The sequence below is a fragment of the Mustelus asterias genome, unplaced genomic scaffold (genome assembly GCF_964213995.1).
Source record: "Mustelus asterias unplaced genomic scaffold, sMusAst1.hap1.1 HAP1_SCAFFOLD_1594, whole genome shotgun sequence".
NCBI classification, from domain to species: domain Eukaryota; kingdom Metazoa; phylum Chordata; class Chondrichthyes; order Carcharhiniformes; family Triakidae; genus Mustelus; species Mustelus asterias.
In genome coordinates, this window is record NW_027591539.1 from 1 (window position 1) to 72,089 (window position 72,089).

At 42.2% G+C, this 72,089-nt stretch overlaps 1 long non-coding RNA gene across 1 annotated transcript; it reads right to left on the bottom strand.

Moving 5' to 3' along the window:
* Positions 1-1,477: 1,477 nt before the first annotated feature.
* On the bottom strand, positions 1,478-9,759 carry LOC144488466 (uncharacterized). Its single transcript, XR_013496579.1, has 3 exons — positions 9,685-9,759; positions 3,960-4,056; positions 1,478-2,904 (listed from the first exon to the last, which is right to left on the bottom strand). It is a non-coding gene; the product is annotated as an uncharacterized LOC144488466 (long non-coding RNA).
* Positions 9,760-72,089: the final 62,330 nt, after the last annotated feature.

A 72,089-nucleotide genomic window follows, 5' to 3' on the forward strand; every position in this document is an offset into this window, starting at 1 on the left:
AGAAGCTAATTTTGCAAGTCCAGGGGGAGGGGACACAACTTTAAAATCAAGAGCTAGGCCAGTGAGGGGTGATGAAAGGAAGCATTTTCATAACAAAAAGAGTAGCTGAAATCCTGAACTTGCTCCGAAAATCTGCTGACGCCGAGTTAATTGAAAATTTCAGATTTTGTTAGGTACTAAGAGTGAATGGTTTTTAGATGATCAGCCACGATCAAATTAAATGGCTGAACAGATGTGAGGGGCTGAATGGCCTCCACCTCTTGGAACACCAACCACCAGTGAACATGCCTAGTAAAACAAGATGAAGAATAATAGTGAGAACTCTAAATGTATGTAGCCAGACCCACTACTAAAATTGCATCAGATGCAAAAGATGATTTTATTGTAAATTATTCCTCCTTTATGGTGCATTGCAGTTCCCAGAAGGCAAGTCACTAAAACAAAGCTGGTATCCCTCCCAGCAGGGCTTCAGTTGTACAGAGAAACTGCAGAAAGTGTGATAATTCTCGCACAGCGAAGATTATTGGGATACCTGATCACAATTCTGAATATTTCTAAGGCGTTTTAATAGGGCAAGTTTACAGGAATGTTTCTTCCGGCTAGTGGGTCAGTAAACAGAGGTCATAGATTTAAAACAATTGGCAAAAGAACTAGAGTGGAAATGAGGAGAACTTTTTCTGCACAGTGGGTTGTTGAGAGCTGGAATGCACTATCCCAAAGACTGGTGGAATGAGATTCCATAGCAACTTTCAAAAGGCAATTTGAAGAGAACTAATTTGAAGGGCTAAGGATTAAATTGCTCATCCCTTTCAAAGACCAAGGATGAACATAGCAACCTTCTGTGGCATAAGATCATGCAATGGTTTTAGAATTCTAGGCTTCAGCCATGAGGGAGTGCTGCACTGTTGGAGGTACAATCTTCGAGATGAGATGTGAAACCAAACTTCACAGGTGGTATAAAAGAGCTCATGGTGCTATTTCAAAGAGAGGAATTATGGTGATTCCTTAATTAATATCACAAAAGTAAATCATTGGGTCACTGCCATTTCTGGGAGTTGGCTATGTACAAACTTGTTGCTCTAACTCCCAAATTACAGCAGCGACTACACCTCAAAAGCACTTAATTGGTTGTAAAGCGCTTTGAGATGTCCAATGGTCATGAAAAGCATGATAAAAATGATAGATTTTTTTCTAATTAGGAGTGAGAAATTTCAACTAAGCATGATCATGTCATGGAGGTGCATAAACCTTGACACAGTTGACACCGAATAGTAACTAGAAACAAGGATTCGAGCGGATTTCATCCCTACCTTTCTTGTCCCGTGAAACAAAGAATTAATTATCAACTAACTCAGCTGAGATCATCTAACTTACTATTGACGGCAAATGAAACTTGGTAGCTGCCTCATCAGTATGTCTTGGTACCCCGGCAGGCGTTGAGTGGTTAGTTTCAAATTATTTGAAAACACTATCATGTAGAATGAAGACATAACACTGCACAGATTTTAATACAACTTCTGTTTTCCACAAAAACATTGGTTAAAAAAACAGTTACATGAACAAATACATTTTTTATGCTACATGCAGATGCATACTTCCACAAGGAGCCAGAGACAGTCCTAATAATAGCCTTCCGACTGCTACTCCATTGTACTAGATGACAACTTCCTCACCAAGGCCTTGGGAAACAATATCAATCGGGATGATGTAGTCCAAACCAAATCTGCATATTTAAAACAGGGTCCCACTTTTTTCTGGGGGGTGCCCTGTTAAAAACAGTATGCTAAAATTATATTCTTTGCTATCAGAGACAGTATCGCCTCATGACTCAAGCTTTGCATTTCCAGAACCATTCTGTAAATCTTTTTTGAACCTTTACCAATGCCTTCACATCCTTCCTAAAGTGTGGCACCCAGAATTGGATACAATATTCTAGTTGAGGCTAAAGCAGTGTTTGATACAAGTTCATCTTAACTTCCTTCTTTTTAAACCATGCCTCTATTCATAAGCCCAGGATCCCCTATTTTAGCTTGAATAATATACCACCTTCAATGATTTGTACACATATACCCCCAGACCCCTATGTTCCCTTACTCCTTTAGAATTGTATCCTTTATTTTATATTGTCTTTCCTCATTCTTCCTACCCAATGCACCACTTCATACTTCTCTGTATTGAAAAAAATAGGAAAAATAGTTATTAGGCAAGAATCGGTATGAATAATTGCTAATGTTTAGTATGTAGCAATTTTAGTTTGTACACTTCCCCTCCAATTGCCAGAGTTCACAGAAAATTAGGTCCTCTCTGAATGTTAACACAGTCAGGAGGAATAATCTCCCTAGTCCATGTACCTGAGGGTAACAACAAATACTGCATTCAAAAAAAGGTGGAAAATATCAGCAACAGGAAGAAGTCAAAAACAAGCGTAAAACAGACTCTCCCACCTTTCCACCACCCAGCCCACCACACACACACACACCACCCTCTAGCTGTATTCTCAAAGTAAAAATACTTTATATGGAAAGGTGTATAATTAGCAGAAAGTTAAAAACAACAATTAATGTTTATCAAAGAGGAGGTTCCCTCATAATGGCTCAAGATGTCTATCCAATGACTAGCTGAACCTCTCAGAATCTGACAAAGATCGCATCATCAGTCTGTACTGATTCAGAGCCCGAGGCTAGAATGCTACATAGGATTCTGCAATTAACCTCAGCCCTCCAGAGTTCGGGAAAGGAAAATAAATAACTGGTTTGCGTTCTTTATACTGAATGCTACTGAGCAGCCCAGGTGAGGACATTACTGGGTTTGGCTGTGATCCACATGGTCAAAAGAACTGCTGACATTCTTCACCAGGTTCAAACACACATCATTCCCTCTACAGTAAGCTGACTGACTTGGTACCTGTAAATGACAAGAAATTAGCTGCTGAAAAAAGTTACAAGTCCCAACAAGGTGTTGGGAAGTTTCAAGTTTGTACTATACCATTCAGTATCTCAAGCTCACGTAATTCTGTATAGTTTTATTTCCCAGCCCCAAGAGCAGCACTGGTCAATTGATTACATTGTACATGTACAGCTGGGTTTATTCGTATGCTCTGTCATCTTGTATTTTTGTTTTACAGAACATAAAATGTTCTCTCAAACTTCATGCTTCTTACACCCAGCACACGGACATCAGAGACAGGCAGGAGCATTGATAGTATAGACTTAAATTTCAATGAAAATACAATGCGCATTAAGATCAGAGCATAGGAAACAGATTTGAATTGTGAACAAACTGTTCTTATATTTGTACTCTGATGTAGAAGGGGAAAGCCCAAGTTGTGATTAAATGTGCATCACAAATTATATATTTATTGAAAAATGAATTACATTGTAACTCAGCATATAACAATTATAGGATATGAAAGAAAAGGTTTTATACTCAATTATTAAAGTTTTTTGCCCAAGTTATTAATTCCGAAGATGCTTTAACTTCTCCACACTGTCAATTCAGAACAATTCGGATGTGATCTCTGCCTGTTTGTATCAAGAGGTGAAGTCATTTACATAGAGCTGTGCACAGATACAAGGGTAACTTTGAAATGGTGAGGAAGGTAAAGGCAGTGGCGGCAAAGAGAGTAATATAACCTACATCAGAAAGATTATATGGGATAGAGAAAAATTACATCCTTCTTATCTCTCTCCAGCCCCTTCTTCCCTCTCTCCCACCTGCTGAATTTCACTTAGACTAGTTTCTCTTCTTAAAGCTCTGATTCTTGGAAGTAAGTAGTGTACATAAAGTAATTAGTTTTTAATCTTCATCTGAGCTGTACCAGTAACCTTCGGGAAAAAAGGCTATCTTTAATGTAAATCTGTAGGTAGACAGTTAGGGTAGAAAACTAACCGCAACAGTCACTTCACATTTGGAAAGTTACGTTTTCGGGACAAACACAAACACATTTGTTTAGTACATACCTAGGATTCGAGAATTCATGAATGAAGAGGAAAGGTTGTCATGCGATCCAAGATCCCTGTTGGTCACTTGCTCATAGTGCACACTATCATTGTAGTTCTACAAGACATAAAAATAAATACAAGCATGATTCAACATTTCAGCAACTGCCAAGCAAGCATACATTATTCATAAACATTATTATTTTAAAAAATAGAAGATTTAATATGTAAGTGGTGGCAGCACCCAAACACTAGAAATAAATATGCATGATATAATAACCATTAGAGGCATGCTGCAAGATAGAAATGGCTGGGACCTGAATACTTACTGGTACATGACATGTTGGGAGAACAGTAAGCTGGGAAAAGATGGAGGGCTCGTTCTGCTAACTGATGATTATCGGAGGGGGATGACTTTAGTTCGAAAGACCAAGATGCAGAATCAGTTTGGATAGGGATAAGAAAGAGTAAAGGTAGGAAGTCATTTGTGGGAGTAAGTGATAGACCCCGTAACAGTAACCACACTGTAGGACAGGATATACAGGAAGAAATAATGAGGACTTGTGACAAAGATACGGTGATAATCATGGGTAACTTTAATCTACATATATATTGGGCAAATCAGGTTGGCAAGAGTAGTCTGAAAGCCAAGCTCACAGTGTGTATTTGGGATTGTTTCTTAGAGCAACACATTCTACTGTCAACCAGAGAGCAGACTATTCCAGATCTGGAAATGTTCAATGAGGCAATATTAATTCATGATCTCACAGAAAAGGAACTTCTAGGTGGCAATGACAATAACATGATTAAATTTCGTATTCAGGTTGCAAGAGGGAAGAGTGGATCTAAGTCAAGTGTTTTAAATTTAGATAAGAGCAATTAATATGATATGAAAACAAAGTTGGTTATAGTGAACTGGGAAATGATGTTAAAGGTCAGGTCAGAGATGTAGTGGAAGACATACAAGGAGATATTTCATAACATTCAACAAAGATACATTAAAGTGAGAAAGAAGGGGGGATTGGGGGAGAGGACACCAGCCATGGCTAACTAAGGAAGTTAAAGGTAGTGTCAGTTAGAATGAAATGAGATAGAGAATCTGGTGAACTGGTACGGCGACAATAATCTCTCCCTCAATGTCAACAAAACGAAGGAGATTGTCATCAACTTCAGGAAGCATAAAGGAGAACATGCCCCTCTCTACATCAACAGGGACGAAGTAGAAAGGGTCGAGAGCTTCAAGTTTTTAGATGTCCAGATCACCAACAACCTGTCCTGGTCCCCCCATGTCGACACTAAGAACAAAAAACAAAGAACAGTACAGCACAGGAAACAGGCCCTTCGTCCCTCCAAGCCTGTGCCGCTCCTTGGTCCAACTAGACCAATCGTTTGTATCCCTCCATTCCCAGGCTGTTCATGTGACTATCCAGGTAAGTCTTAAACGATGTCAGCGTGCCTGCCTCCACCACCCTACTTGGCAGCGCATTCCAGGCCCCCACCACCCTCTGTGTAAAAAACGTCCCTCTGATATCTGAGTTATACTTCGCCCCTCTCACCTTGAGCCCGTGACCCCTCGTGATCGTCACCTCCGACCTGGGAAAAAGCTTCCCACTGTTCACCCTATCTATCCCCTTCATAATCTTGTACACCTCTATTAGATCTCCCCTCATTCTCTGTCTTTCCAGGGAGAACAACCCCAGTTTACCCAATCACTCCTCATAGCTAAGACCCTCCATACCAGGAAACATCCTGGTAAACCTTCTCTGCACTCTCTCTAACGCCTCCACGTCCTTCTGGTAGTGCGGCGACCAGAACTGGACGCAGTACTCCAAATGTGGCCTAACCAGCGTTCTATACAGCTGCATCATCAGACTCCAGCTTTTATACTCTATACCCCGTCCTATAAAGGCAAGCATACCATATGCCTTCTTCACCACCTTCTCCACATGTGTTGCCACCTTCAAGGATTTGTGGACTTGCACACCTAGGTCCCTCTGTGTTTCTATACTCCTGATGACTCTGCCATTTATTGTATAACTCCTCCCTACATTATTTCTTCCAAAATGCATCACTTCGCATTTATCCGGATTAAACTCCATCTGCCACCTCTCCGCCTCCATCTGCCACCTCTCCACCTCTCCTAACTGTAGCTAAGAAAGCCCACCGATACCTCTACTTTCTCAGAAGACTAAGGAAATTTGGCATGTCAGCTACGACTCTCACCAACTTTTACAGATGCACCATAGAAAGCATTCTTTCTGGTTGTATCACAGCTTGGTATGACTCCTGCTCGGCCCAACACCGCATAAAACTACAAAAGGTTGTGAACGTAGTCCATATGCAAACCAGCCTCCCATCCATTGACTCTGTCTACACTTCCTGCTGCCTCAGCAAAGCAGCCAGCATAAATAAGGACCCCACGCACCCCGGACATTCTCTCTTCCACCTTCTTCCGTTGGGGAAAAGATACAAATGTCTGAGGTCACGTACCAACCAACTCAAGAACAGCTTCTTCCCTGCTGCTGTCAGACTTTTGAATGGACCTGCGTCGCACTAAGTTGACCTTTCTCTACACTCTAGCTATGACTGTAACACTACATTCTGCACTCTCTCTCACTTCCTTCTCTATGAACAGTATGCTTTGTCTGCATAGCGCACAAGAAACAATAATATTTTTCACTGTATGCTAATACATGTGACAATAATAAATCAAATCAAAACATATAATTCCACAAAGATCAGTGGCAGGGAAGATTGAACAGAATATAAAAAACAGCGAAGAATGACTACAGGAATAATAAGGAAGGAGAAAGTGGATTATGAGAGAAAGCTAGCTAGAAACATAAAGAATAGCAAAAGTTTCTAGATATTTAAAAAGAAAAGGAATAAGTAAAGTGAGTATTGGCTCTTTAGAGTGTGTCTGGGGAATTAATAACGGAAGATAAATTGAATAGATATTTTGTATCTGTCTTTACTGTAAAGGATACAAATAACATCCAGAAATAATTGTGAATCAATCGTGAAAATTTAGGATTACAATCAGCAGGGAAAGGCCATTGAGAAACAGTTCCCAGGTCCTGATGGACGTTATCCTAGGGTTTTAAAAGGAATGGTTGCCGAGATAATAAATATATTGATTTTAATTTTCCAGAATCCCCTAGATTCTGGAAAGGTCCCACCAGAAGGCATAACGGGTATACAAAATGACATTCACAGGTTAACTGAATGGGAAACATGTTAACAGATGGGAGTATAATGTTGGGAAAGATAAAACTGTCCATTTTGGCAGGTAGAAAAGCAGACTATAATATAAGTGGAGAGAGATTGCAGAATTGAGGGCATAAGGATCTGGGTGTCCTGGTAAATGAAGCACAAAAATCTAGCATGCAGGTACAGCAAGTGATAAGGAAGGCACACTGAATGTTGTTATTTATTACAAGGGCAATAGAATATTAAAGTAAAAGTTTTGCTACAGTTCTACAGAGCATTGGTGAACCCACATCTGCAGTATTATGTACAGTTCTGATGTCTTTACTTAAGGAAGGAAGTAATTGCATTTGAAACAAATTATAAATTGTCTGTGTGGAGTTGGCACTTTCTCCCTGTGTCTATACATGGGTCTCTTCCAGGTGCTCCAGTTTCCTCCCACAGTCCAAAAACGTGCGGGTTTGGTTGATTGGCTATGCTAAATTGACCCCAATGCCAGGGGGATTAGCAGGGTTAATGTGCAGGGTTACAGGAATAAGGCCTGGTGGGGATTGTGGTCAGTACAGGCTCAATGGGCCGAATGGCCTCCTCCTATACTGTAGGGATTCTATGATTCTATGAAACAGCTCAGAGAAAATTTACTCAATTGATATGTGGGATGAGGACGTTATCCCATCGCTTGATCCAGCCTATTGTAGCCACATCTCCATTCAGTTATGTTTGAACTCCCCCAAAGGATCTAGTCTTGGTCCCCTCCTCAGCTACATCATCTGAATACATCATCAGATTTACACTGATGACACCTTCATTTTCAATAAAATTATGAGGGACATAGATAGAGTAGATAGGAAGGAACTTCTCCCATTGGTGGGGGGGGTCAATAACCAGGCGGCATAGGTTTAAGGCAAGGAGCAGGAAATTTAGATGGGATTTAAGGAAAAGCTTTTCCACCCAGTCGGTGATGGGGAACTGGTAACTGGGACTCACGGAAAGGCTGGTAGAAGCAGGAACCTTCACAGCATTTAAGGAGCATTTAGATGAGCACTTGAAATGCCATAGCATACAGGGCTAGTTGTGGAAAATGGAATTAGAATAGATAGGTGTTCGATGGTCGGAATAGACATGATTGGCCGAAGGGCCTCTTTGTGTTGTAAAACTCTATGGCTCCATGACTCAATTAGCCCCTCCACTGCTTCAGTGCTGTCAGCCAACTTGCCAAGTATCCACTTCCAGTTACAAATTGGAAGACTTTTTTTAAATCATCTTGCGCACCAGCCAAAAGTTTGACCTTCACCACCAAGTCCATCCTTCTCCCTGGCGACTGATTAAATTTAAAACCAAACTTTTGCAGCCTCAGTGGCCTGTTTGGACCCCAGTTGATCTACTGATCCCATATATCTCCCCATCACAAATATTGCCTACTTATACCTCTCTGACCTGTTTCGGCCTATCTGCTGAGACATTCATGCAATTTGGCACCTTCAGACCTACTACCCGCCAATATATTCTTTTGCCGTGCTATTGACGGCCAGATCTTCAGTCCTCTAGGCCCAAAGATTTGGAAGTTCCTCTCTAAACGTTTCCACCTTCATGACCCACCTTAATACGTACTTAAAATAGAATAGAAGCTACAGTGCAGGAGCGGTTATTTGGCCCTTCGACCCTGCACCGACAACAATCCCACCTACATCCCATCCCCGTAACCCCACATATTTACCCTTCTAGTCCCTGGCCAATCAACCTAACCCACATATCTTTGGACTGTGGGAGGAAACCGGAGCACCTGGAGGAAACCCACGCAGACACAGAGAGAATGTGCAAACTCCACACAGACAATGACCCGAGGCCGGAATCGAACCCAGGTCCCTGGCACTGTGAGGCAGCAGTGCTAACCACTGTACCGCCCATTCTTTTAATCACATCATATTATTGTGGCATTTTTCGGTCCATTTGTAAATTTTTATTTGATTATGTTCCTGCAAATTGCCTCAGGGAATTTTCCAAAGTTAAAGTTGCTTTATAAATGCAAGTTGTTCTTGTAATATATTGGTCACAATAGGATTTTAAGCACATTATAGTGACCATGTGCTCAAGGAAGCCATGACACTCGAGCCATAAAAAGCATCGTGCAATTTTGAATGCTGTGCTTCCAACTTGAATTTCGGGAAAGCATTCTGAGCTGCAACACTGGCAAAGTGATAATCGAAATTTGAGGTCTTCAATTAAGCTCACATAGAAAAGCACTACCTATATGAAAGCAAATTGGCTTGCATGCAATTTTCCCTGTAGTTTATTTTTTTTTAATTGGTAGCAATTTGAAATACATGTTTAGGGACAACAGTGCTATGCTAAAACAAACACTAAATTCTGAACAATATTCACAACAGACTTGCATTACTCCATTTACAAACCTGTATTTGTAAATGCCTGAGTTTTAAGTTTGACCTCCCAAAAAGATTTGTCTAAATAAAATCAATTTCTCATTAGCACTTAGTCACACACAAATTGAAGTTTAGTCCCGTACTATCCGGTACCTTACCCTGGATGGACTAGGTTGATCCCCGGCTCCCCAGGATCCAGAGTTTGTTCTGTCTTCCAGATCTAAACACAAGAAGAAAAAAAAGAGAAATGATCCCATTAGCTTCCTGTGTTGTGGTGAATGTAGAGATACCCCAAGAGAACAATACAGCACAGAAACAGGCCCTTTGGCCCACCAAACCTGTGCCCACACATCACGCCTTTCTAAACTAAAGACCTTTGGCCTCTACACGGTCTGTATCCCTCTATTCCCTGCCTTTTCATGTGTCCATCACGGTGACTCTTAAACATTGCTATTGTATCTGCTGCTACCATCTCCTTTGGCAATGCATTCCAGGCACTTACCGCCCTCTGTGTAAAAAGCTCCCTCTTTCCATAATGAATATTCCGCAATGAATGCTCCAGTTTATAGTTCAGGCATTTATGAACAGAAAAGATGGGTTTCTGAGAAGTCTACTGATGATTCTTCAGATCAGCTAGATTTCTCTTGATGCATATCTCGTACATTAAAATAATAGAAACTAATCAAAATGAAATTACTGCATTTTAAAGTGATTCTTTGGCAAAACATTTTGTTCCGTACTCAGATTTTTTTCAAACTGAAAGTGCAACGTTGCTGAAAGTGAGTAGCTGAACCATAAAAAACACATGAATCCCAGTTTGATCCATAGTCTGTCACTTGGAGTCAGGTGAGGGACACTGAGTTTTGTTCAGTGGCCCGGGCCTGCAGAGAGGAAAGACTGCCAGAAATCCAGATATCAAATGGTCTCTCTGCTGAAAGTACACGTGTGAATCCTGAACAAGCTACCAAAGCCAATCACAGCCATGAAACCATAACCCAATACAAATCAGAACAGATGAGAAATATCGACAAAGAAAGTTAGCAACAAAAATATAGGGACAACACGGTGGCACAGTGGTTAGCACTGGTGCCTCACAGCTCCAGGGACGCGGGTTCAATTCCGGCCTTGGGTGACTGTGTGGAGTTTGCACGTTCTCCCTGTGTCTGCGTGGGTTTCCTCCACTTTCCTCCCACAGTCCAAAGATGTGCAAGTTAGGTGAATTGGCCATGCTAAATTTCCCTTACTGTCCCAAGATGTGTAGGTTAGATGGATTAGCCATGGTAAATGTGTGGTGTTACAAGGATAGGACATGGGAAAGGGCCTGGGTAAAATACTCTGTCAGAGAGTCAATGCAGACCGGATGGGCCAAATGGCCTCTTCTGCACTGGTATTCCGTGATGACATAGATTCAGAGTACAGTCATATAAATTAGACAAGAGCAATCGACATATATTGGACTCAAAAAAAAGCACACGTCACATGGGTATGGCATTGTAGAATGGAAATTGCAAGAAGGAAGGGGGGAGAAGAAGAAAAATCCCTTTCAAATTATCACAGGCGGGGGAAAAAAAACTGCAGCAATTTTTTGGGTCAGCAATAATAGAACAGAAACTCAGCAGAAAGCAAGAAAAAAACTTCCATTCATAAAGCATCATCCACAAGACATTACAGAGCACTTTAAAACCAAAGGCTTAATTTTCAAGCAACAATTCCTCTGTTCTTTCCATGGAGCTTGCCTGACCTGCTGAGTATTTCCTACACTTTCAGTTTTGGTTTCAGATTTCCAGCACCTATGTTGTCTTGCTTTTTCTTCCCATTCCATGGTGTTAGTTGAGAGTGTAATATCGACCAGGATATCAGGTAACCCTCTGGGTAGAATTTCACAGGTGGTTGGACTACTCACCTTGCTACCCTAAGAGTCAATGGAGAACTCACCCTGCCGTGCAGGCTGTCCCGCAGTTACTTCACAGTCCAAGGAGTATTTTATTGCCATCGGCAGGCTTTGTGGCCCTCACTCGAAGATCCTGCCAGCCAAACAGTAGTCCCAGCACTTGTTACCAGGAGCAGTGACCTCTGCTGGGATGACAAACAGTCCCTTGTTTTAAAGTCAGGGTGGAGGCAATTGCAGGGATTTTGCAATAGAATCACAGAAATCATAGAAACCCTACAGTACAGAAAGAGGCCATCCGGCCCATCGAGTCTGCACCGACCACAATCCCGCCCAGGCCCTACCCCCATATCCCTACATATTTTACCCGCTAATCCCTCTAATCTACGCATCCCAGGACACTAAGGGGCAATTTTAGCATCCCAATAGGGATGGGAGGGACCTAACGAGATATGGGAAGGAGGCAGTGGGAGTGTTAATGGCAAGGCCAAACAGGGAGGGAGCACTGGGGACTAGATGCAGTAATGGAGGTGCCTCCCCCACTTTTTTTGCCCAAGACCTGAGCAGAGAGATCTGCTTGGTTTCTCTTCCAACCAGTCCAAAATCTGCAACCAAGTGGGAAGCAGCCCTTGATTAGCCAATAACTTGATACTTAAAGGCCTTAACTGGGGCTGCCCGAGGCCATGCCCGCTCCCGCATTGCACACAGGTCAGGGGCTGGCAGAATGGTAGAGGATACAGAGGGTAGGAAATTTTACTGCCACCCCATCTGCAGGAGACTGTAAAGTCCCCCCTTCCCCATTCTAATTATTGTGCTGTGGGAATATCTATGTTTATCTAATCAGCTATAATCTTGTCCAAAAGATGGCACCTCTGACAATACAGCCGCCCTTCAGTAGGATCTTGAAACGCCAGTCTACGCTGTGCAATGATGTCCATCACAGCTCCTAAATTTACAATCTTATGATTCAAAGCAGTTGGCAATATTGCTCTCTGGGAAGCATATGTATGGATATTGGGGTAAGGACAGGATCAGATTAAGCTGTGATGTGATCTGTAATTGATACTCATGCAGACATCTGGACAAGATATGGAGGGCTGCCAGCATCAACAGAACCATACTCCAGCATGAGTTGGATTTATACTTGAAAAGGGAAATTTTGCATAGCTATGGGAAAAAAGGAGGGGAATGAGACTAACTGGATAGCTCTTTCAATGAGATAACATCGGCATAATAGGCGGAATTGCCTCTTTCTGTGCCATGTGATTCTGAGCTAAGAAGATTTGGAGCTGGAGAGAAAAATGGAAATTGCAAAATGGTAATGGGGTGGTGTGGTGAGAGAAGTATATTCTTTGTAAAGAAACTCCTGCCAAAATGTTGCAATATCTACATCATTTCACAGAAACACTGCAGTCATTTCTTCTCAAAATTTATTAATTTATTATGCATACCATTGCAGAGGAAAAGTCATTGTACATACAGCCCCAAAAATATTCAGTGTCAGATAACTCAGTACTGGCATTCTCACTTGTGTCAAGAGGTGGTAGGTTCAAGCGCCACACCAGCACTTGAGAACATAATCTAGGTTGGCACTTCACATGTACTGCAACGTGTGGCACCATTTTCTGGATAGGATTTAACAAATAAGGCCTTGTCTATCTTTCTGTTCAAAGTAGACAATGAAGATCCCAACTGAAGTGGTGTGCCATGGGGTTACACAGGCTTGACCAAATGCTGGTTTAAGATTTAAAAGTAATTGCAGTAAAAAACAATAGAGTGGAAACAGTAAGGAATATGACCTTTGTATCAGCCCAGGAAACTAACTGAACTCTGGGTCAGGCCACGATAAGTTAAAGTACGTAAACTTCATGGCCAGTCTAAGATATGCAGATGGCTGGATAATAGGAAATCATCAGAACAGATAAGGCAAAGTTTGTGATTCACTAAACTTTGGACATCTTTTGTGATACGGGTCAGGTCATTCCGCAACTATTTTGTAACCTCATCTGCAATAGATATACCAAATTAGACATACATGGTATAAACAACAGAGTTATAAAGTATGACAAACACGCATAAATATATAATAGATGTGTACATCTTTGAATAGCCTCGCAAAGCTGTCTGAGGGTGCATTTCCCTGTATGCACACTGCTGAATAAACTGCTGCTTGATTCACCTGCAGCTGACTCCGTGTAGAGTTCTTTTCTAGCCATCTCACAACCAATGCCAACTGATACGAATGAATTGGTCATTTATTCCAATGCTGATTGTTATAATTTGTCGTACTTAGGTTTGCTGCAATAACATGCTGTAATAAACCTGTGAAAGCATGTCAAAATTAATTTAGCGATTGTAAGGCACTTTGGGACATTCTAAGAACATGCACTGTGCTATATCAATGCATGTTGTTCACTCTTACACATGAGCCCTATGTATGTGTAAGCTCAGTTCTTATGCCAGGAGCTTGAGGTAATCATCTAAGTTAACACTGCACCGGTAGAGAGAGTTTAGTACATTATTGAAAGATGATTTGATTTGGTCATTAAAGGAAAGTTCGATCTGCCTGTTCTGGTGGTTCATGGTGAAGTTATTTGAAAAAAGGCAAAATGTTCCTCTGTTGTCACAGCCAAGTTTGTTTTCTCAATTTATGTCGTAAGTTCATTTGTCTTGCTGCTGCTTTATGGCATATGCTGTTCACAGACAGTTTCTTTTTTTGACCAAATACCAATCCTTCAAAGTAATTCATCATATGTCTGAGTCATAACAGCACAGAAAGAGTCATTCAGTCCACCGATTTGTGCCCTTGGTATGCTTTATATATATTTAATTAAAAGTTCTGAATTATGAATTATCTACCAATTAATTTGAACTAATTGAAGTTTGAATTCACTTCCCATATCATTAAGAAAAGGACGAGTGAAGAAGACACAGTAAAATCTATGGACCCTGGCAATATAAAATATGATGTGGAGATGCCGGCGTTGGATTGGACTTTAACCTGGTGTTGTTAAACTTCTTACTGTGTTTACAATATAAAATATCACAGGTGTAATGCTGAGGTCCTGTGCTTCATTACTGTGTCTTCAGCTAAACTGTCTCAGTGCAGCTATAACACTGGTAACTACCTGACAATGTGGAAAACTGTCCAGTTATGTCATGTCCTCAAAAAACAAGACAAATCCAATCCAGACAAATACCATTTCCATCATCTTACTTGGAATCATCAAAGTAATGGAAGGAGTGGCCAATGGTGCTATATGGTGACACTTTTTCACCAACTGCCTACTCATTAATGCGCAAACTGCATTCGGTTCAAACCACTCGGCTCCAGGCCCTATTTGGGCCTTAGTCCAAAGATGCTCACAAAAGCTCAATTCCAGAGGTGATGTGAGAGTTATTGACCTTGACAGCAAGGCAGCATTTGACTGGGTATGAAGCCAGGGTGTCATAGTATAACTGAAGTTAAAGGAGATTAATGGGGAAACACCAGTTATAGTTTTGCCTCGCACAAAGGAAGATAGTGGTGGTCACCAGAGAACATTGTTGCAGGAGTTCGTCAGGGCAGCAACCAAGACCCAATCATCTTCAGATGCTTTATCAATGACTATCATAAGGTCAGAAGTGAAGTATTCACTATGCTATCTGTGTTCAACTCCAGGTACAATTCCTCAGATCATCTAAATATTAATGGAATTAATCAATTTTTTTACTTAGTGTCTCAACTAACCTCCTTATTCCTGGATTAAATACATCACCACATGGCAATATTTTCACACCTAGTTTACAGTGCATACAATAGAAATCTGATTACAAGAGAATGTGTTGTGACGCGTTAAGCAGAAATTTAATTGCAACAGGTCCATTAAATCTAACCCCACTGCCTAATCAATTTATCAATTTAAGCCTTTCAAATAATCCTGGTATCTCACTTGCTGCACATTACATACCATCAGTTTTTTTATATCACAGACTAAAAAAACGTCCAAAATACAAACAGAAAATGTAGAACAAGTCAGATCGCATCTGAAACGCAGGTTCGTGTTTTGGTCGAACCGATCATGACACAATGCAAATAGGGCTCAACTACACTCAAAATGTGTCCATGGGATAATTGCTCATGTAACTTCTTCCTTCTTTTCCTTCAGTCTCTACCTCAAAAGTGAGTTATCCTTTCAGGTGGGACCCTTCCTGAGAGCTCACTACTCTGAGGGTCACATCCAAAACTTTAGCCTATGCTGCTAATTCAGAAGCTGGTCTGCAATATACTTCCAGCATTCATGATTTCTTTTTCTGAAAAGAATTCAGGAGCTCTTCGTATGGGCAGCATGGTGGCACAAGGGGTGGCATGTTGGCACAGTGGTTAGCACTGCTGCCTCACAGCACCAGGGACCCGGGTTCAATTCCCGGCTTGGGTCACTGTCTGTGTGGGAGTCTGCATGTTCTCCCAGTGTCTGCATGGATTTCCTCTGGGTGCTCCGGTTTCCTCCCACAGTCCAAAAGACATGCTGGTTAGGTGCATTGGCCATGCTAAATTCTCCCTCAGTCTACCCGGACAGGCGCCGGAGTGTGGAGATTAGGGGATTTTCAGAGTAACTTCATTGAAGTGTGAATGTAAGCCTACTTATGACGCTAATAAATAAACTTTAAAAAACTACTGAACGATATTTATTCAGACTAAAATTCGCAATTTTTGAGTAACTGTTGACCAATAGAAACATAGAAACATAGAAACCCTACAGTGCAGAAGGAGGCCATTCGGCCCATCGAGTCTGCACCGACCACAATCCCACCCAGGCCCCACCCCCACACATTTTACCCGCTAATCCCTCTAAACTACACATCCCAGGACTCTAAGGGGCAATTTTTTTTTTTTAACCTGGCCAATCAACCTAACCCGCACATCTTTGGACTGTGGGAGGAAACCGGAGCACCCGGAGGAAACCCACGCAGACACGAGGAGAATGTGCAAACTCCACACAGACAGTGACCCGAGCCGGGAATCGAACCCAGGACCCTGGAGCTTTGAAGCAGCAGTGCTAACCACTGTGCTACCGTGCCGCCAAATGCTGTACGAAATCAGAAAAATAGGTGCAAGTCAACTGTACTTGAACTTGGACAGTTCTGCCTGTATTTTTTTATTCTTGGTTGGAAATTTAGGCTGTGTATAATTATGACAGCCACATTTTTGCTCTTTAGAATTGTAAAAGTTATTCTTCCCCGATGTCAGATCAAGTTGACCACACATACTTTAAATTAATGTCAGGCGTCATATGCTACTAGAAGCTACATCTGAGATACCTTCAAATAAATCAGATCAAAAAAAATATAGAATAATCCACTTCATTTGAACTGGGAAAGAGGGTTAAATTTGCTTTGTTCCATGTTACTCCAATGGGGAATACTGTAATGTGTAATACAACTCTGATGAATTTAATATTTAAGCATCAATCAGTCTCTTTGCTGATTTCTCATTATTCCTAGCATTTTGCTTTGGTTGCCCGTCTCTTTAGTTGCTCTTAAAAGATATAAATATAAAAACAGCGGATTCATTAACCTAGAAACATTCAGGAACTGTTCAGTCCATTAGACGCAAAGGGCCAGGAAAGTTTAACCCCATTTGATCTCTCCAAAAATGACTCTCACCATTGCATACAATTTTCTGTGACTGCTCCAACAGCTTACCTTGACAGTTTATTCCAGAATTATTATCCTTTTAAACTTCCCTTCCTATTCCAGAATTGATCATTATTAAAATTCATATCCTGGTCATCACCCACTCCACAAAAACACACTTTTGACAGACCTCTGACCTTGCAAACTACTGCCCCACCCAAGAGGTTTTATTAACTTTCAAATCTGTGTCCATCTTTCCCTTAACTCTATCTTTGAACTTCTCCAATCAGGTTACCACCTCCTTCCACAGAACTGAAACAGCCCCAAAGTTTCAAGTAGCAGCATATAAGACTGTAAGCATGGTGCATTTTCCCTCCTTACTCTTTTTGAATGGTCTAAAGTCTTTTACCACATATGACTACATCCTCAACACCTCTCCACTACTCTTAGCTGAGTGACATTCTATCGGTTTAACTTCTATCTATCCAGTCATTCACAGGGCAGTAACTACTCATCATGCTTCTGCACCATTACTTCTGGAGTCTCTCAGGAATCTACCCTTGGCCTGCTCTTTCCCAACCAAATGCTGCCCCAGGCATGATCCTCTGAAAACACAACGTCAAGTTCTGCATGTATACTGCCAACACTCAGCTCTACCTCTCCAACACCTGCCTGAATTCTTCCTCTATCCTATGTTGAATGAATCACAATTTTCTCTACTTAAATATTGGGAAGACCAAAGTCATTGGGGCAAATTTTCCCATTCTGCCCATCACGGGAATCATAGCCGACGAGGGGCAGATCATGGAAAGGCCCGTTGACCTCAGTCAGGATTTTCCAGTTTCTGGGCAATTGTGGCCGAAAAACTCACCCATTGTTTTTGATTCCCACCAGAAACTCCATAAGCTTATCAACGATTGCATGTCACTCTCAGCAATGTTTCAGACTGTTCCTAAACTCAGGATCTTATTTAACTCCCATGTGAGCTTCCAACATAATATCTGGAATACATACTATTTCTTGGCATGGTCTATTGATAAGCGCAGGCTTCATGCCCTGAATGGACTGTTCTTAAATCAAAAATATTTATTTTTGTTGACTTGTTGACAATTTGCAACTACTCTGAATGGGACAAGATTGTAAGTTTGATGTACCCAACGTCTTTTTTATTGCAGGTGCACTTGGTCTGTGCAAGCAACTGTTACGACTGGTTCCCTGGTGAAGTTCCCCAAAATTTCTTGTCCCAGGTGAGAAGGAATGACTGGTTCCCTTTCTGTATTCATGATTCCAGTAGCACTAACTCAAGCAGGTGAAAAGTTGGTTTCAAGATTCCAGTGGTCTGCAGTTTGGGTGAGAAGCCATTCTTTTCAGTTATAGCTTTTTATGTGTCAGCAAAGAAAGAGAGTGTTACCTGTGTTTTACCTGCCTCAGAGCAGGAGGGAGGGTAGAGGGGTTGGAGGGGGGGGCTGGGATAACTACTGCTGTCTTTCCTCATGACACACACCATTCCCTGCACTAGTCCACACTGACCAAGTTTTCCAGCTGCCTTTTATCCCAGTTTTTGTATTTTAATCGAAGAGGAAAATCCACAAACCAGTCTACGACATTATCATCTCAGAAGAAATGATATCCTGTGAGCAATCAGCTCCCATTATCTCCACAGGAGAAGGCGGATAGTGTTGGTAGGGTTTTTATGCTTTTGATGTATCCTTGTTTGGAAACAGGATGGTGTGATTGTCTCTTATCACCCACCAGCAATTTGACCAGTGACTGATTTTACATCCTCAGCCATCTTTGGCTTATATGTCCATTTTTAAAACCACACGTCTTATTTAAAAGGTCAGTATGCCCATATATAATTGGGGTTTTCCCCATCATCGTGACACAACCATATTTTTATTCGTTATATGGACCAAAAGTGACACAATAAATTTTGATAATTATAATCAGCTTATTATTTCCCAAGTAATATCTGTTCACTTTGAATCACAATTTTGTTTCAAGTGGCAAAATTACTATCAGAAGTAGTAGTGTTTAGAGTCATAGTCATAGAGGTTTACAGCATGGAAACAGGCCTTTCGGCCCAACTTGTCCATGCCGCCCTTTCTTTTTTAAAACCCCTAAGCTAATCCCAATTGCCCGCATTTGGCCCATATTCCTCTACACCCATCGTACCCATGTAACTGTCTAAATGCTTTTTAAAAGATAAAATTGTACCCGCCTCTACAACTATCTCTGGCAGCTTGTTCCAGACACTCACCATCCTCTGTGTGAAAAAATTGCCCCTCTGGACACTTTTGTATCTCTCCCCTCTCACCTTAAACCTATGCCCTCTAGTTTTGGACTCCCCTACCTTTGGGAAAAAACATTGACTATCTAGCTGATCTATGCCCCTCGTTATTTTATAGATCTCTATAAGATCACCCCTCAGCCTCCTACGCTCCAGAGAAAAAAGTCCCAGTCTATCTAGCCTCTCCTCATAACCCAAACCATCAAGTCCCGGCAGCATTCTAGTAAATCTTTTCTGCACTCTTTCTAGTTTAATAATATCCTTTCTATAATAGGTTGACCAGAATTGCACACAGTATTCCAAGTGTGGCCTTACCAATGTCTTGTACAACTTCAACAAAACATTCCAACTCCTGTATTCAATGTTCTGACCGATGAAACCAAGCATGCCAAATGCCTTCTTCACCACTCTGTCCACCTGTGACTCCACTTTCAAAGAGCTATGAACCTGTACCGCTAGATCTCTTTGTTCTGTAACTCTCCCCAACGCCCTACCATTAACTGAGTAAGCCCTGCCCTGGTTCAATCTACCAAAATGCATCACCTCGCATTTGTCTAAATTAAACTCCATCTGCCATTCATCAGCCCACTGGCCCAATTGATCAAGATCCCGTTGCAATTGGAGATAACTTTCTTCACTGTCCACTGTGCCACCAATCTTAGTGTCATCTGAAAAACTTACTAACCATGCTTCCTATATTCTCATCCAAATCATTAATATAAATGACAAATAACAGTGGACCCAGCACTGATCCCTGAGACACACTGCTGGTCACAGGCCTCTAGTTTGAAAAACAACTCTCTACAACCACCCTCTGGCTTCTCTGAAGAAGCCAATTTTGTATCCATTTAGATACCTCACCCTGGATCCCGAGATATTTAATCTTATGCAACCTTGGTAGCTGTTACTAGGGGGCATAACTATAAGGTTCATGGTGGGAGATATAGGAGGGATGTCCGAGGTAGGTTCTTTACTCAGAGAGTGGTTGAGGTGTGGAATGGATTGCCTGCTGTGATAGTGGAGTCGGACACTTTAGGAACTTTCAAGCGGTTATTGGATAAGCACATGGAGCACACCAGAATGATAGGGAGTGAGATAGCTTAATCTTGGTTTCGGACAAAGCTCGGCACAACATCGAGGGCCGAAGGGCCTGTCCTGTGCTGTACTGTTCTATGTTCTATGCAACAACCTACTATGCGGTACCTTGTCAAAGGCCTTGCTAAAGTCCATGTAGACAACATCAACTGCATTGCCCTCATCTACCTACTTGGTTACCCCTTCAAAAAACTCAATCAAATTTGAGAGACATGATTTTCCACTCTCAAAGCCATGCTGACTGTCCCTAATCTGTCCTTGCATCTCTAAATGCCTGTAGATCCTGTCTTTCAAAATACCTTCCAACAATTTACCCACCACAGATGTGAGGCTCACTGGCCTGTAGTTCCCAGGCTTTTCCCTGCAGCCCTTTTTAAACAAAGGCACAACATTTGCCACTCTCCAATCTTCAGGCACCTCACCCGTGACTATCGATGATTCAAATATCTTGGCTAGGGGACTGGCAATTTCCTCCCTAGCCTCCCACAATGTCCTGGGATACACTTCATCAAGTCCCGGGGATTTATCTGCCTTGATGCGCTTTAAGACTTCCAGCATCTCCTTCTCTGTAATATGTACACTCCTCAAGACATCACTATTTATTTCCCCAAGTTCCCTATCATCCATGCTTTTCTCAACAGTAAATACTGATGAGAAATATTCATTTAGGATCTCACCCATCTCTTGTGGATCCACACATAGATGACCTTGTTGATCCTTAAGAGGCCCTACTCTCTCCCTTGTTACTTTTTTGCCCTTTATGTATTTGTAGAAGCTCTTTGGATTCTGCTTTGCCTTATCTGCCAAAACAATCTTGTGTCCCTTTTTGCCCTCCTGATTTCTCTCTTAACTCTACTCCTACACCCTCTATACTCTTCAAGGGATTCACTTGATCCCAGTTGCCTATGCATGTCATGTACCTCTTTTTTCTTCTTGACCAGGGCCTCAATATCCCGAGTCATCCAGGGTTCCCGACTTCTGCCAGCCTTGCCCTTCACTCTAAGAGGAATGTGTTTACCCTGAACCCTGGCTAACACACTTTTGAAAGCCTGCCACTTACCAGACGTCCCTTTGCCTTCCCACAGACTCCCCCAATTAACTTTTGAAAGTTTCTGCCTGATACCATCAAAATTGGCCTTGCCCCAATTTAGAATTTTAACTTTTGGGCCAGACCGATCATTCTCCATAGCTATCTTAAAACTAATAGAGTTATGATCACTGGTCCCAAAGTGATCCTTCACTAACACTTCTCTCACCTCCCCTTCCTTGTTTCCCAAGAGGAGGTCAAGTTTTGCCCCCTCTCTAGTCGGGCCATCCACATACTGAATGAGAAATTCCTCCTGAATACACTCAACAAATTTCTCTCCATCCAATCCTCTAGTACTATGACTGTCCCAGTCAATGTTGGGAAAGTTAAAATCTCCCACTATTACCACCCTATTTTTCTTGGAGCTATCTGTAATCTCCTTACATATTTGCTCCTCAATTTCCCGCCGACTATTTGGGGGCCTATAGTACAACCCAATCAAAGTGATTTCCCCCTTCTTATTTCTCAGTTCTACCCATATCGACTCAGTGGCCGAATCTCGGATATATCCCCTCTCAGTACGGCCGTGATGCTTTCCCTAATCTTTGAGAAGGTGACCAAAGAGGTGGATGAGAGTAAAGCAGTTGATGTGGTGTATATGGATTTCAGTAAAGCGTTTGATAAGGTTCCCCATGGTAAGCTATTGCAGAAGATATGGAGGCATGGGATTGAGGGTGATTTAGCGGTTTGGATCAGGAATTGGCTAGCTGTAAGAAGACAGAGGGTGGTGGTTGATGGGAAATGTTCATCCTGGAGTTCAGTTACTAGTGGTGTACCACAAGGATCTGATTTGGGGCCATTGCTGTTTGTCATTTTTATAAATGGCCTGGATGAGGGCGTAGAAGGATGGGTTAGTAAATTTGCGGATGACACTCTAGTCAGTGGAGTTGTGGATAGTGCGGAAGGTTGTTGCAGATTACAGATGGACATAGATAAGCTGCAGTGCTGGGCTGAGAGGTGGCAAATGGAGTTCAATGCGGAAAAGTGTGAGGTGATTCACTTTGGAAGGAGTAACAGGATTACAGAGTACTGGGCTAATGGTAAGATACTTGATAGTGTGGATGAACTCCCCCCTCCGGTGTCCATGTGCATAGATCCCTGAAAGTTGGCACCCAGGTTGATAGGGTTGTTAAGAAGGCGTACTGAGTGTTAGCTTTTATTGGTAGAGGGATTGAGTTTCGGAGCCAGGAGGTCATGTTGCAGCTGTACAAAACTCTGGTGCGGCCGCACTTGGAGTATTGCGTACAGTTCTGGTCACTGCATTATAGGAAGGATGTGGATGCATTGGAAAGGGTGCAGAGGAGATTTACTAGGATGTTGCCTGGTATGGTGGGAAGGTCTTAGGAGGAAAGGCTGAGGGACTTGAGGTTGTTTTCGTTAGAGAGAAGAAGGTTAAGAGGTGACTTAATAGAGTCATACAAAATGATCAGAGGATTCGATAGGGTGGATAGCGAGAGCCTTTTTCCTCAGATGGTAATAGCTAGCATGAGAGGACATAGCTTTAAATTGAGGGGTGATAGATATCGGACAGATGTCAGAGGTAGGTTCTTCACTCAGAGAGTAGTAAGGGCGTGGAATGCCCTGCCTGCAGCAGTAGTGGACTCACCAACATTAAGGGCATTTAAATGGTCATTAGATAAACATATGGATGATATTGGAATAGTGTAGGTTAGATGGGCTTTAGATTGGTTTCACTGGTCGGCGCAACATGGAGGGCCGAAGGGCCTGTACTGCGCTGTAATGTTCTAAGTTCTATGTTCTAATCAAAAGTGCAACTCCCCCTTCTCTCTTACCTCCTGTTCTATCTTTCCTATAGCATCTGTACCCTGGAACATTGAGCTGCCAGTCCTGACCCTCCCTTAGCCATGTTTCAGTAATTGCTATAATATCCCAGTCCCACGTACCCATCCATGCCCTGAGTTCATCTGCCTTGCCCGTCAGGCCTCTTGCATTGAAATAAATGCAGTTTAATCTGGACTTTCCTTGCTCTCTGTCTTGCTTTTGCCTGATCTGTCTGGTACTAGGATTACTGACACTGTCTTTACTACTCATGGGCTCTCTTTAAATTCTGTGCTGTCCTCAAACTTCTCTTCTGTCTCCCTACTGCTTTGGATCCTACCCCCCTGCCAAACTAGTTTAAACCTTCCTGAGTGGCTCTGGCAAATCTCCCCGCCAGGATGTTAGTCCCCCTCCAGTTCAGATGTAACCCGTCCCTCTTGAACAGGTCAGCCCTTCCCCAGAAAAGATCCCAATGATCCAAAAATCTAAATCCCTGCCCCCTGCACCAGCTCTCAAGCCAGGCATTCATCTGCCTAATCCACCTATTCATACTCTCATTAGCACGTGGCAGCGGTAGTAGTCCTGAAATTACTACCTTCGAGGTCCTGCACTTTAGCCTTCTGCCTAACTCTCTATATTCACATTTCAGGACCTCATCCCTTTTCCCACCTATGTCGTTGGTACCAATGTGTACAGCGACCTCTGGCTGCTCACCCTCCCCCTTAAGAATGTCCTGCAATCGCTCAGAGACGTCCTTGACTCTGGCACCAGGGAGGCAACACACCATCCTGGAGTCTCGATTGCAGCCATAGAAACGCCTGTCTGTGTCTCTAACTAGTGAGTCCCCCATTACTACTGCTCGCTTGCTCTTTGCCCGACCCTATCCCACAGCAGAACCAGCTGTGGTTTCACAGGCCTGGCTGGTGCTGGTATCTCCCCCTGACAGGCTATCCCCCTCAACAGTATCCAAAATGATATACCTGTTTGAAAGGGGAATAGGCACAGGAGACTCCTGCACCACCTGCCTGCCTCTCCTGGCAGTCACCCATCTACCTGTCTGAACCTGTGGTGTGACAACCTCCCTGTAACTAGTGTCTATCACACTCTCTGCCTCCTGTATGCTCCACAGTGCATCCACCTGCTGCTCCAACCGATCAATGCGGTCTGTGAGGAGCTGCAACTGGACACACTTCCTGCAGACAAGACATGCAAAGCGAAAAGACTCACATGCATAAGCACTTGCCACTAAGATCTAGTATCTTGGGGTCGGGTCCCGGACACTATGGACCTTCCTCCAACCACAACATCAATGAAGGTACTCAGCAGAATAGCAACATTATTGACTATGCATGAGCTACTGGAGGCGTAGTGTGAAAGAAATCACACTTCGTAAACTGGAGCAAAACATTTTGCACGTCAAGAAAGTTTAGTCATATAATAAAAAGTGGGGAATTGTCCAAGTTATAACAGGAGACTGTTGCCAGGGTAAATCCCACATAACATTTCTCACCTATTCACAGAATTGCTAAAGCACAAAAGATGGCCATTCGGCCCATTGTGTCGACATCAACTCTGAGTGAGCAATTTACCTGTTGCTATTGCCTGCCTTCTCCCTTTACAAATAACAGTTTAATTCCCTTTGACTGTTTCAATTGAACCACCACACACTCAGCAGTGCATCCAGACCTTAACCACTCACAGCAAAAAAAGGTTTTGCTGCTTACCCTTTTTCCAAGTGCTTTAAATTAGTCCCCTCTCATTCCCAATCCTTTCACGAGTTATTTGGAATTTTATTGGTAATGAAAACAGTTGTAGTCTCTTATGTTACAAAGTGTGCCAATAAATTAAGTATCACAACATTTTCTGCAGCAAAATCAACTTCCAAATTGATCATTAGAATACCTACAGTGCAGAAGGAGGCCATTCGGCCCATCGAGTCTGCACTGACTCTCTGACAGAGCATCGTACCTAGGCCCTCTCCCCCATCCTATCTCCAGAACCCCACACATTTACCATAGCTAATCCATTTAACCTACACACTTTGGGACACTAAGGGGTAATTTAGTATGGCCAATCCACCTAACCTGCACATCTTTGGACTGTGGGAGGAAACCAACTAACCCTAAGAGTTAAACAATTCCTACTGTAGAAAAGTTGCATCAATTCCATTCAATCAACAGAAGAACTTCGACACTTCCTTTGGGGCATTGTCATAATCTTAAATTTAGGCGCAGCCATCAATGACTGGTGCCATGACAAGCTGCTTTGAAGACAAATTACTTTCAGCAGCATTTGTAATGTTTGTAAGAGATTCCTCTGCGCATTCATTAACCCATTTTAAAGTAAAAAGACTAACAAATGTGGTGAAATAGCACACAATTGAATTTCACACCAATGTAAATATTGAAGATTAATTTAAGATAAACTTAAGCAGAATCACTCCAATTCTTTTGAAAATGGGTCAACACAACACCCATGTTTCTCAAATATACTTTCTGGTAGTTTGGCCAATCTCTTAAAGGTTTCACTAACCAGAGAGAAATGGATATTCAATGTGGAGCCCAACACTTCCAATACAAAGCATCAAGTACATAAAGCTTAGAATTTATTTTGATTTAAGAGCACACACTCTCTTGTTTTCTATGGGGGCTGGAGGGTCAGGCAGTTGTGTAGATGAGAGAGAAAAATGAACCAACATCCCCATGCCTTATCATCCTCACACAACTCCTCCTGTAAAGGGTTAATGCACCTCAATTATATCCCTGAGGGATTAGAGTCAGAGAGGTTTACAGCATGGAAACAGGCTCTTCGGCCCAACTTGTCCAAGGCCCCCTTTTTTTTAAACCCCTAAGCTAATCCCAATTGCCCGTGTTTGGCCCATATCCCTCGATACCCAACTTACCCATGTAACTGTCTAAATGCTTTTTAAAAGACAAAATTGTACCCGCCTCTACTACTACCTCTGGCAGCTTGTTCCAGACACTCACCGCCCTCTGTGTTAAAATATTGCCCCCTGGACACTATAATATCTCTCCCCTCTCATCTTAAACCTATGCCCTCTAGTTTTAGACTCCCCTACCTTGGGAAAAGATATTGACTATCTAGCTGATCTATGCCCCTCACTATTTTATAGACCTCTCTAAGGTCACCCCGAAGCCTTCTACGCTCCAGCAAACAAAGTCCCAGCCTATCCTTATAACTTAAAGCATCAAGTCCCGGTAGCATCCTAGTAAATTTTTTCTGCACTCTTTCCAGTTTAATAATATCCTTTCTATAATAGAGTGACCAGAACTGTACACAGTATTCCAAGTGTGGCCTTACCCAAAAGAGAAGTACTCACACATCACCCTCTCACGCACGGATAACCCTCTGGTCCCCAAAGGGACTGAACGTCTCCCTTGAACCACTACTGATCTAGACATTTACAGAATCTTTCAGGATTCTACCCAATGTAGTACACAAACCCTCAGGCCCCCTCTTTACCTCCTTAAGTTTCTCCTCCCCCCCCCCCCACGTCCCCCATGAACAAAATAACCCCCCCTTTTCCTTTCCCCCCCGCACCACAGAAATACACCCCCATCCACCACTCCGCACAAAAAAAGATGAACACAAATAAAAATGGTAAAGCTCCGGGGGCAAAACAGCAGGCCACAATATAAGGGCATGGCATCACAAGGGACAAACACAGTAAGAGTTTTAACAACACCAGGTTAAAGTCCAACAGGTTTATTTGGTAGCAAATGCCATTAGCTTTCGGAACGCTGCTCCTTCATCAGATGGAGTGGATATCTGCTCTCAAACAGGGCATACAGAGACACAAAATCAAGCTACAAAATACTGATTAGAATGCGAATCTCTACAGCCAACCAGGTCTTAAAGATACAGACAATGTGAGTGGAGGGAGCATTAAGCACAGGTTAAAGAGATGTGTATTGTCTCCAGACAGGACAGCCAGTGAGATTCTGCAAGTCCAGGAGGCAAACTGTGGGGGTTACTGATAGTGTGACATAAAGCCAACATCCCATTTTTGGCCACCCTCATGTGTGCGGAACTTGGCTATCAGTTTCTGCTCAGCAACTCTGCGCTGTCGTGTGTCGTGAAGGCCGCCTTGGAGAATGCTTACCCGAAGATCAGAGGTTGAATGCCCGTGACCACTGAAGTGCTCCCCCACAGGAAGAGAACAGTCTTGCCTGGTGATTGTCAAGCGGTGCTCATTCATCCGTTGTCGTAGCGTCTGCATGGTTTCCCCAATGTACCATGCTACGACAATGGATGAATGAACACCGCTCGACAATCACCAGACTAGACTGTTCTCTTCCTGTGGGGGAGCACTTCAGCGGTCACTGGCATTCAGCCTCTGATCTTCGGGTAAGCATTCTCCAAGGTGGCCTTCATGACACACGACAGCGCGGAGTGACTGAGCAGAAACTGATAGCCAAGTTCCGCACACATGAGGATGGCCTAAACCGGGATCTTGGGTTTATGTCACACTATCAGTAACTCCCACAGCTTGCCTCCTGGATTTGCAGAATCTCACTGGCTGTCCCGTCTGGAGACAATACACATCTCTTTAACCTGTGCTTAATGCTCCCTCCACTCACATTGTCTGTATCTTTAAGACCTGGTTGGCTGTAGAGATTCGCATTCTAATCAGTATTCTGTAACTTGATTTTGTGTCTCTGTATGCCCTGTTTGAGAGCAGATATCCACTCCATCTGACGAAGGAGCAGCGCTCCGAAAGCTAATGGCATTTGCTACCAAATAAACCTGTTGGACTTTAACCTGGTGTTGTTAAAACTCTTACTGTATTTACCCCAGTCCAACGCCGGCATCTCCACATCATCACAAGGGGCAACAAGGGTTGGATATGAGCCAAATGAAAAGTGGCAGAGCAAGAGAAAAGGGGACATGCCCTCTCTCAGATTCACGTTTCGAGGCTTGCCAAGCTGAACAGTGATCTCTCTTTTATTACATGATCAGATAGCCTGATATTTGCTCTTTAAGCTCACAACTCAAAACACTTGGCTGAGATACCAGAGGGCCGCTGGCATGCATGGAACGATGCATCTTCACAAGAGTAAAGAAGAGATTAGCGAAGGAAAAAAAATTGTGAAATTGAATGTCCGGGAGGTGAGAAGAAAGCAGCAGTGCCAGTAATTCAGGAGTATGAAGTACAGCAGGCATGAAAAAGAAGCACATTCAAAAGGGAAGAACAGAAAGGCAATCACACCTCAATCATTACAAAATACAGTTGTAATTTTTAAAATTAACACACACAAAAGATCATAAACTCAGTTAGAATGATTGCAGTGTTATCCTATTCAACAGAAATATACAGCAAGAACAAAGCTCGATCACAGAGAAACCCAAATCATATAATTTCTATCATGTATGTCTATACATATGAACATATTGCAAGTCTCCATTATAACATTTGTGTAAAAAGGTGAAAATGCATCACATGAACATTGTGCTCTGGTGTATGTCAGTGTTGTTTAATTGGGTTAAGTTGATAGTCATGGTTATTTGTTCCATTATAATTATATTTAACAAGGTTGACATAAAGCTGCAATACACATTAGCAGAGTAACAGGCACAGTTGGTAAGCTGTTGCGTGGTGCTGATGAGCACTGAACTTCCAGGTCTAATAAGAGATGATTTCAGATTATGAATGACTGTTGTGTCCATTTTTGACACTTGCGTAAAATACAATTATAGCAGTTACATAGAGCGGTCACAAGCTAAGGACTAGACCCATATGCAAAACCAGCAAAATAAGAGATCAATGCTCACAGATTTAATCAAACAAAACAGGGGGAAAGACATACATTCTTAAAAAGACCATCGTTTCTCACACAAATGAAGCCCATGAAAGTGTCGCATTATAATTCTCTCAGTGCAATACCAAAAAATATCCCTGGTAACAAACCAAAAAAAAAGCTCATTCTGATTGTGCAATTATAAACCGCTCAAAATATGAAATGAACATAGGTCCGAAAAATGTCACCACAGGTCATTAGTGGGGTCACAGTGCTGGAAAGGAGACATTGAATGGCTTGTTCAGGGACCTGTGATTCCTGCTGTTCTCACCTCAATACAAGTTCACAGTTTGAACTGAAATACAGAATTGTCTGGAAGAATGCTAATTTTTGAAATTGTAGAAACTGGTTTTATAATAATTGTCATCTACTTTATTTTTGGATTTTTTTCTTCCTTTAGCATGTGTAGTCCTACATGGAAACATAGAAAATAGGAGTAGGCCATTTGGCCTTCAAGCCTGTTCTGCCATTCATTATGATCATGGCTGATCATCCAACTCAGTAGCCTGTTCCTACTCTCCTTCCCCCCCACCCCACTTATCCTTTGATCCCTTTAGCCCCAAGAGTTATATCCAACTCCTTCTTGAAAACAAACAATGTTTTGGCCTCAACTGTTTTCTGTGGTAGAGAATTCCATGGGCTCACCACTCTCTGGAAATTGCTCCTCATCTCAGTCCTAAATGGTTTACCCTGTATCCTCAGACTGTGAACCCTGGTTCTGGACTCCCCTGCCATCAGGAATATCCTTCCTGCATCTCCCCCATCTAGTCTGTTTGAATTTTACAGGTATCTACAAGATTCTGCTCTCTCCCCTCTCCACATCCCCCAACCGCTCCCCCCACCATTCTTCTACACTCCAGCAAATATAATCGTAACCAATTCAATCTCCCCTCATACGTCAATCCCACCATCCCACGAATGAGTTTGACAAACCTTTGCTGCACTCCCTCAATAGTAGAAACATCCTTCTTCAGATAAGGAGACCCCAAAACTGCATACAATATTTCAGATGTGGTCTCACCAAGGCCCCAATTATTTGCAGCAAGCCATTGTGCTCCTGTGTTTGAATCCTCTTTCTATGAAGGCCAACATACCATTTGCCTTCTTCACCACCTGCTGCACTTGCATGCTTACCTTCAGTGACTGGTGTATAAGGACATCAAGGTCCCATTGCACATTCTCTCAATTTATAACTATTCAGATAATGACCTGGCTTCCTGTTTTTGCTACCAGAGTGGATAACCTCACATTTATCCTCAACATATTGCATCTGCCATGCATTTGCCCACTCACTCAACTTGCCCAAATCACACTGAAGCATCTCTGCATCATCCTCACAGATCATCCTCCCACTCAGCTTTATGTAATCTGCAAATTTAGAGACATAAATACATTGAGTTCCCTCATCTAAATCATTAATATATATTGTGAATAGCTTGGAGCCCTAGCACTGCCTGCCACTTGGAAAAAGACCTGTTTATTTGTTTCCTGTCTGAGAAGTTTTCTATTCAACTGAATACACTACTCCCGAGCCCATGTGCTTTGATTTAGTATTCCTTGTATTCAGGAATCCCAGCAGAAATGTATTTGGTCATAAACCTCCCAAAATGGAATACATACTAGCAGTACTCTTTCTTCAAATGTCTTCCCTCTTTGACTGCGGAGGTTGGTGGGATGAAAAGTGAGACAAGGAGGACTCTATCATGGTTCTGGGAGGGAGGGGAAGGGGTGAGGGCAAACAAGCAGGAGGAGATGTGTCAAACCCTGGTTGAGAGCCCTGTTAACCACAGGTGGTGGTGGTGTGCGGGGGGGGGGAGGAGGAGAGAAGAAAAGCAGACATGTCAGAAATACCATTTTCAAAGGTGACATCATTACAGTAGATGCAACGGAGGTGGAGAAACTGGGAGAATGGGATTGTGTCTTTACAGGGAGTGAGTGGGCTGTGAGGAACTGTAGTCGAGGTAGCTGTGGGTATTGGTGGGTTTGCAATGAATATTGATCGTCAGTCTATCACCAGAAATGGAGACACAGAGGTTAGGGAAGGGATGTGAAGAGTCAGAGATATGTGAAGATGAGAGAGGAGTGGAAATTGGAAACAAAACTGATGAAAAAAAAATTTCCAGGTCCAAAAGCGAGCATGAAGCGGCACCAATACAGTCATCGTGCAACGGAAAAAGAGTTGTGGGAGTGGGCCTGAGTAGGACGGGAACAAAGAGTGTGCCATGTAACTCAAAGAGAGGGCATAACTGGGGCCTATGCAGGGAGCCATAGCCACACCTTTCATTTGCAAGAAGCAAGATAAGTTAAAGGAGAAATTATTTAGTTACAGAACAAGTTAAGCTGGGTGGAGAAAGTGGTGGTGAACGGGATTTGTTTGTTAAAGGTGGATTCAATTTGACTAATTTGATAAAACAGAGGGTGGATGAGGGCAGTGCAGCCAATTCTCTGCATATGGACCTTCAAAAGGTGTTTTATAAAGTAGCACACATTCGACGTTCCCCGATTTATGTTCCATTGACTTCAATAAAAATATTACTGTTTCAAAGTGCACTGGCTATGTATCTAAAAATAATATAAAACAACATAAAGAAAGGACAAGGATTTTGTTTGAGTCATTGGACGTGGGCATCACTGGTTTGGCCAGCATTTTTTGTCTGTCCCTAAATCCCTCCATTTCAGAACGCATTTAAGAGTCAACCACATTCCTGTGGATCTGGAGTCACATGTAGGCTCGACCATGTTTCCTTCCCTAAAGGACATTAGTGGCCACGTGGATTCGACAATCAACAATGGTTTCATGGTCATCGTTACTTTTTAATTCCAGATTTTATTGAATTCAAATTTCACCGTGACAGGATTCAAACACAGTCCCTAGGTTTTGCCCTGGGTCACGTGTCCAATGACAAATCCCACTGCACCACTACCTCCCCTTAAATGGGACTGGAGGGCTCCAAATGAAGAACTGACACTGTCAAAATCAGCCAAATGGTTTCTTTCTGTGTTACTAATTCCACACAACATGGCTGCAATATAATTCATTGTAGACTTATCCACCGAAAAAATGATTAAACAAGAAATAATCTTGGTCACATACATATTACATCATGTTAATTATACATATTACATCATACCATCCCCAAAATGGATTTCAGAAATCTAATGTCTACACTTCTTAACTGAGCACTCATTCTCAAAAAAAAAGTTCCTGGTCTGCTTATTTTCTTAAATTCTGAGAGGGAATTTGAACAATTAAAAATCAAATATTTAATATTTAGTACAATTATGTGCTCCATTGATAAAATACAAAGGAGATGTTTAACAGTACAAACTCCTGCAGCTGGCTGGCTCACTCACATCTCACAGATGACCATCATCTCAGTACCAAAGAAAAGCCAAGCAGCGTGTCTTAATGACTATCTTCCAGTGGCTCGGACATCCATCGTTATGAAGTGCTTTGAAAAGCTAGTCATAGCACCATTCAATTTCAGCCTCCCGGACTGCCTGGATCCACTATAGTTTGCCTACCACCGCAACAGGTCCACAGCAGATGCCACGTCCCTGGCCCTGCACTCAACCCTAGAACACCTAGATAACAAAGACACCTATGTCAGACTCCCATTTATCAACTCCAGCTCGGCCTTCAACGCCATTATTCCGATGAAACTAATCCCCAAACTCCATGTCCTGGGCCTCAGCTCCTCCCTCTGCGACTGGATCCTAAATTTCCTAACCCACAGACCACAATCAGTAAGGATAGGCAACAGCAAGGCTGTGTTCTCAGCCCCTTACTATACTCCTTATACACCTATGACTGTGTGGTCAAATTCCCCTCCAATTCGATTTTCAAGTTTGCGGACGACACCACCGTAGTGGGTCGGATCTCAAACAATGACAAGACAGAGTACAGGAAAGATAGAGAATCTGGTGAACTGGTGCGACCACAATAATCTCTCCCTCAACGTCAACAAAATGAAGGAGATTGTCATCGACTTCAGGAGGTGTAGAGGGAAACATGCCCCTGTCTACAACAACAGGGATGAAGTAAAAAGTGTCACGAGCTTCAAGTTTTTAGGTGTCCAGATCACCAACAACTTGTCCTAGATCCCATGCTGACACTATAGTTAAGAAAGCCCACCAACGCCTCTACATTCTCAGAAGACTCAGGAAATTTGGCATGTCAGCTCCGACTCTCACCAACTTTACAGATGCACTATATAAAGCATTCTTTCTGGTTGTATCACAGCTTGGTATGGCTCCTGTTCTGTCCAAGACTGCAAGAAACTACAAAAGGTCGTGATTGTAGCCCAATCCATCACGCAAACCAGCCTCCCGTCCATTGACTCTGTCTACACTTCCCGCTGCCTCGGCAAAGCAACCAGCATAACTAAGGACCTCACACACCCCGGACATTCTCTCTTCCACCTTCTTCCGTCGAGTAAACGATACAAAAGTCTGAGGTCACATACCAACCGACTCAAGAACAGCTTCTTCCCTGCTGCTGTCAGACTTTTGAATGGACGTATCTTGCATAAAGTTGATCTTTCTCTACACCCTAGCTATGACTGTAACACTACATTCTGCACTCTCGTTTCCTTCTTGATGAATGGTACGTTTTGTCTGTGTAGTGCGCAAGAAACAATACTTTTCACTGTATGTTAATACATGCAACAATAATAAATCAAATCAAATCTAAGCTGCTAATCTGACTCAGTCCTCATCAAAGTTAGCATGACATTTTCAGTACAGCAATACAGTAAAATTTGAACGCAGTGGTGTTGATGGAGATTTCTGATCTTTCATCTGATGAATACTTTTCAGAAATTTAGTTAAAATAGCTTTACAACAAAAAATATTTCTTGGTGGTGAACAATGGCCAGTTTTCCACAAAAAACACCAAGAAAAATGAGTAGCTTTCTTTTTCCAGATTGTGGGAGAACATTGGCAATGAAAAGCTAAGTATGATTCATGAAGGGAAAGTCGTGTTTGATGAATTTACTGGATTTTTATGAAGATGTAACGAGTGCGGTTGACAGAGGGGAACACCCGGTGGATGTGGTGTATCTGGGTTTCCAGAAGGCGTTCGATAAGGTGCTTCACAAAAGGTTGCTGTAGAAGATTAAGGTACACGGAGTTGGGGGTAAAGTGTTAGCGTGGATTGAGGATTGGCTATCTAACAGGAAGCAGAGAGTTGGAATAAATGGGTGCTTTTCTGGTTGGCAGTTGGTGACTAGTGGCGTGCCGCAGGGATCGGTGCTGGGGCCTCAACTGTTTACCATATACTTAGACGATCTGGAGGAGGGGACCGAGTGTAGGGTAACAAAGTTTGCGGATGACACAAAGATGAGTGGGAAAGCGAATTGCGTGGAGGATGCGGAAAGTCTGCAGAGAGATTTGGATAGGCTAAGTGAGCGGGCGAGGATCTGGCAGATGGAGTATAACGTTGACAAGTGTGAGGTTATCCACCTTGGAAGGAATAATAGTAAAATGGATTATTATTTAAATGGTGAAAAATTACAACATGCTACTGTGCAGAGGGACCTGGGGGTCCTTGTGCATGAAACGCAAAAACTCAGTTTGCAGGTGCAGCAGGTGATCAAGAAGGCAAATGGAATGTTGGCCTTTATCGCAAAGGGGATGGAGTATAAAAGCAGGGAGGTCTTGCTGCAATTGTACAAGGTACTGGCGAGGCCGCAACTAGAGTACTGTGTGCAATTTTGGTCCCCTTATTTGCGGAAGGATATATTGGCCTTGGAGGGAGTACAGAGAAGGTTCACCAGGTTGATACCGGAGATGAGGGGGTTAGTTTATGAGGAGAGATTGAGTCGATTGGGCCTGTACTCGTTGGAGTTTAGAAGGCTGAGAGGAGATCTTATAGAGACATATAAGATAATGAAGGGGCTAGAGGCAGAGAGATTCTTTCCACTTAGAAAGGAAACAAGAACTAGAGGACACAGCCTCAAAATAAGGGGGAGTCAGTTTAGAACAGAGTTGAGGAGGAACTTCTTCTCTCAGAGGGTAGTGAATCTCTGGAATTCTCTGCCCATTGAAGCAGTGGAGGCTACCTCGTTAAATATGTTTAAGTCACAGGTAGATAGATTTCTGATCAATAAGGAAATTAGGGGTTATGGGGAGCGGGCAAGTAAGAGGAACTAAACCACTATCAGATCAGCCATGATCTTATTGAATGGCGGGGCAGGCTCGAGGGGCTAGATGGCCTACTCCTGCTCCTATTTCTTATGTTCTTATGTTCTTATGATGCACGCGAACAGCATCAGTCACAAAGTCCAATTCCATTGGTCACAAACCTATTAAGATCACACATTTTGTAAATTACAAAACTAAATTAAACTCAAGTTAATGCATTGGTTGCAAATGTCAAAAGTAAAATCATTAAAGTTAAAATCACTGCATAAAACTTTAATAGTGAAATCTTATTTTGTGTGCAACCTTTACGATTCCCACTCGCGTCCTATTTCTATTCTAGCTTTTAAACTATTTCAGGTCTGTTTTTAATAAAGGAAATAGCTATTAATACAATTACCTGTTAACTTCAAATTATAACACTTCCACAAATACTGAAAAATATTGTCAATAAAACGTCTTCAATCTAGGACCATGTGTTTGCGCTATTACAAGCGGTTCTCATTATTGGCATTATTTAGTTCTTCAAAAATCCAATGAACAAACCTCGGTCTGGTCTGCTGTAATTACATTTCATTTTTGTAGTTGGTATATGTAGCAACAAAGCACCGAAAATAAGGTTAAATTTAGCTTTAATCTTAATTAAGGTTAATTTTGATTATTCTATTATTCATAAATAGAATCTCTATTTCGGATGCAAATAGGACGCAATTCACTAAAAATCAAGATCATTGATGAAATGATTGCTCTGAGTTTTGTAATTTAATGGACCGAGTGGCTGAGCATTACAGAGCAGGACAGTTGGAGGTTTGACCGCGCTGAGTTAACTAATTTTAGTGAGCATGACAACAAGGACGTTAAAATACGCCTTCACATCCCCATACACACAAAAAAATCTGGAAAAACACAGCAGCTTTGGTAGCATCTGTGGGGAGAGAAACAGTTACACGGGGGGCACAGTGGTTAGCACTGCTGCCACCCAACGCCAGTGTGCCAGGTTCAATTCGCGACTTGGGTTACTGTCTGTGTGGAGTTTGCACGTTCACCCAGTGTCTGCGTGGGTTTCCTCTGGGTGCTCCGGTTTCCTTCCACAGTCCGAAAGACATGCTGGTTAGGTGTACTGGCTATGCCACCTAAAGTGAATCGTGTGGAGGACGGAGAAGATCTGCAGAGAGATTTGGACAGGCTGAGTGAGTGGGCGAGGATATGGCAAATGGAGTATAACGTTGAGAAATGCGAGGTTATACACTTTGGAGGAAATAATAACAAATGGGATTACTATCTCAATGGAAACAAATTAAAACATGCTACCGTGCAAAGGGACCTGGGGGTCCTTGTGCATGAGACGCAAAAGCCCAGTCTGCAGGTACAACAGGTGATCAAGAAGGCAAATGGGATGTTGGCCTATATTGCGAAGGGCATAGAATATAAAAGCAGGGATGTCTTGATGCACCTGTACAGGGCATTGGTGAGGCCGCAGCTGGAATACTGTGTGCAGTATTGGTCCCCTTATATGAGGAAGGATATATTGGCATTGGAGGGAGTGCAGAGAAGGTTCACCAGGTTGATACCGGAGATGAGGGGTTTGGATTATGAGGAGAGGCTGAGGAGATTGGGTTTGTACTCGTTGGAGTTTAGAAGGATGAGGGGGGATCTTATGGAGACTTATAAGATAATGCGGGGGCTGGATAGGGTGGAGGCGGAGAGATTCTTTCCACTTAGTAAGGAAGTTAAAACGAGAGGACACAGCCTCAAAATAAAGGGGAGTCAGTTTAAGACAGAGTTGAGGAGGAACTTCTTCTCCCAGAGGGTGGTGAATCTCTGGAATTCTCTGCCCACTGAGGTGGTGGAGGCTACCTCGCTGAATATGTTTAAAGCGCGGATGGATGGATTCCTGATCGGTAAGGGAATTAAGGGTTACGGGGATCAGGCGGGTAAGTGGTACTGGTTCACGTCAGATCAGCCATGATCTTATTTAATGGCGGGGCAGGCTCGAGGAGCTAGATGGCCTACTCCTGCTCCTATTTCTTATGTTCTTATGTTCCTTCTGTGTTGGAACAATTCTATGATTTTTTTCACAAGATCATTAAACATGAGTGAAACCATTCATCCCACCTTAGTTATATCCATCTAGCAAGTCTCTAAACCATCCCCTCCCCTCCCTGCAGCGTAAAATTGCTTCTCAAGTGATTTCATGTTTTTCACCACCTCTACTTTATCTGAGAGTCCATTTCAGTGGCACCACTCCACTCCATGCAACTAACTCCCTGATACCAGCTCTCATCTTGCTCGAATTCTGTCCTATATGTACAATTTAAAATTAATGTACTGAATTTACCATTTACATTTTGTTAACTCTCGGAAGGAATATTTTTCATTACTTTTTACAGGTGGCAGGCAGATAATGTCATAAAGAGTGAGATTATGTTTTTATATTGGTTGAAAATAAATAAACTTTATACTTTAAACAGAACTAGTTCAGCCATTGAGGAAGATGAAAGGCATGCCAATGCACAGGACATTAAAAGTTTGAACCTAGAGTCATAAAAAGAGCTACTCGAATTCCAGGTTTATCACAAAGAGATAATACAAATGCCAGGAAATAATGATGAGCCTTATCTAATACTGTAAACAGAACTCCGTAAGAATAATTTGTTATTATAATAACACTGAAGCTTTGGAAAAAGTACAATTGCACATTAACCAGAATGTTGTCTGCTATGAGAAAATGCAAATACAAAGAAAGACTTAACAAATTGTGACTTTTTTTGTTAGACCAATGCAGACTATAGGACAATTTGATATAATGGGCAAGTTGAGGTTAATAGAAGTTGATTCTTTCCAGTATTTGAGGGGTGTACAAAAAGAAGCATGGAACAAGGAACTATAGATACCAGATTGCATGTAAAAGCTTTAGAACAGAGAACAAAAGAAACCTCATCACAGGGAGTTGTGAGGCTATGGAATTTCCCTCTGGGGTTCGTGGTTGAGGCAGAAGTTGCGTCAAAATTCATGATTAGATTGGGTTGGTAGATGAAAGGAAGGGGTATAAAAGGGTTATAGGAACACAAGTTTATAAATGTGATTGGAACCGTTTGCCCATGTAGAAGGTAAACAAAAAGTGACTGGTTTCCGTGATGTAAGATTTTACATTATTTCGATCACGAGTCTACATTGTTTGATCAGACTTCCCCACGCTGGCTTTGAATTAAATGCAGCATCTAATAACAAGCAGCCACTTGTAAGACTTTGCTTAAATTTTCAAGTGGGATTAATTTGGCAAGTGCAATTTCTAGTGAGCCACTGCACCACACAGGAAAGTCACAGGTTCAATACCAGCTCTGCAATGAATCTCCCAGCCAACCAGCAGCGCAGTTGCTACACTTGGCTTCAAACACCGCTAACCTCAACATTCAAGGAGTGTGCTTATCTTCACCATCTTGACTGCCAATGAAAAATGGCCACTTGGGCTATTGTAGAGCTGCCTTCAGGAGGAGATTGGGAATTTAAAAGTGTTTGAGCAAGCAACTTCCAACTGAAGTTCATTAATAAAATTACTGAATTGCTTGTCGGCAGACCAGCTCAAGGTAATACATTTGTCATTGAAACAGATGGTCTGAATCATTCCATTTTTCAGAGAGGTACAGTAAGGCATTGGCAGAAAACAATGATCGGATCAGAGGCATTAAATGGATTGATTGAAGTGAATGTGAATTTTATTTTGAATTAAGTAAAATTGTTAGCATTCATTTTAAAATAAAACAATACAACCAAATCCAGTTTTTTAAAAAAACACACATTCTCTATAAAGAAAATTAAGCCATGGTTGAATTTGTTACTTTATGCATTACATAGCATGAAAAACAAACATTCTGAACAGGACAGAACTCCGTTTTAAATTTTCTCCCTCCCTTTCCCATTTTAGTTACCGATGCCTGGCCTCCAACAATGTTTCCTTTCCTTGTTCTGCCCTACCTAATGTTCCAAAACGGTGCTGGACATCATGACAAAAGTAAATTTTTACTCGCTGTCCATCTTGATCTATCTTTTTTAAAATTAATTTAGGGGATGTGGGAGTCATGCTAGGCCCACATTTATTGTCCTCCTCTAGTTGCCCTTGAGAAGGTGGAGGTGAGTTGCCTACTTGAACCATTGCAGTCCCCGAGGTCTAAGTACACACACTAAGCTGTTAAGAAGGGATTTCCAGGATTTTGACCCAGCAATTGTGATGGAACAGCGATATATTTCAAAGTCACGATGGTGAGAGACTTGGAGGGGAACCTTCAGTTGATGGTTTAAGTTCATTTATTGTCATGAGTAGACATACATTAACATTGCAATGAAGTTACTGTGAAAATCCCCTAATCGCCATTCTCTGGAATCAGTTCGGGTATACTGAGGGAGAATTTAGCATGGCCAATGCACCTAACCAGCACGTCTTTCGAATGTGGGAAGAAACTGGAGAACCCGGAGGAAACCCACACGGACATGGGGAGAACTTGCAAACTCCACACAGACTGTCACCCAAGCCGGGAATTGAACCCAGGTCACTGGCGCTGTTAGACATCAGTGCTAACCACTTTGCCATTGTGGTGTTCCCAGGTATCTGCTGCTCTTGTCCTTGTAGATGGTATTGATCGTGGGTTTGGAAGGTACTGCCTAGGGAACCTTGGTGAGTTCTTGCAGTGCATCTTGTAGATGGTACACACGGCTGCCACTGTTCGCCAGTGGTGGAGGGGTGCATGTTTATGGAAGGGGTAGCAATCGAGTGGGCTGCTTTGCCCTAGAGGGTGTTGAGTTTCTCCAGTGTTGTTGGGGCTACACTCATCCAGGCAAGTGGAAAGTATTCCATTAAACTCCTGACTTATGCCATGTAAATGGTGGGACAAGTTTTAGGTCAGTTACTTGCCGCAGGATTCCCAGCCTTTGACCACTCTAATAGTCACAGAATTTTTTTTTCAATAAGTGTAGTTATTTATATGGCTAGTTTAGTTCAGTTTCTGGTCAATGGTAACTCCCAGAACGTTGATAGTAAGGGATTCAGTGAAGGAAATGCTCCTGAATGTCAAGGGGCGATGGTCATATCCCCTCTTGTTGGAGATGGCATTGCCTGACACTTGTGTGACACAAATGTTACTTGTTACTTGTCAACCCAAACCTAGATATCATCCATGTCCTGCTGTATTTGGACATGAACTGCTTCAGTATCTGAGGAGTCTGCAGTCTTTGACATAGTTCATCACCCATCTTCACCCAGTGTCTTTTCATCCTTGTCCAGCTGACTGAGACTGCTCTCACCTAGTTCCACCCTTACCTACCTAAATCACAACCATAGAATTGCCACTCAAGGCATCTCTTCTCATTTCTGGACAGTTACTACATATCACCAAGAATCTTACTTCAGCCCCTTCCTATTTCTCATCTGGATGCTGTTCCTCAGCAACATCATTCACAAATACAAGGGTCAGTTTCCACACGTTTGCTGACAACACCTTCATTTACCTCGACATTTCCACTGTCTCTAAACTGTCAGAGTGTTTGCCTGCCATCCAATATTGAATCAGGCAATCATAAATGAGCAACAAATGCTGGCCTTGCAGCGCATGCCCGAGGTCGCAAGGGGCAGGGGTGCGAACACAGGGGTGGGAAGGTAGGTGTGCAGAGGTGGGCAGGCGAAAGATGGCGCGTGAGAGCAAGAGGGCATCAGAGCCCGAAAGCGAGTGCACCCAAGTGCGATTTGGTGCACATGTACATGCTGTATACACATGGGCCACGGCAGTGACAGTGCATGCATGCGAGTGTATGCCACAAGACAGCGTATGCTGAGGAACAGTATGTGCACATGTGTAATCAAGAACACAAGTTTGTGCTTGCGTGCGAGTGAGAGAATTGGTGTGTCAACCTTACTCCCAGTTTCAAGTTTCTGAGCTACCAATACATAGACACACCCACTCGCGTTGGGCGACAGCAAATGAGCACCCCGAGACTGCGCACACACACACACACACACACACACACTCACACACACACACACACACACACTCTCTCTCTGACCCTCTAATTACATTTTTAAAACACTTTTGCGATGACTAGTGTTTTATTTTGGTTCAGCAATTTTCTTTCCTGTATACCTCAAGATTTATTTGGAATTCAGTTTATTGCTGTGGTGAACCATTTCTTTCTGAAATTTACTCATTGGCCCCTTGAGGGAAAGAAAAATTGCAAATATGACCCCCACCCTGCCCCCGGCAAAAAATTTGGACAAGGCTGTTTTTTAAAAAGTTCTTATCATCCATACGGAGCAGCCAGAGCTTCGGGTCTGAGAGACTGGTTTAAAAAAGTCACAACTTTCAAGTAGAGTTAAAAAAACATTTTAACCAATGCTACACTATCGCTGGGGAGGGTGGAGGGTTGGCGAGTTTGCTTGGTAGAGAGGTTCATTGGATGAGCGGGGGAAGTGCTGTTGTCGAGAGAAATGAGAAAGAAGTTGGTGTCGGCGGAGGAACAAATACTTTTCACTTAAAAAGCATAGTTTTAAGGACTTTTGTGGTCTTAAATGATTAATGCATGAGAAAACAATGTAATAGTAGATTCCGAAAAGATACGGCCAACACATTTCCTTAGAGCTCCAGCACTAATATTTGGCACTGCGCTCCTGGAAGGAAGAAGGGAAAAATTCCTTTCTGTCAAAAAGATAATTATATAATGTCGCAAGAAAATAACTTTGAAATAAATGCATGTTCAACAGCAGCAAAATCTATATAATCAGAAGCCTTTCAGCACAGCGAGACATCCCAAGGCACTCACAATTGGGCATCAGAAGTGAGCTAGACTAGGTGTGTGTGTGTATGTGGCAGGTGTCTGTGTGTGTATGTGACATGTGTGGCGTGTGGGTGTGGCATGTGTGGCGTGTGTGGTGTGTGTGCATGTGTGCGTGTGGCGTGTGTGCGTGTGTGCATGTGGCGTATGTGCATATGTGTGTGTGGCGTGTGTGCATGTGGCGTGTGCATATGGCATGTGTGCGTGTGGTGTGTGTGCATGGGGCGTGTGTGCATATGGCATGTGTGCATGTGGCGTGTGTGCATGTGGCGTGTGTGCATGTGTGTGTTTGTGGCGTGTGGCATGTGTGTGCGCGCATGCATGTGTGCATGTGGCATGTGTGCATGTGGCATGTGTGCATATGTGCGTGTGGCATGTGTGCATGTGGCGTGTGTGCGCGTGGCGTGTGTGCGTGTGGCATGTGTGCGTGTGGCATGTGTGCGTGCGCGTGGCATGTGTGCGTGCGCGTGTGTGCGTGTGGCGCGTGGATGTATGGTGTGTGTGGGCAGCGCATGTGTGGGCGGCGTGTGTGTGCGTGTGTGGCATGTGCATGCATGTATGTGTGTGCATGCGCACAAGTATGGGGGGTGTGGGTTAGTGGTTAGAAGAGATAACCGAGTTACAGAAGTAGGTCTTGATCTTGAGACAGCAATGAAAGCAAAAGAAAAAACATTTAGGAATTGAGTTTTTAAGTGTGTGACGACAAAATGGCTGAAGGCTCTGTGGAGATGGAAATAACAAAATCCGAGTGGACATGAATTCCTGTACCAAGCCATCTGTTCAATCACTTTGGAATAAATGCAACTATCTGCTCTCTATTAAAAAATACATAATTTGGAATTTGAAATTGATCTTCCCCTGCAAAAAACATTCCTTCACTACCATTCTATGATGCAAACTTGCAATAACTTTACTGTCGTATAGGCTAGAGATATGCTCAGGGTGCAAACCAACTGTTGGTGATTTCTGATATGATCATGGGTATGACAGTTAAGAGTATCCAAGATTGAATCACAGATTGAGTCCAACCTAATCCAATACAAGGGATAAACCATCTTAAACTACTGACAAAATATGACTGGAAGAAGTCCACGCAGGCAAGATAGTCCAATAAATAAGGGACAGCAGTAAAGGCGGGCCCATTTAGCTAATAGTTTCTTAAACTGTGCAGTATGCTCAACCGAAATGTTAAACCCATTAACTTAAGAAAAATAGACAAGTAACGTTGCCTTAAATTGTAGGCCACAAAGAACATGAGAATTGCGAGTAGTACTGCAAGTGGCAAAGAGAAAATTTGAACAGTTTAAATTACCCATTCAACACCAAGAACAGTTGCATTTAATTCTGTTTACACTCTGTTCACACGACTGAAAGTCAGGGGACATGTGTCATGGAAACAAATCCATTTTGGGTACTCTGTAGCATAATAACTTGGTGTTAGCCCTTAACCTAAAAATTTAGGGTGGTGGTGACGTAATGATATTGTCACTGCAATAGTAATCCAGAAACCCAGGGTACTGCTCTGAGGACTTGGGTTAGAATCCCACCACTGCAGATGGTGAAATTTGAATTCAATAAAAATCTGGAATTAAAAAGTCTGATAATGACCATGAAACAAACCATTGTCAATTGTTGTAAAAACCCAACTGGTTCACCAATGCCATTTAGGGAAGGAAATCTGCCATCCTTATCTGCTCTGGCCTACATGTGACTCCAGATCCACTGCAATGTGGTTGACTCAAATGCCAATGGGCAATAAATGTTGGTCCGGCTTGTGATGCCAACATCTCATGAACAAAAAAAATGGTAAACAATACTGTATGTAAAGTTCAGATTTTAAAACCAGCCAGATCTTTAAAAATCTCTAAAGAAAAGCCTTTTTTGTTTCAATATTATCAGCAGATTAGGCTGAGGCTGAAATCATGAACAAACATTGCCTAATCTGTCTGTGTTTCACATGTAATCCACACAAATCATTTCCTTAATATCAGATTACTCATGTAATCCTTCGCATGAACAGACAGGCAACACTGGGTATTACACATGTAATAAACACCAGAAACAAGTACCGCTATAACAAAATTCAAGCAGGACAAGTGATATATTTATTTTTAATATGAGAAACATGGGAGATCTGTTAAATACAAAACCATTCCAAATCAGGAACAATCCAAAAACAATTGGGAACTAAATATTATTGCACAATATTTGTTGTAATTTCCAAGGTTTTAAGCTTTAAAAGGAAAGCATTAGACTTTCAAAGTTACCAGCCAGGTGCAGGCCAGAGGGACTTTGTGTACAAGTACTTTCCATACAAGTGACCGAGATGCATATAACTCACTTGTGTCGGATTATCAGTTCATCTACAACTGAGACAAAAGCAAAATAACACACATGCTGAAAATCTGAAATAAAAACAGAAAACGCTGGAAAAACCCAGCAGGTCTGGCAGCATCTGTGGAGAAAGACAATAGAGTTAACATCTCAAGTCCATGTGACTCTACTTCAGAACTAAAGAGAGTGGGGAATGTGATAGATTTGACACTGTTTAAGACAGGGTGGAATAGGTAGAGCTAAGCAGAAGTCAGGGATAGGTGAGAGCTAGGAGAGATTGGACAAAAATGTTCTGGCCTTAAGACAAAGGAAGTGTTTATGGTGGTATTAAAGACTAAAGAAGGTGCTGATAGTGGCACAAAGATAAAATAGCAGAATGTGTAAATAGCAGAACAAAGGTCAGCACTCTGTGGAAGCAAGACTTAACAAGTGACAGATGGCCCTGTGGGGGAGGGTGGGTGCACTGGGATGAAAACGTTTGAAGTAAAACAAAGAGCTAAAGACAGAGGAGAGCATTCACAGTCTAGAGTTATTGAACTGAAATGTGCAAGTCTAGAAGGTTGCAAAAGTATCTATTTGAAAGATGAGATATTGTACCTGTAGTTTGCGGTGGACTTCACTGAAACATTGCAGCTGGTGAATGACCTGTGGACTTGACAGCTCGATGGTGAGTTGAAATGGCAAGCTACAGGAAAGTTGGGAGTCATGTTTGTGGACTGAATGAAGGTGCCCCACAAAATCGTACCCAATCTGCTTTTGGTCTCCCCAGTGTAGAGGAAACCGCATTGGGAGCAGTGTTTACAGTGGATCAAATTGAAGGAGGTGCAAGTAAATGGTCGTTTTACCTGAAAAGGACTTGGGGGGGGGGGGGGGGGCGGGGGGAAGGGAGAGAAAAGAGACTTGGACAGTGAGGAGGGAGGAGGTAAAGGGATAGGTGTTGAACTTTGTGATTACATAGGAAGGTGTCATGGGAAGGGGATGAGAAGTTGGTGGTGATGGAGGAGTGGACCAGCGTGTCAAAGAGGGAGCAGTCCCTGCAAAATGCTAGTGGGAGAGCATGAGGAAGATGTGTTTGGTGGTGGCATCATGCTGGAGATGGTGGAGGCTGATCCTTTGAATGCAGAGGCTGATGAGACTGGTGGGGGGGGGGGGGGGGGGGCTGCCCTATCGTGCTTCTGGGAAGGAATAGAAGAGGTGCAGGAATGGGTCAAACACGGTTCAGTGCCCTGGAAACCACTGTGTATGTGTGGGGACACACACACACGCTAAGAGTTCTTGGGGTTAGGGGTGATATATTAGCATGGAGAGAGGGCTGACTAACATGAATGAGAAAGACAGGATAAATGGGTCATTTTCAGGTTGCAAATACTACAGAGATTAGCAATGGGCCTCAACTATTTGCAATCTACACCATGAACTGGATAAGGGACAATATGTATTGTGGCTAGATTTGCTCACCATACAAAAATAAGTGGGAAAGAAAGTTTTGCGGAGGATACAAAAGCCTGAACTTTTGCTGAGTCAAGCTGGCTCGGAAGCTATTTAAAAACGTCAGGTGAGTCCCGATTTGGGGATTCTTGCCCCCAATCCCTTTTCCGACAATTTTCATGAGCGCAGAATAATGGTGCAGTCATTTAGCCCACATTGAGTACTCCCAACCTTGCAGGCTGCATTGGAGGGATAGGCATTTCAAACCCCACCCCCAGTGGAGCTGGGATCCTTCTGTAAGCAGCTGCGGTTCACAAGCTTTCGAATCATGAATCACAGGAAGCCCCAATTCCAAGTGGGGAAATGAAAAACATCGAGACAGGCTTTAAAATACAAAAAAAAATGTTCTTTCCGTTTCAATAGTTAAATTCTGTATTGCTAGATATGCATTTACTGTAATGATTGATTTAAGGATTCTGTCCTGCAAAGCTAAGTTGGCAATTACACTGATTGGCATCATGTTAGTACCGAGATGCAATAGAGTGGAAAAAGTGTTACTATCCAGACAAAACTAAAGAAAATAATATTCGGGATCAACATGCCCAGGGACCATTTCATTTAAGTTGAAAACATCTTCAACAACCTTCACTATAGTAGATGTCACTGGCTAGGCCAGCATTTATTGTCTATCCCCAATTGTCTGCGAGAAGATGGTGGTGAGCTGCCTTCTTGAATTGCTGCAGTCCATCAAGGTAGGTACACCCAAGGTGCTGTTAGGGGGGCTTGTTACAGGATTTTTATTGGAGAATAAAAAGCAGCCACCTCCCATTGGACTGAGTTGATTGTGAGGACATCTGGTGCAGTTTAGGAAAAAAATGTCATCTGTTTTTCTTCCCCGGTTTTGTTGCTTAGATTTCCTAGGGTTTGTTTTATTGGCTGAGCCCATGATGGATGCTTGGCTGTGTTTAAAAGATGCTCAGACACTTATTTCAGGAAACAGCAATGTTCACATTTTGATTGACAATTCTAAGAGGTTATTATCTTCAATATTGTAAGTCAATAAGTGTACGTTTATTTTTACTACAAATTGACCATTAGGGAATTATTATTTTTTAAATTAGCTTGTACGAATGAGAGATTTTTCAGTACAAAAATGTGTTTGAACAACAATTCTATCAGATTGCTCGAAGTTTATTCTTTTTATCGTCCATTTCAAGATATCCTGGCATCTGCGGCACAGGGCGGCACGGTAGCACAGTGGTTAGCACTGCTGCTTCACAGCTCCAGGGTTCCGGGTTCGATTCCCGGCTCAGGTCACTGTCTGTGTGGAGTTTGCACATTCTCCTCGTGTCTGCGTGGGTTTCCTCCGGGTGCTCCGGTTTCCTCCCACAGTCCAAAGATGTGCGGGTTAGGTTGATTGGCCAGGTTAAAATTGCCCCTGAGATGCATAGGTTAGAGGGATTAGCGGGTAAATATGTGGGGGTAGGGCCTGGGTGGGATTGTGGTCGGTGCAGACTCGATGGGCCGAATGGCCTCCTTCTGCACTGTAGGGTTTCTATGATTTCTATGATTTCTATGCACATGGTGGATTCTGGCCGAGTAGCCATGGAGGATACATGGGTGGGAGGAGAAGAGGTAAGAGGTGGCATGGGGAATATGAGTCAGCAGGGGTGGGGAGTATGAGTCAGCAGGGGTGGGGAGTATAAGGGAACATTAGGCGTATGAAGGGTGAAGGCCTGAGGACATTCACAATTAAAACTGGGCCAAAGGTCAATTTCCCAGAAAACAGAGGTGGACGTTCCAGCCTGCCTGCCTGCCTCATGACTTGCCTTTCTCCAGAAACAGCAAAGTGGAGTTGAGCCACAGAAAACCATGACCTTACTGAATGGCAGAGCAGGCTCAAGGGGCTGAATGGTCTTTTCTTGCTCCCATCTGTCCTTATGAATTTATTACAATTAATTGATCTCCTATAGCACTAATCATGAACAAGAAAGTTTTTCTCTGCAATTGTTTCTCTTTTCTGCCTATTGCAGCTTCTTGTCTCACAGTGCCTTTTCTTAATGTTCCACAAGCATGCATACACACACCCATACCACACACATATTTGTTTCATTTTTTCCCTCTTTAGGACCAAGGATGCTCACAGCACTAAAGGAGCTATTCAACCACACGGTTCCAGCCTGACTTCGTGCTCAAGCAACAAAACTAAACCCGCTTCCCAACTCCGTTGTCATGTACTCTGTTGCTCTGGCACAGTGGTTAGCACTGCTGCCTCACAGCTCCAGGGACCGGGGGGTCAATTCCCGGCTTGGGTCACTGTCTGTGTGAAGTTTGCACATTCTCCCCGTGTCTGCGTGGGTTTCCTTAGATGTGCGAGTTAGGTGGATTGGCCAAGCTAAATTGTCCCTTAATGTCAGGGGAACTAGCTAGGGTAAATGCATGGGGTTTTGGGGTTAGAGCCTGGATGGGATTGTAGACAGTGCAGACTCGATGAGCCAAATGGCCTCCTTCCGTACTGTAGGATTCTATGATTTAACAATTTATTCAACTTCTCTTTAGAAAATGCATTGATCTCTGCCTCAAACACTCCCTGTGGCAAAGCATTCCGTACAACCACGAAGATCTGCACAATCTTCTCACTTCATAGAAATTTTAAAATTTCATTAATTACACCCTGAACATTTTCCTATTCACTCTTTCAATACCTTTCATCATTTTACAAGTCACTGTAAATGTCCCCCAAAACTTCTCTGGCTCAGTAGAAACTGTTCCAGTATCTCACTCAAGTCTGTTATAGCTATAAGTTTCAACCTTGACATCATCATGGTGAACTTTTGTGTAAAGATTTTCCTTCCATCTACTCATTCTCAATTCTGTCTCCCAAAACCTCCTTTAGTTCTTCAACAGTTCTCTCTGCTGGGTACTTAATTTATGTTTTGACTTCGACATCTTGTCGTGTACCATGACTTTAACAGCCAACATGTACCAGATTCAGGCTGCAATAGGCTCCAAGAGTTGTTGTAAGGAAGAGAAACTGGGACATCAACGCAGCCACACAGAAGACTTATTCATTACTTTCTGGGAATTGGTTGCCCTTTCATTTGTGGTGACAGCTGTTCATTCATAAGACACAGTGGTTAGCACTGCAGCCTCACAGCGCCAAGGATCTAGGTTCTATTCTGGTCTTGGGTGACTGTCTGTGTGGAGTTTGCACGTTCTCCGTGTCTGTGTGGGTTTCCGACGGGTGCTCCACTTTCCTCCCACACTCCAATGATGTGAAAGTTAGATGCATTGGCCATAGTAAATGCACGAGGTCACAGGAATAGAGCGGGGGAGGGACCCTGGTTAAGATGCTTTTTGGAGAGTCGATACAGACTCAATGGGCTGAATGGCCTCTTTCTGCACTGCAGGGGTTCTATGATGGGTACAACTTTTAATATATAGATAACTTAGTTTCAGACAGCGTAAAATGATTGTTTTATTAAATAAAAAACATAATTTTTGATAAGTTCAAAGTGGCTCATTCACCAAAAAGCACCAGCTTATCACCAACTATGGGCTTGGATACTTCCCAATACTCTGACGCTTGCCAAATGCAAAAAAACCTTTTAATTGGAGAAAAGGCAGCAAGACAGAGACAGCTTTGACACAGCTACTTCTAAAATTTCTACCCATCAAAAAGGTAGCAATGCAGAAACAGAAGCTACAGAAAGAATCTAACTAGCTTTTTCATTCCACATCAAAATATGAATAGGATGAAATATCATGGAGAATATCACTGTTAATAGTATTTATTTCATTGGTTAATTTTTTAAAAAGAGAAAACAGTGATATTTTAACTTCAAAGATCCCTGATGTTTGATTTCTTTGTAGACCGACCAATATGTTGAAGTCATTAATGAATAAGAATTTCATACTCATAGAAACTCAACTAATTAGGTCATTATGCAATGGATCAACAATTCTGGGTTGGGTTCCAGTTTCCCCTCAACTTTTTCTCCTGTTTAATTTGATCAGAATAATATTAATATAATCCTGTAATATCACTATATATAGCATGAATATTATGTTAAACATACAGCTTGTGTTTATTTAGCACCCCTAAGATAGAAAAACATCTCAAGATGCTTCAAGGAAAAAAATCACTACTGAGCCAAATAAGACAATATTAGAAGTGGTAACTGTTATATGTTTAAGTGGTTTTTGGATTGCTTTAAGAGCTAGCCACAAGATCTGGTGATACCATTGTAGTTTCACAGCTCCTACTTAGTTTCAATTTCTACTCTGTACAGGCAACAGCTCCTACAATAAATCTGTTGGTGTTCTTTTGAAACTGTGTGCAAACCACATCTTTTTGAAACCCATAACCCAACATAGTTAGGATATTAAAAAAGAAAACTGGTGACAAGTCAGGATTAGTATGACTTGTTAACACTAGTTACAAGAGTGACTGGGCTACTCCCATCATACCTCTCATGAAACTAGATGTTTCAGATCACAATTGTGGCAATTTTAAAACAACCATAAATCCAATGTTGTGTGCTGATTAATATCTGCTTCCTTTAATTGAATATTACTTTGCTGGGTTATCAAGTGGGCAGAAATTTAGCAAGATTAATCTTTCACAATCATACTTACAGATGAATGCAGCTGCTGAATCTCAGCCACTGCTTATCATTGTTACTCAAAGATCCATTTTGTTACAAAGCTTGTCTTTTACAATAACATGCACCCCAGCCCTATTTCAAAGATTAATGGATCATTTTCAAGTGCCCTCTCCAGTGTACAATGTTACCTGGATGATATTCTAATTACAGGGTCCAATGAACAATAGTACTTGAATAATTTAAAAACGGAACACCTTCATGCACATGGTCTGCATATCAAGAAAGAAACGTGCAACTTCTTCCAAACTTCAGTCCGGTATTTAAGTCATGTTATCGATGGTAAAAGCCTATATAAAGCACCTAAAAAGATGGAAGCTGTTTTAGAAGCACCACGTCCAATGAAGGTGATGCAATTGAGATTCTTTCTAGGATTAGTAAATTATGGCAAATTCATTCCAAACCTATCTATATTATTGAAGCCATTACATAAATTACTACATGCAAAGCCATCATGCAACTTGACAACAGAATGTGGGAAAGCATATAAGGATGTCAAAGATGCTTTGCAGAAGTCTGAAGCATTGGTTCATTTTAATCTGAAGCTACCATTATCGTTCACCTTATGGAGTAGGGGCAGTCATCTCACATATTATGCCTTCAGGAGAAAAACAACCAATAGCTTTCACTTTGCATACTCTGACTAGTGCTGAATTTAACTATGCTCAGCTAGAAAAAGCATTTGAGTATAATATTTGGCATACAAAGGTTTCACATTATTGACTGACGTCGACCCTTTACTATTTTTGGATCGTATAAAGGCATACCTTCATTAGCTGCTAGCCACTTGCAAAGGTGGTCAGTGATGTTATCGGCACTCTTATGATATAAAGTATCAATAAGTGTGCCATGCTAATGCATAATCATGCTTACCTTTACCTACCCACCAACTAGCTTTGCTAATATTCTTTATTTTTTGCTAGTAGATCATTTGTCAGTGACAGCTTCTCAAATTCAGAGACATATCAGAAATGATCCTGTGATGGGGAAGGTGGTGGATATGGTATTGAAAGGAATAATAGCTGGAACACATTGAATGCATCCTGATTTGAAACCATGTGTGTCAAGAAAGCTCGAGTTGACCATCCAAAGTGGGTGTCTATTGTAAGAAATCTGCATGATCATTCCTCATAGTCTGCATGGAAGAGTTCACGAAGGACATCCAGGTACAGCCCAGATGACCCAAGGTCACTGGATTATTTTGCAAGAGGCAGGTGTACATGAGGAAGAATAATAGACCAAGGATCGATCAATGGAGTACTCCAAAGCCAAGAATGCAATATAAGAAAGTAAAGTTAATTTATTAGTCACAAGTAAGGCTTACATTAACACGGCAATGAAGTTACCGTGAAATTCCCCTAGTCGCCATAGTCCGGCGCCTGTTCAAGTCAATGCACCTAACCAGCACATCTTTCAGAATGCGGGAGGAAACCGAAGCACCACGAGGAAACCCACACAGACACGAGGAGAACACGCAAACTCCACACAGTGACCCAAGCCGGGAATCGAACCCGGGTCCCTGGCGCTGTGAGGCAGCAGTGCTAACCACTGTGCTACCGTGCCATCTTGATAAACCATTGCTGGAGATTCGCTGATGATGACTCAATAGAAGAGTGGTACCAAACAAAAGTAGCCCAACTGACTGGATTAAGAAGGACTGCAGTATGATAGTGTAGCTGACATGCAGATTGATCAGGGAGACTGAGGAATGAGAATGAACTATTGTCAGAGCCACAAATAATAGAACACCATATCTAGTGATGGATAGCTAAACTAGTTGTGTAAAAGATGCAGTCAAGTCCGCCCGCTTGGACTGGAGGGAGTGAAGATCAATCCAAGCTGGGGAACAGCCCAATAATAAAAGTCCTTCTGAGAATAATGCTGAGGTGATTGAAAGTTTCAGCAAATCACTGGGGACAGAAGCACAGAAACATCTCAATTAATGGACAGGTCAAAGCTCAGTGGTTGGTGTTTGAAAGTGCAGTAGCAAATGGGCTTATCAATGGTTGAAATCACGGGAGATGACAGGGTCACTGGGTTATCCATTTATATGAAGGGAGAGGTTTATAGAAAAGAGCAATTCAGTAAAATACTTGGGAAAGAAGAAAAAGGAATTTAGGAAGACTGAAATCAGTAAGGATGGAGATTTGTTTAACAGTGAGGCTGAAAACGGAAAGGAGAAGGGCATCACAGGGAGAGTTGTAGTTACTTGGCGAAGGGGAGTTGTGACAAGCAATATGAAAGTAAAACAGATAAGAGGAGTGCAACATGTTAAGGTACCAAAAAGAGAAGGTGCCAGAGAAGGAGGAGACACCCAGGTGTGATTTGATGATAAAGAATATCAATACAGTGAAGCAGGTGGTGGAATCTATGCCAAGGAGGGAGGCAGAGATTAGAAAAGCCGCATCCTGGTCATAAGCAAAAAGAACCATCTCCTTTACTCCAGGTGCCCTATATCAGATGGAGCAAAAGTTAACTGTTGGTACACTTAGTACCTTAAAAAATACTTCATTAACCAATTGCCAGCCCACAGGTGTAAAATTTTCCTGGATCAACAGCCTCACCAAACATTAAAGCACTTCACAAAGCAGGTTTACAAATTTAACGGAAGTTATTTTTGAGCGACTGCCTCACTACTGGTTAAGTGGGTAAAAGCTCGGATTCCTGGTCTGTGCTGATTCCCTGGGGATTCAGCCTGAAACTGCCTTCACTCAGAGAAGTGCCAACTATGACAACAGGAAGTCAAGAAGTGTCTGAATAGCATCCAGACCTGCTAATAGTTTATGCTCTCCAGCAACCTGCAACTCTGCCAAATAGTGCGCCCACACCCACAAGAGCATCCAGATCCCCAAATAAGAATCCTGAGCTCAATTAAATTATTCTCCAAGATATTCTCCTACCTTGTTCCAAACAAGACACAGAATTCTAGATAAGTTTGGAATATGCAATCCAATTAGAACAGAACCTTAGAATCCCTACAGTGCAAAAGGAGGCCATTCAGCCCATCACATCTACACCAACTCTCCAAAGAGCATCTTACCCAGGTGCAGCACCCCCCCCCGCCACCCCGTGCTCCGAGTAAGCACACTACCAAATGCTCCCCGTTAAACATATATATGAACACCATACCAAATTCATTGATTATGGGGAGGTTTTGAGTTTTTAAAATGAATGACAGCAAGAATGTTTTACAAGTCAAAAAAAAACCATAAATGAACCATAAATTACGTAAAAGGACTTCGTACCACTCTGCATGTTTTGTTGGTTTTCTTTTGTAATACTGATTCGCAGAAAGTCCACTACCACACCACTGCATCCATACACTGCTGCATCTTTTCAGCATTTGCTGAACTGGTTTCCAGATTGCTTTCTTTAAAAAGTTTTATTACCATGAATTAAGACATGGCTGCTCTGTCACAAATTCTTCACAGGACTGCATTTCCAAACACAGACATACCCTTAAAAAGGTGCAAACAGATTAATTGGTTCTCCATAGAAAAGAGAACTACTTACTGGGTGGCACGGCGGCACAGTGGTTGGCACTGCTGCCTCACGGCGCCAAGGATCGAGATTCGATTCCCGGTTTGGGTCACTGTCTGTGTGGAGTTGTCATGTTCTCCCCGTGTCTAAGTGGGTTTCTTCCAGGTGCTCTGGTTTCCTCCCAGTTTGAAAGACGTGCTGGTTAGGTGCATTGGCCATGCTAAATTCTCCCTCAGTGAACCCGAACAGACGCTGGAGTGCGGCAACTAGGGGATTTTCACAGTAACTTCATTGCAGTGTTAATGTAAGCCTATTTGTGACACTAATAAATAAACTGAAGTTGCTGGATTTTATTGTAATTCCCAATGATCAGCTTCTAAGGAGCATTTACAAAAGTCTGGGAGCAGATTATCTGATCACCCTCTGAAACATCAGTTTGGACAAATAACAGGGAAATGCAATGATATTTAACATAACTTTTAGTAGCTAGCACAAGTCAGTGTGCAAATACTCAAAGCAGGAAAATGGCAGCCAGCCATTTGTTCCAACTGTGAGGTTTATATGATTAATGTTTTAGGATTGTATCTTTTAGATTATAAAATGACTCTATTTTGGGTCTGGACCTGGGTTCAATTCCTGGCTTGGGTCATTGTCTGTGCGAAGTCTGCACGTACTCCCCATGTCTGCATGGGTTTCCTCCCACAGTCCAAAAGATGTGCTGGTTAGGTGCATTGGCCATGCTAAATTCTCCCTCAGTGTACTCGAACAGGCGCCGGAGTGTGGCAACTGGGGGATTTTCACAGTAACTTCATTGCAGTGTTAATGTAAGTCTACTTGTGACAGTAATAAATAAACTTTATAAACTTTAAACTGTAGCTTTAAATGTAGGATGATGAAAGGGCTCATGTGACGTGTCTGGAGTCTATGATGACCCAGGCCAGAAACTCCAAGATGTTTTGTGAAGTTAGCCTAGACCCTCAGTTTTTACATTTGATTTTGACATTGATGAGCACAAGGTGTTTCATTCCAGGTGTGATTCAAGAGACTCACTAGGAAGCTTTTATCAAACAAAAAGTTTATTTAAGAACACAGTTAGAATATAACAAAAAAAGTTAGCATAATGTTTACCAATTACAAGACTTAAACATGACACAGTATAAGCCTTAACAACTAGTCATCTCTGGTGTTCAAATGTAAAGCAATATCCCAATGACTTACACCCTTCATCAGCATTAGTTAGCACAAAAACAAGTACGCTCACATGATGCCAGTTTTCCAGCTTTTTAAACACTTCTGGACAGCGAACGTCACAGCAGTTTTCAGAGAAGGATATATTCTCCAAACAGCAAAGCCTCAGAGGTAAACCCAGTTTCTGGCAGCTTCCAAAAACATCCACCCAGACAGCAGAACTTCCAACTTCAGAGAGGAGGAAAAAAACACAGCTGCCTCTCTCAGCTTCTGAAAGCAAAACTGAAACTGGAATGCTCTGAAAAATAGCTGTCCCTAAGCACATGACCTGACTTGTCAATTACCCTCAATTAAGCTCTACACTGTAACCCCAAGAACAACAGAACACTGCATTCGTTCAGATTAAAATCAACATGATGTCAATTATACAGCTTCAGTAACAATAAAGGACATCGGCTACAGACAACATGATGCCAACAAAATCCCAGGGACTGCTAAAACATCCCGATTAAAATACATTTCTTAAAGACACAGTACCATCACAAGTCTGCCTGACAGCAAACATAGGAGGTTTAATTGTTGGAGATGAGGAAATCGAATAGTTTTTTTGAAAGGGACGTGCCAAGTATTTATGCTTGGGGACAATGATAGTTATTTCTAAATTCACAATGAGGGGACTCAGTCTCTCAAAGGCCAAAAAAGGTGTTATAGATTCTAAGTAAACAGTTATGCTTTAACATATCCTTTTCTATGTTATGAAAGGAAGTTTAATTCAAGGGTAACTAATTAACATTTCTATTTGAGGTACACAGCTAATATTTTCCTCATTCCCATTAGAAAGCAAATAGAGGAAGAGATTTTGAGATCCGGTTACAGGATTTCCTTTTAAACCCAGGGATAATACTGACAGGCAGCAGTTGTAGTTTTGCCTTGCGCATTCTGTAGCCAATAGAACCAACCAGACCAGCATCTTGAACAGAGAAAATGCTGACCTCATTGTTCATCTTGCAGAATGGGACTTAATAGGATTGAGGGTTATAGGTAAGCCTATATACAGGCCTAGGTAGGTAGGGACATGACCGGCGCAACTTGTGGGCCAAAGGGCCTGTTTGTGCTGTAGATTTTCTATGTTCTATAATGCAGAATGCTCAGATTGATGAGAAAGTTTGTGAGGAGTTAAAGGAGGCTACAACATTTGCTTAGCTTGAAGCTAGAAGACATTATCTAGTGTAACCTCAACAACAAGAGAATGTTCTTGGATCAGAGTTTACCCCAGTGGGAAAGTAAAAAGGAAACAACCCATTGGAAGCACCTGTGAACGGTTTGTGATAAGACGGCACAGTGGTTAGCACTGCTGCCTCACAGCAAGAAGTTTAACAACACCAGGTTAAAGTCCAACAGGTTTATTTGGTAGCAAAAGCCACACAAGCTTTCGAAGCCCTAAGCCCCTTCTTCAGGTGAGTGGGAATTCCGTTCACAAACAGAGTTTATAAAGACACAGACTCAATTTACATGAATAATGGTTGGAATGCGAATACTTACAACTAATCAAGTCTTTAAGAAACAAAACAATGGGAGTGGAGAGAGCATCAAGACAGGCTAAGACAAGTTCTTAAAGACTTGATTAGTTGTAAGTATTCGCATTCCAACCATTATTCATGTAAATTGAGTCTGTCTCTTTATAAACTCTGTTTGTGAACGGAATTCCCACTCACCTGAAGAAGGGGCTTAGGGCTTCGAAAGCTTGTGTGGCTTTTGCTACCAAATAAACCTGTTGGACTTTAACCTGGTGTTGTTAAACTTCTTACTGTGTTTACCCCAGTCCAACGCCGGCATCTCCACATCATGACTACGATCGACGCCTCACAGCGCCAGAGACCCGGGTTCGATTCCCGGCTTGGGTCACTGTGTGGAGTTTGCACATTCTCCGTGTCTGCGTGGGTTTCCTCCAGCTGCTCTGGTTTCCTCCCTCACTCCAAAGATGTTCAGGTTAGGTGGATTGGCCATGCTAAATTCTCCCTCAGTGTACCCGAATAGGCGCCGGAGTGTGGCGAGTAGGGGATTTTCACTGTAACTTCATTGCAGTTTGAATGTAAGCCTACTTGTGACACTAATAAATAAACTTTAACTTAATTTTGTGGAGAATGCAACACGCAATAAGTGAAAAGGAACTTTTTTTCCTGTAAAAAAGTGTAGTGGTAGTAAATAATGTTGTGAGTCATTTGTTACAGTAAAAGTTTTAGAAGGACATTTTGACAGATTGTTCTTTCGATTGTCAACTGAAGTTTGAAATTTCTGTTTAAAAATTCAGTCTCTATGGAGATCATAACATTAGAAAATGAATCTAATTGCAGAATACTGCAGAAGCTGGAAATCTGAAATAACAGAAAATTCTGGAAGAGCTCAGCAGGGCAGCCAGTATCTGTTGAGAGAGAAACGGAGTTAATGTTTTAGGTAGATGACCCTTTATCAGAACTGGGAAAAAAGTTAGAATTTTGGTAGGTTTTGCAAATGAGATAGGAAATTGACAGCAACGAGGTTGAACAAGGTGCAAGAGACAAACTGAATCCATTTGGCTCTTCTACCTTGCTCACCATCAGTAGAAAACTAATCTCTTCAGGTTCCAGAAGGAGAACACCAAGTCTCAGCTTGCTTTGACCATTTCTTGCTAGATGGGAAAAATAAATATAAATTCACTACTGGAAACAAAACATCAATTAAGCCAAAATGTACTACAATAAAACAAACAGATTGTATGGAAACAAAAACACTGAAACATTTTTGAAATGGCCACTAACGTCGTTTGACAAAGGCAATCCTCTCTCAGAAAAAGAGTTGGAAAGAGGAAACACATTTCTGCTTTCCTCCCGGACTGCTTTGATCCAAGTACACACAGTGATATAAAAGTGGAAGACTTATAATTTAATCGCCACAAAAAGAAAACAGGTATGCGGCATAGGCTGGATCAATCAACAACCAACTTAAAAGGAAAATTAAGTCACAGAGCGTAGTAAGAAAATAACTTGCGTTCACTTACAATCAGCTGCACCACTTTAGGCACATCAAAGCCGCTGAAGATTGCTTACACCCATCAGAGTTTGTTTTCAGATCAAAATTTTTATGAAAGCGTTTTCCTTTACAATGAAAGCTGCTTCTGAGGTAATCTTAGCAATTTTGAAGGAAAGTGATAACAATGGATCTGGTCCAGTAAATACTGGCACCGGACCAGTTAAAGTAGATAGTTTCATCACACTTATCACCCGCAAATGGAGATAATTAGTTGTAAGACAAGGAATTCCCAAATTCTTGGTATTTTCTTTCTATAGCAGCTGGCTGATTTGACTCTATAAATACTCAACACCCAACTAGAACGTTTTTCGGAATTTATTCTTTCATGGGATGTGGGGGTCGCTGGCAAGTCAAGCACTTGTTGCTCATGCTTAATTGTCCTTGAACTGATAGAATTGTTGGGCCATTTCAGAGGACAATTAAGAGTTAACCACATGTGTGGATCTGGTGTCACATGCAAGCCTGACCAGGTACGGTTGGCATATTTATTTCCCCCGAAAGGACATTAGTGAACTAGATTGATTCTTTCCATGACAATCAATGACAGTTTCAGGGTCACATCACTGGGACTAGCTTTCAATTCCAGATTTATTAATTCATTTAATTCAAACTTCACCAGCTACTGTGGTGGGATGTGAGCATTAACTTGGGACTCTGGTATACTGATCCAGTTACATTAATTACCACAACACCACAGTGTACCCAAGTAAGTACAAATCTAAGGAAAGAATTTAATTAACTTTTAAATGCCTCTTGAAGTAAATGAAATGCCATGGTTCAGAAAGTCCTGGTGGAGTGCATGTTACAGCAAAACCAGTAATGTGTTTAATTTTATTCATTTCTCAAAGTTACAAAGCCAACGTGCAGTGGACAGAGCAAGCTCTTAATCCAACTGCTTGCTTGCTTCAAAACACAATTCAGAATCAAATTGAATCCAGTTCATGGTCCCCACAAGAGAGAAATACTAGATCCAAGCAAACAAGAACACTTGATCTCAGACTTGATCCTCCATTTGATCTTAGCAAAAGCCTTCTCACCCTCTATCTTAAGACACCAATTTATCCTGGAGCACAGTTCCACGTGGGCGACACGGTGGCACAGTGGTTAGCACTGCTGCCTCACAGTGCCAGGGCCTTGGGTCACTTTCTGTGTGGAGTTTGCACATTCTCCCCGGTCTGCGTGGGTTTCCTCGGGGTGCTCCGGTTTTCTCCCACAGTCCGAAGATGTGTGGGTTAGGTGGACTGGCCATGCTAAATTGACCCTAGTATCAGGGGGATTAGCAGGGTAAATGTGTGGGGTTACGGGAATAGGGCCTGAGTGGGATTGTGCGGTCGGTGCAGACTCGATGGGCCGAATGGCGTCCTTCTGCACTGTAGTGGTTCTATGATTCTAATATAAATAGGGCACTATTTCTTCCAAGAGGCCATTTTTCGTGCCAAAGGTGAGATGGCGAGTGTTAGCAAGCTATATAACCATTGTGGCTATCACAACCAAATCAGCATCCTCGGGGTTACATTGACCAGAAACTGAATGGACTAGCCATAAATTGAACCTTGAATAAAGAGAACACCACAGACTAATAACACAAAAAATTCTCGCCATCTGTCTTTAAAGGGAGGATTCCTATTCTTACTTGTGTTCAACAGTTCCAGTCTCCCCTACAAGTGGAGACATCCTCCTGAGATCCATCCTTTAAGGCCCCTCAGGGTCTTGCATGTTCCTATAAGATCACCTCCCATTCTTCTAAATTCCATTAGAAAAAGGCCCAACTTGTCCAACATTTCTTCATAAGATAAGGCTTGGAATGAGTCAGATGAACCAACTCTGAACTGCTTCGAATGAAATTATATACTTTGTCAAACAAGGATACCAAGCTGTACACAGTTTTCTAGATGCTGCCTCACCATAACCCCGTACAGCTGCAGGAACCTCCCCCCCCCCCCCACCCCCCGCCTTTTACATCCCATTCCTATTGTAATAAATGCTAATATTCCATTTGCCTTCCTAATCCCTTACTGTACCTGCATACTAACATTCACTTGCCAGGGCACCCAGATCCCTCTGAATCATCAAGTTCTGCAATCTCTCTCTGTTTAAATGGTATACTGCTATTCTATTCTTCCTACCAAAGAGCACTGATTCACACTTTCCCAAATTATACTCCATCTACCAAACGTTTGTCCACTCACTTGTCCATCTATACTCTACTACTGACTTGTGAGATCAGCAAATTTAGCTACTTTGCATTCGGTTCCTTCATCCGGACCATTGACGCTCCAGCATTGATCCCTGTGGCATTCCATTGGTTACAGCTTACCAAACCAACAAAGACCCACCTTCCCTACCCTTTGCTTCCTGTTAGCTAACCAACCCTTGATCCATATTAATATACGTTATCCCCTACGCCATGAGTTCTTATTTTGTGCAGCAAACTCTGATGTGGCACTTTCTCAAAGATCTTTTCAAAATCCAAGTGCGCCTCACCTAGTAGTTCCCCTTTATCCACCTTGCTTCTTTCTTCATCATCTAAATTAGGAAAAGCTATGTTGACTCTGCCTGATCCCATTGAGATTTTCTAAATATCATGCTGTAATTTCCTTCACACTGGATTCTAGCAATTTCCCTACGACTACTGCTAGCCAAACTGATCTGTTGTTGCCTGCTTTCCATCTCCCTCCTGTCTTGAATCAAGATATTACATTTGTTATCCACTTGGGACACTTCCACAAATTAAGACATTTTTGAAGATTACTACCAACATCTCCACCTCTGTAGCTACTTCCTTTAAGACCCTAGGATGCAGGCCATCAGGTCTTGAAGTTTTATCCGACTTTATTCAAATAGTTTCGCCAGAACCTTTTCCCTGTCTTTTTTTTATTCATTTGTGGGACATGAGCATCGCTGGCTGGCCACCATTTATTGCCCATCCCTGGTTGCCCTTGAGAAGGTGGTGGTGAGCTGCCTTCTTGAATCGCTGCAGTCCATGTTCTGACGGGTGACCCACAATGCCGTTTGGGAGGGAATTCCAGGATTTTGACCCAGAGACTGTGAAGAAGCAGCGATATATTTCCAAGTCAGGGTGGTGAATGACTGAGGGGAACTTGCAGGTGTTGGTGCTCCCATGTATTTGCTGCTCTTGTCCTTCGAGATGGAAGTGGTCGTGGGTTTGGAAGGTGCTGTCTAAGGATCTTTGGTGAATTGCTGCAGTACATCTTGTAGATAGTACACACTGCTGCTACTGAGCGTCAGTGGTGGAGGGATTGAATGTTTGTAGATGTGGCACCAATCAAGCGGACTGCTTTGTTCTGGATAGTGTCAAGCTTCTTGAGTGTTGTTGGAGCTGCACCCATCCAGGTAAGTGGGGAGTATTCATCGCACTACTTACTTGTGCCTTGTAGATGGTGGATAGGCTTTGGGGAGTCAGGAGGTGAGTTACTCCTTGCAATATTCCTAGCCTCTGACCTGCTCTTGTAGCCACTGTGTTTATGTGGTGAGTCCAGTTGAGTTTCTGGTCAATGGTAACCCCCAAGGATCTTGACAGTGGGGGATTCTGTGATGGTTACATCATTGAATGTTATGGGGCGATGGTTAGAGTGTCTCTTATTGGTAATGGTCATTGTCTGGCATTTGTGTGGTGCGAATGTTACTTCCCACTTGTCAGCCCAAGCCTGGATATTGTCCAGATCTTGTTGCATTTGAACATGGACTGCTTCAGTATCTGAGAAGACACGAATGGTGCTGAACATTGTGCAATCATCGGCAAACACCCCCACTTCTGACCTTATGACGTGCGGAAGGTCATTGATGAAGCAGCATTGATGATTGTTGGGCCTAGTACACGACCCTGAGGGACTCCTGCAGAGATGTCCTGGAGCGGAGATGACTGACCCTCCACAATCACAACCATCTTCCTACGTACCAGGTATGACTCCAATCAGCGGAGAGTTTGCTCCCTGAAGCCCATTGATTCCAGTTTCACTGGGGCTCCTTGATGCCACACTCGGTCGAATGGTGAAGCCAATTGTTTTACGTTCCTCCCTTCCACCTCTTGATTTTCAAGTAACTTTATGAAGTTTTGAGTCTTCTACAGTGAGGACAGACAAATCTACTTCTTCATTTCTTCCACCATTTCCTTGTCTTTCATTATTCATTCCCCTGACGACAAACACTTGTTTTAGTTCTTCTTATTTAAATACTGGTCAAAACTTTTGCTATCTGTTATTATATTTCTAGCTAGTTTTCTCTCTTACTCTTTGTCTCCCTTTATTCTTCCTCTATTATGATTGGATTTTCAGGATGTTAGCTCAGGTGTGCAAATATCCATTTCCATGTTTTCTTACGGGTCAATTTTCACACTGCATTGATCCATTTTAAGCTATTCTCTCCCTCAATTCCCCCCAAAAGGTGTCCTCTTCAATCCTCTTTCAATGGACAGCTAAAACAGATAAGTGAATGGAGGATCCTCTACAGCTCTCGATGCTGGTGCACTTATCATGAGAAGAAGGGTAGACAGGGAACATACTTCACTTCAGAACAGGACACATTTTGCAGAAGTCAAGTTTGAACTGGAATTTCTTCAAAGAGGGATTATGAGACTTACAAAATCTGCCAAAGCCAAACAAATCCCAGCTAGTGCTTTAAGAGAAAAAAAAATCCAGTCAGTGTAAAAGCTTCGGAAACCAACAACTTTCATCCATTATTCAACATCCATTCTCAGAGAAATACAATGAGAGTGAACACTGAATATTAGTGACCTGACTGGATCTGTGGTACTCAAGGGCTCAACGAGCAGATCTTACAGTTTCGATTTTCTCAGCTAGACAAAGCAAAATTAAGGTTAAGTAAATGCTCACATCTGTTTAAAACCTACATTAGTACAATTTAAAAGTCCTCTGGAGAGCTATCACTACATAACAGGTGGCAGAAATTTCACTGCCCAAGGCCAAATAATATTAAATGCACACACACAGACATACGCACACTACACACAATTATATATGTCCTTCCACAGCTGACAATCAATATATACCTGCCAGGATTTCTTCTTCTAACACTTGTCTTTAGGATGAGTTTTTTTCCCAGAGTCTTCTGGCTGCTTCCATGCTAGTTGGGTTTAGGAAAAGTCTGCTGGTCGCAGTGCTACTTCATTGCTGCTTGAGAGAACGATGTGTTCAGGCATAATGGAAATCGTCTGCAAACTCTGAGAGTTCCGAGAGCGCAACTGACAAAGGGTGGGGAGAGTGAGAGAGCGAGAGAGCCAGACAGAGAGAGTGGGAGAGCCAGACAGAGAGAGCGGGAGAGCCAGACAGAGAGAGTGAGAGAGCCAGACAGAGAGAGCGAGAGAGCCAGGCAGCCAACAACAAAAACTATTGGGGAGAGAGAGTGTTTACATCAGCCTGAGATGTGCTATTTTATTGCAGGAGTCACACTGCCTTGGCCATTTTCTCAGAGGACCGAGCCTCACCTCCCTGAAGTTGCACTTTATGGACAGGGTGTAAGAATCAGTGAATTCAAATTAGGTTTTGTTTTGATTTATGATATGTGCTGCAAAATGTCACAAAACTGTATAGGTTTTTGTTTATTTACATTAATTGTTGAAACAGTTTTTCCTCACACTGTGGGTAGTGCTACACAAGTACAACAGAAACAGCTCTCATTTAAATGTTACTTATAGTGGCACGGTAGCACAGTGGCTAGCACTGCTGCCGCACAGCGCCAGGGACTGGGTTGCGTTCTGGCCTCGGGTTACTGTCTGTGTGGAGTTTGCACGTTCTCCCAGTGTCTGCGGGGGTTTCCTCTGGGTGTTCCGGTTTCCTCCCACACTCTAAAGGTGGGATTAGCCCGATTGACCATGTTAAAACGACCCCTAGTGTCAGGAGCACCAGCGGGGTAAATACGTAGGGTTATGGAAATAGGACCTGGGTGGGATTGTTGTCGGTGCAGGCACAATGGGCTGAATGGTCTCCTTCTGCACTGTAGGGATTCTAATGATTCTTATGTTATTCATATCATTGCAAAACAAAAAGTCAAATATTTGAATTTGAGGCTTGATGGTACCAAGACACGGTTGAAGTAAATGGATTAACATTTGCACACAGTAGGCAAGTATCATGTTAATCACATCAAAGCACAATTGTCAACTATATATCAACCATATTTCAAACCGAGAAGAAACTTTCCATTACACTACTTTACACTACTAATTTTAATCATATTTTTGTATTAAAATTACATTTTAAATAATACAATACTTGAAACCAATTATGAGTTACACTTAAATATTTAGTATGTCAATTAAAATTCTCAAATGTTTAAACAATGTACAGTTTGCTTTGAAAAATGTGGCTTAGTAAATATAAGATATCAATCTATAAATACTTGAAAATGGAGGTAAGTGCTGCAAAGGAAATTAAAACTAGCCTTATAAGCAACTTCTGAAAGTCTTCTGCCAAACAACTCTTGCTCTTTTTTCATGCAAATCTTTTTTTTAGGAAAAGGGATATTGAACAAAAAGGTACCAAATAAATCTCCAGGCTATGTCCAGAGGGATCAGAATGTGAAGAAAACAACTTTTAAGTTCATCCAAGGTGATGAATGTTTCTTCATTTAGTCACCGTAACATACAACAAATTAGTAGCTTCTCCAGACAAAGCCACAATATTTGAATCATATTGAATCAGCACAAACACGACTCATCTAAACTACAAAACTGAAAAATCTCCATCCTGTTTGACATGAGCAGCTTTGTCAAATGGCTGTCAGCTATTAAAAAGAGGATCAGAAATCCATCCCAAGAACTCCTTCACCAAACTCTGAACGTGTTCATCTGTGAAATGAGGGCTGAGGCAGGCTAACTTTTAGAATTTTGTGCCAAAGAGAATGAACTGGGAGTCCTGCATATTTATGGCGAGTGGATACATTGAAAGAATGCATGCTTCATATTTCCATCTTGGTAGATACAGGGGGGAATTTTCCCGCCCAGCCAGTCACGAGAATCGTAGCGGGCAGGAGTTGGACCATACAAAGGTCCGTTGACCTCAGGCAGGATATGCTGGTTTTGTGGCGAGCGTGGCAAGAAAATCCCACCCACAGACTTCACTGAGGTGCAGAAATTTGCATTAGTCTATGAATGTAGACTTCGCTTGAAGTCAGTGTGGAAATCACAGCTGGACCTTGAGCATATATGTGAGAGCAGTAACAGAAACATGGTGACCTAACACGATTCTGACCCAACTCACACAGTGTTCGCTCATTGTTCTTTGTGGATTGACTACAGATTCTTAGTTCTTCTTGCATCCACCAAGAAAAAATGAGAATTGCTTTCCACAGGTTACAGAATGCAAACTCACAAAAGCAAAAACATCGGACCAATGGGCCTAGACGGACGCACAATGTAGCAAAACAATAACAATTATATATTTATATTGCACTTTTAACAGAAACAGCTAAGGTATATGACAGAAGCATGAGAAAACAAATTGTGATAATGAGCCGCATGAGGAAATATTCAGCTGAACAAAAGCTTTGGCAAAGAGATAGATTTTAAGACATCACTTAAAGAAGGCGAGTGTGGTAGAGAGGCAGAGAGATGTATTCCAGTCTAGGTCAGTGGGGTGGGGGGAGGTGACTAGGGAACTGAAGGAACAGCCACCAACCCTCACCCCACTGAAACCCTACAGTACAGAAAGAGGCCATTCAGCCCATCGAGTCTGCACGGACCACAATCCCACCCAGGCCCTACCCCCATATCCCTACATATTTTGCCCACTAATCCCTCTAACCTACGCATCTCAGGACACTAAGGGGCAATCTTTTAGCATGGCCAATCAATCTAACCTGCACATCTTTGGACTATGGGAGGAAACCGGAGCACCCGGAGGAAACCCACGCAAACACGAGGAAAATGTGCAAACTCCACACAGACAGTGACCCAAGCCGGGAATTGAACCCAGGTCCCTGGAGCTGTGCTAACCACTGTGCTACCGTGCCGCCCGAACCACTGTGCTACCGTGCCGCCCAATAGTGAAGCAATAGTGAAGCAAATAAAATCAGCAATATTTAGGAGGCCAAACTTAGAGGAACACAGATACCTGGGATAGCTGTGGGATTAGAGGAGATTAGAGAGACAGGGAGGAAAAACAAGGATGGACTTGGAAACAAGGATGAGAATTGGAGGTGACAAGAGGGGCTTGGTGCGAGTTAAAATATGGGCAGCAGAGTTCAGGGTAACCTCAAGTTTAGAGAGGGTGGAATGTGGGTGATCAGCATGGAATGCATTGGAATAGTCAAGTCTAAAAGTAACAAAGGCATGCATGAGAGTTTCAGCACCAGATGAGCTAAGATGGCAGTGAAAGCAAGAGGTGGAAATAAACAGTTTTAGTGATGGCATGGAGAAGTGGTCAGAAACGCATCTTGGAACCAAATGTTACATCAAGGTTGCGAACAGACTGGTTTAATCTCAATGTCAGGAAACGGGATGGAGTTGGTAGCTAGGGAATGGAGTTTGCAGCGGGGACCAAAAACAATGGCTTCAGTCTTCCCAGCATTTAAAATGGAGAAAATTTCTGCTGATCTGGCATTGGATGTCAGATAGTCAATCTAATAATGTGGCAAAGGTGGTGGAGTCAAAAGAGGTAGCAGTAAGGTCAAGCTGGGTGCCAGTGTACAGGTGAAAATTAACACGGTGCCTTCAGATGATGTTGCTGAAGAATAGCATGTAGATAAAATATAGCAAGGGGCCAAGATAGATCCTTGGAGGGTGCTTTCAAGGCTATGGACCAGGTGGTAGAAAGTGAGATTAAAATGAGAAGCTAGTTTCTTTTTTTACTCTTTTTTTGGCCAGCACAGACATGATGGGCTGAATGGCCTCTTTTTGCACAATAACCTTTCCATGGCTCTATGGGCACCCGAGGTAATGGTGTGGGAACAGGAATCCATTTGAAAGTGACTTTCTGACTACGATTAGATAAATAACAGAACCAGGCAACAGCAATCCCACTCAGCAGGACAGCAGTGGAAATGCATGGGGGAGGACGATGTGATCAATTGTGTCAAAGGCCACAGCCAAATCAAGAAAGACAAGAAGGGAGTGGGGGGTGGAATTACCTTTGTCATGGTCACAAAGGATGTCATTGTGGCTTTGATCAGAACTGTTTCAGCATTGTGATGGAGCAAAAACCTGGAAGTCCCAGAAATAACAGGAATGGATTAGGGTGGCGTACACCAGGTTCAAGGATTTTGAGGAAAGTAAGATTTGAAATGGAACGCTAGTTTGCAAAACCCTTCTCACACCCAAGAGCAGTGTGAACTCCGCTTCTAAGAGAAACATATCTGAATTGGGATCATCAAGGCAGTGTAACTAAGAGGAGGTCACATGATAAAATCAGAGAAGTTATATTAAAAGGGTAGGAATTCAAAAAATATTTTCCAAACAGGTAGATTACTTGAAAATGTGGAAGATGAGCAGATTATAGATCATTATCTTTTACCTATTATGCTAACCTCTTCCTTTGCTTCTTCTGATGGCCAACATAGCAGGTAACTGACATTTCTAGGCACTGACAGTGACAAATGGAGTTAATGGTTTGACCCGTGATGATTGTGGAATAATAATCACAAAACAAAAGATGCTCTTCTAAAGCTTTTGGTTAAATATTTCAGCCGTGGCTCTGAGTCAGGAGGTTTGCCCTTGGTTAAGCAGTCCTGTCTGCTTTTTCAATGAATGCAAAAGGATCCCAAGGCACTTACCAACATTTCTGATTTGATTTATTATTATCACATGTATTAGTACACAATGAAAAGTATTGTTTCTTGTGCGCTATACAGACAAAGCATACCATACATAGAGAAGGAAAGGAAAGAGTACAGAATGTAGTGTTACAGTCATTGCTAGGGTGCAGAGAAAAATCAACTTAATACGAGGGTAGGTCCATTCAAAACATCACTGGAGAAAAAACAAATTATCCAGTTATTAACATAATGTTGTTTGTGGGAGATTGCAGTGGACTAAATTGGCTGCCTTGTTTCCTACATTACAAAAGTGATTTATGCATTTCAGTGGCTGCAAATTGCTTCGGGATGTATTGAGGCTCGAAAAGGCATTACGCAAACACAAATCTTTTTTAAACAAATAGGGCCAAAGAGCCAATCACTTAGAAGACTCTCAGTTGACCACTGCTCCCAAAGTCAACTGCAAATTGACACTCCAACAAACTTTATCTTATTTAAATATTTAAGCTTTGCCCTTTGTCAACAAAGACAATTAATTTTATAATCTGCACCAAATAACAATTGTACAGTACCCTTCCAGACAGAAGTACTTAAAATCAGTTCCTTACATGAATGTTAATTGTATCTTGTTCATTTAATACTCCTCTATTTTAATGAAAACACAAAACCTTAAAGTATTTCAACGTTATCTTAAAGGAAACATGGACAACAGCTGTCTTCAAGAGGCATGTAAGAAAACCCACAAGTTTCAGAAACCTCCTACACTTGTTATGTTCGTGCAGGCCAAGTTCAAATGATGTCAATCACCGGAAAACAGGCTGTATTGCATGAAGTTTATTTATAAACTACATCAGAGCCCTCAGCAATAATGGGCAAATATATAAAAACAATGAAAAACAAACAAATTACAATCCAGTCTTTGCCAACCTAGAGTCCCAGAGCTGGCCCTGTTCTCCTTTGGGAATCCCATGTGCAGCAAGCATAATAAAAGCAGGACATGCCTCATTTCCTTCTGTGAGCTACTGCCACAAATTCTGAAACTTCATTGAAGTTCCTTCCTTACTTCACAATACAGGCATTACTGTCATTTCCTGGGACTTCTTTCATCCTGTTGATGTACTAACTATTGACTGTTTGCTGTGTAGAATGTCCGCTTTGCAGTAGCGTTGATGGCTGAAATTTGTAGCATTCTACATGGGGGGGGGGGTGCAATTGGGGAAAAGTAAGATTGAATGAATAACACACAGCACTCACTGCCTTTCCTTGTTAAAAAGCAGAATTCAAATTTACCACAATACCCTCAAAGGAACAGTTTCAAACCACCATCCTTCCAGGGCTACCAGACCCAAGTTCTACTGCCAGTAATGTGGCAGGAAAGGTAACGCTCTACTCATCATGCATGGTTGGTTTCTTGCTTACCAGCAGCTGAATGAAAATGTTAAAATATATTTTAACGTTCCTAATAAAGATCAAGACTAAGAGCAGTATTTTCTGGCCGTGCTCGCACCAAAACTTGAAAATCCCGCCCGAGGTCGATGGACCTTTGCATGCCACCACCACCACACACCCCCCACCGCCCCCCCCCCCCCAATCCCCCGCCCACCCTCCCCCCCACGATTTCTGTGATGGGCGGGGTGGGAAAATTTTCCCCCAAATCTCCAAAAGGAAAATTTTACCAAGTACACAATTGTAATTTGCCAATTTCAGACCCAAGTGACATGATGTTTCGAATTTGCCAGTGACTGACCAACATTAAATTACTTAATTATCACTGGGGGAGGAGGGAAAGCAATATCCTCAGCAAGGGTACAATCTACAATTTGGTAAAATATTTTTATATGGGCTACCTGTACACCTGCAATGCAGTGAAATAGCTCGACCGTGGGAACTCAGAACTTGACCCCAAAACGTCAAATTCAATTGCTGAGCTCTTAGTTGCAATTATTTGATTGGCTATTCAAATACAAGTTACCTAGCCAGAGGAATGGCTAATCACAAAAGCTGCTGTTAGGCATTAACAGAAATTCTAACCACAGGGTGTTTGCAAGATCAAAATAGAACATGACCATGGAATAAGGAAAGCATCAAGAGCTTAATGCATTGGTGATCTAGAGCAGTCTACCAGTTCTGCTAGGCATTTGCAAGTAACAGTTTTATTTTAAATTACATCTATTGTGAATGAACAGTGCAGTGTGTAAAATACTCCTTTCAACTTTAGATCCTTGGATGAAATCCAGGCCAGTAAATGAGTTGAAAGTCAATCTTCCTCTTTGGATCAGTTGCAAGAGTCTAAAATGAATTGAATTTGACCAGATCCCAATATGCACAGACAAAACCACATAACTTACATTAATAAAACAAAAACTTAAGTGTGGATTGAATCACAGCTCTTTGGGACCCAAAATGTCTCATACCAGGGAATTAATCTTTAGTTTTAAGAGAATAGGAAAGCAAAGAGAGAATACTAAAATTATGCACAACCTTAATTAGGCTCCAAAAGACCCAGCCCACTATGTCCAATTCTGTGCACACTTCAGGAAAGACATGAGGATCTTGGAGAGAGGAAAGGGGAGATTTACGAAAATGGTACCTGGATAAGGGAGTTAATGTGGAGATTAATTATTCTCCTTATAGCAGAGGAATTTTGATGGAGCAGATAGATAGAAATGTTTTCCACAGGCAGGTGGGTTAATAATCAGAAGAGACAATTTTAAAATGTCAAAAGAGCCAGGGTGGAGAGGGAGATGATAATTTCTTTATATGGTGAGTTATGATCCAAGACACATTGCTTGTAAGTGGTATCATTCAAAGGGGAATTCAGTGAAATGTAATCATTTGTAGGATTTTATGGTGGGGAGGGGGGGTGATTATGATTAATTTAAAAAAAATTTCAGCTAACCAAATGAAACCCAATGCTAAATGAGTCTATAACCAAACAATGGAAAGGTGCTGAAAAGGATTAATTTGTATGTTGTGAAGGATGATAAATACAGTTATAAAGGGATTTGAGAAGTTATGGTTGTCTTTTATATTCATAGAAGGAGAAGGTTAAAGGGTGATCCAACCAAGCCCTTCAAGACTTAATGGCCAGGCAAATTTTAATACATTATTTCCACTGGTTGGCAAAATGGCAAAAGATCTCAAAAAATTAATTGGCTCCATCCACTTCATGTTCTGCTCTCTCTCCAGCACAATTCCACGCCTTCGCTTTAGTCAACCAGGCTCTCAGTCGTAAACCAGCTAGGCACCTCTCCAACAATGGCAGGGAATAGGTAGGACAGTATGTACCATGCACCATGGGAACCAGGTCACACCAGGCAGCTCGTAACATATTTGTGGGCTTTAATTTGTTAGTTGTGTGGGGACATAGGGTGGAGGATGGGGAGAAACAGAGGAGTAGTAACACTTTTGTAGGAGGAAATAATACCAGAACGTAGCTATGGTATTGGATGGCCAACTCCAGAGGCCCTGATTTCAAATACCACATTATTAGCAAGCCACTCAGTTCAAGGGCAATTAGGAATGGGCAACAAATGCTGGCCCAGCCAGCGATGCCCACACCCCGTGAACAAATTATTTTTGAAAATGTACCACTTTGCTGCCCAATTAACTGTGAAATGTCTAAAAATGAATGGGGATCGGTTTTTAAAACAAAAAACAAAGCAGTTGATCGTCCAAAGATGTGCGGGTAAGGTTGATTAGCCATACCAAACTAACCCTCGTGTCAGGGGGATTAGCAGGGAAATACGAGGTGTTATGGGAATAGGGATGGGTGGGAGTGTGGTCGGTGCAAACTCAATGGGCCAAAAGGCCTCCTTCTGCACTGTAGGGATTCTACGATTCAATGAACTCTTCCATAGGGAGTCAACTCTGCGTTGTCAAGACTCTGCCTATGACTCTTTTTCAGAGCTCAGAAGAAGTGTCATATGGATTCAAAACATTATCTCTGTTTCTCTCTTAGATGCTGCCAGATCTGCTGAGGTTTTCCAGCACACACTTTTTATTTTAGATTTCCAGCATCCAATGTATGTTGCTCTTGCATTGTTGTATTGATGTAGCACTTCCAATGTAATAAAACATCCCAACGTGCTTCACAGGACCATCACCAAACAAAATTTGACACAGCCACATGATACG